The 70231-nt window shown below is 31.4% G+C and overlaps 1 protein-coding gene and 3 long non-coding RNA genes across 6 annotated transcripts; 2 read left to right on the top strand and 2 right to left on the bottom strand.

Annotated features, from left to right (window-relative positions):
• The first annotated feature begins 9946 nt into the window (after nt 1-9946).
• On the top strand, nt 9947-11408 carry LOC125052695. 2 transcript variants are annotated; one of them, XR_007117475.1, is made up of 2 exons: nt 9947-10265; nt 11379-11408. It is a non-coding gene; the product is annotated as an uncharacterized LOC125052695 (long non-coding RNA). The 2 variants fall into 2 exon arrangements; XR_007117474.1 differs by having other exon boundaries at nt 9947-10274.
• Nucleotides 11409-12203: 795 nt separating this feature from the next.
• Nucleotides 12204-12835, bottom strand: LOC125052437. Its single transcript, XR_007117447.1, has 3 exons — nt 12794-12835; nt 12438-12690; nt 12204-12247 (listed from the first exon to the last, which is right to left on the bottom strand). It is a non-coding gene; the product is annotated as an uncharacterized LOC125052437 (long non-coding RNA).
• Nucleotides 12836-19835: 7000 nt separating this feature from the next.
• Nucleotides 19836-65655, bottom strand: LOC125052334 (pyrokinin-1 receptor-like). Of its 2 annotated transcripts, none has more exons than XM_047653112.1 (6): nt 65517-65655; nt 46047-46849; nt 30372-30478; nt 29754-29861; nt 24060-24239; nt 19836-21406 (listed from the first exon to the last, which is right to left on the bottom strand). In XM_047653112.1, exons 2-6 carry the CDS (start codon nt 46822-46824, stop codon nt 21206-21208), a joined length of 1374 nt encoding a protein of 457 aa, XP_047509068.1. In that variant the 5' UTR covers nt 46825-46849; nt 65517-65655; the 3' UTR covers nt 19836-21205. The 2 variants fall into 2 exon arrangements, with proteins under 2 accessions (XP_047509068.1, XP_047509069.1); XM_047653113.1 differs by having other exon boundaries at nt 21258-21406; nt 24055-24239.
• A 1489-nt stretch (nt 65656-67144) lies between these two features.
• LOC125052626 lies at nt 67145-67587 on the top strand. Its single transcript, XR_007117465.1, has 2 exons — nt 67145-67198; nt 67415-67587. It is a non-coding gene; the product is annotated as an uncharacterized LOC125052626 (long non-coding RNA).
• Nucleotides 67588-70231: the final 2644 nt, after the last annotated feature.

Genomic DNA, 70231 nt, shown 5'->3' with positions numbered 1-70231 from the left:
CGATATCTGTTTTAAAATAAGCGTTGTTTGATGATTTGCTATCTTAAAAGAGTACCGAGAGTTTTTTACTCCGGCTTTTTGTCTCGGCCTACACCCTCTGTCTTCTTTGCCGATGAGTAGGGATGCCTACCTATAGAAATTTAATGACGTGGAATAAGTGATACCTGTATCTTATATTCCATAATAAACATATTTTATTTTTATTTTAAATAAACCAATTTCCACCAAGCTACGAACAATTAAGAGTAAATAATTTTTTAGTTTAATATTTTAAAAGTTCCTTATGGTGGTACAAATCGTCTAAGATTTAAGAATTATTTAAAACTTTGAGCTTTGACACATTTTGAATGTTTTTACATAAAATCACTACGTTTATCTCGTAGTGTGCTAAATCGGGTGGCATTTTACTGCCAATCATTTGTTTGCCTTAATGCCAAAATTTACTGATGTACCGAATACAATTGTAATTAACGATGTTGGTAAATTGTGTTGGTGGCTTGGCAAGAACAAAGAGACTTTGTACTGAAATATTTCGACGCCGCGTGAATATCTCCATTGCGGACTGTCTCCACAACGTAAACCTTATAATAAAATTGTATTACTTTATAAAGTAATACAACACAACCTTCAAAAGCTTCAAAGGAGTTTTTGGGTCCGTAAGGTAAAAGTCAGCAATTGTACCTAGTGTTTGCACATTGATAAATTTCATCATGCTGAACAATGCTTATTGCTTACAATAAGTGTACAAAACATACTAATTTTTACTATTCTAAATCATAATAACTTTATAATTAATCTGTGTTAAGGACTTTATAAACGTTTCCTTACAATCTGTATATATTACGTTAAAACTTCTAAATATGAGAAATTTTAGCCTTTTATGAATTGGTATTTTACTTTAATAACAACTATAGGTGACACTTTCGTTAAAATGTAATTATTTCATACATTCACCAAAGCACTAAAAAAGTCAAGCAATAGTGTTCGTATAATTTAGTAGTTTTTGGATTAAATTTATTTATCTCTCTTTTTGATTTTTTGGCTATGCGACCTACTTTGTGAAATGCTTTTTACCCTTTTCAGTAGTCGCCTGCCAGCTGTTGTGGGGTAATTTCAGAACACCCATGTGCAAAGAGGCCGGAAACGGACTTATCTTATTTTAAACCAATGCGGTCTTTCTAAACAGCTTTATGATTCACCCTTGAAGCTTGTAATATTACATTGTTTCAAAAACTTGTAATAAAGGAAAACTTTTACTTAAGTCTAAAAAGGTCTTTGGACCGACGCCAACTAGCGTTTAGCGAGCGCCTGCTACTGAAATAGAGCAATTCCGTATAAACTCGAAACGTATAAACATTTTATTTAAGAACTAAAGTTAATACGTACTTTTACTAAATGTACTGAAAGTATTTTTCGCGTTAAAGCGTTTTTCCCAAAATTCACCGATGTCCACATTGAGCATTCTATTAAACGAGCTGGGTCTGGATATCCATAGTTGCTCCCCTCACACTTTAAGATCGATTTTCGATTAATTTTTATATTAATTGTATTATTGTTGTTGCTTAATTTTTTTATATTATTTCTTATATGCTATGTTTGCCTATAAATTATTTTATTTGACACATTACAAATTTTACTTTATTTTTCTTTTATGCTTTTATAAATAAATTAATTTGAAATATTATTTTTTACTCGAGATTTACTACAGCCAGACCAGTTAAGCACTGTTAGATAAAAGAGCAAGAGAAATATACACTACGCTTATGAAAAAGGCTTATTGACCTTGTATGTGAAATACTTTTAAAAATATAAGATATACGGAATATGGAAGTAAAAAGATATATTTATATATATATACATGCATATATTTCATCTATACATAGATATGGAATTATAATTTAGGGAAAAGCCGTCGAAGTAAATAGGCTCAAAAAGTATTAGAGCAATTTGTGGAGCAACCTGTCTTGTGTTGTGTTTAAATATATATGCCTTTATACATATTTTTAAATCAATGGGAATGTTGTACATTCCCATTGAGAGAGATCGAAGAAGGCAGGGAAGGAGAAATTGGTTGAACTAAAAATCTTAAGTTATTTGAAAAACACACATTTTGTGTATAAAGACGAATATAAAGGATAGTAAAAAGTAAAGTAAAAGTAAAAAATAATTTAATCATATGGGTAACACAATGTACACTTATGAACGTCAAAAAAAGAAATGTATGTGAAATGCTACTAACTTAACATTCAGTGCCAGTTCTCTAATCAAGGGTAGAACGGAAGAGAAGAACTAGCAATAAACTACTAACGATAAGGATATAAAGGAAGGAAAGACAACCATTTTCCAAAAACATTTAAAGATACATATATCCTAGACCTCCTTGGTAAAGAAGACTCGAATGAAACATTGTGATTTATATTAATTTCATGATATAATAATGTTGTTAATACGTAATTGAATATTTTACCGAATTATCCAAGACAAAGGACGATTGTGCCTGGCAGAATATGCGAACTAAATCATATTTTACTATTATTTTAAGTGTTGTACTGTAATGTATTCGTAACGAATAGAATACATCCGGTTCTCATGTCAATATTCATTATACATTAAATATTGAGAATTTGTGTATGGAAATTGGTATTAATTTGTAGATTATACGACCAACCTTTAAAATTAATAACAGATATTCAACATACTATACAAATAACTTGTCAAAACAATGTACTAGGAGCGTACATACGTACGGATACAAAATCTAATTGATGACGATCAACAATAATCAATAAAAAAGGAAATTCAATCAGATTGATATTATTTACGCGATTTCTCTACAGCATGACTCATTTATTATATAAAAATATAACATTCTAAAATTGGGATAAATAATATAAATGAAACTTTATTAATATATTGTTGCATTATTTGAGTTGAGGATCGGCTCACACTGGGGCATTCCTGTGTTGTCCAGACTCTAACGAGGTACAATAAAAGAAAACAAACTTAGTACTTTAAAATGAATACTTAGAAATTCATGCGTTTAATAAATCGCTCGATAAGAATACCGAGATTAAACTAATATTCAGTGTTGCCAGATGAAATGGCAATAAGGAAGTTTGATGTGGGTTATCAGTTCACGAGTCATTTAAGCGCCACTTAGGTATTCTTTATATATAAGATACTGTTATTTGGTGATCGTTTAACTATTTAATGTTTCGTTTAATTTTGTAGTAAAAAGCAATTAACTTCAAAGAGTTCCTTTCCAACGCATCACTTGTTATAAAATAGCATAAAGCACTATATTTAATAGAAAACATAACGAAAATTACTTCTATTTTAATATACTCACTCATACGAAACTATATGAAAATAATCTAAAGAAATATAACTGAATTACAATCTACTAATAATGTTAAGAGATTTGTACTTGTAGATCGACTTACGACACTTTGAATACGATAATACGCTTTTTGAAAAATACTGACATCGACTAATTAAGACAACGGTAGGTTTAAAAACCCATTGTGACTGAAATAAAGGTGGGAACTGACCAACGTTACGAGGTGTAATGTAACATGTAATGTAATGTTACACAGCGAGCATTCGTGCAGTCAGTACGTCGTGTTACGGGGAAACCAGCGAGCAACGAGCCGCTCGTTGCTCGCTTTGAGTGCTCCACCCGGCTGTCGGTTTTGTGGCGAATCCTTTGAGTGTTACGCGGTTCGGTCAGTACGCTCTTTGTCAAAAGTCATCCCGAGCGCACGCGCGTCGCGAGTAATCACACGTCAATCAATCAATCAATCAAACATGGAGTGGAACAAAGAAAAATCTCTGTATTTTTCTATAAAATGGAAGAAAAGAGGAAGTGTTGTGGAACCCAGCTCATCCAGAGCAAATAAATTCAACAGTTCTTCAAAATCGATCGGAGACATGCGTACAAAGTTTTTATACTGTCCAGTAATCATTTGGTTTTTCAAAGTTGCTATGAATGACAAACCACCACATACGCCTCTGTTTTTAAATAAGTTTGATCTCCAGTAACGTTTTTTCTTCTTCTTAATTTGGATGAAACAATAATTAAGTAGAATCAAAGATACCAACGCGTCCTCGCTGTCGGCCATCTCGTGAACACTGGCGGCGAAAGCGGAGCACAGACGTTTGACGAGCATGTTACGCCGATTTTAATACACAGCGTAACATGCTCGATGCGTTACAAGCTCGATGCGAATGCTACATTACACATCGTAACTTTGGTCAGTTCCCACCTTAACAATTTTTATTTAACCGTAATAGTATTACGAGCACGGAATATTAATTTAACGTTCTCGATTAAACTAAAATTTAGCATATCTGTAGACTTAATCTACTTTTTATTGCTCTCGTTGAAAGATTTTGCTTTTCGACATGTTTATCGAATATAAACATTTATACAATCATATTGAGGACAACACATACAGAATGTAATACAAAAATGAAAAGAGGTGCGCTTTCTTATTATAGCTAACTTTATAAATTGTATTTCGTCTGACAGTATAACCGCACTGCAAGGTAATTCTAACACAGATTCATTTGATATCCAAATTCAAGTTATATTCCAAAGAGATGAATGAAATCAAAATATTCGATCTAATTTAATTCAACGACACAAATAGTATTTAATTCTTCATATTCGTTTATTCTAATTAATGCTATCTGGATTTTAAAGGTCATAAACTTACGAACAAAACATTAAAACAATTGAATAATGGAAATTCAGGATATAATATAAACAAATTTTGCAGTTAAATTTTGTTTTGTTACAAACCAATACTTGAAATTTCGTACAGAAACAGTAAAGTACAAGACAGAAAAAAGCCATTATAAAATTGAATAATCATTCTCAAGGTAAACTGCTTTTTAGGTACTTTTTATATGAATCGATTATATGTTTTCAGTTAATGATAATAGGTAGTTTTTGTCATCTCTATCAAAGTACTCGCAAGGATTACTTTGATAATCAAAGAAAGCCTAGTAGGTTTCGTTACTAGGAATTAGAAACGAAACTACGCTAATAAAAATGTATTAAAATTACATACATGAGCCATAGTCTCGTTTCTGAATCTCACCCTAAAACTACCGTGCTCGAAAATTGGTTTACAAATTACATATCACATTAATACATATCACATTAATACATATCATATTAATACATATCATATTAATACATACCACATTAATACATATCATATTAATACATATCACATAATTATAAGCTGCGTATGTTTTGTAATGGAATCGGGATAAGCTTGTAATTATTAATCGTGAGAATGGCAGTATGTAAATCCACATACATTGTCTATCATAACATATTTCTGGGCTTCATTTATGATAAAGGTATAAGTATTAAAGTTTTATCATCGTAGACTTATCAAAATCTATAAAAAACCAAACACTATGTTATTAAGGTGTTCACAACATATGAACTGGTCCCGCTCATAGCCGTATGTATCAGTTCTATTATTTATTTATTTATTAACATTTCGTTGCATCTACAGACTTGTAATACAATTGACAGAATTTAATGAAAAGGGCAACCGGCGGCCACTGTGAGATTTTTTTTTAAATTAGATAAGGTAAGCAAGAAGGGCAAAAATACTTAAGCCATTTAATTATCTAGACAAAATTAATGGAGCAAAACAAAGCAATTAAAACATATGTCAACAGTGATCAGGACAATATTAAAAAAGGATACATGAATCACAATAATTTTAAATCAGTTTCACATCAGTTTGTACGAAAGTTGGGATACGATGTTGACAGGTACAGAAGAGAATTTAAAGGAAGATAGAATATTTACTATTCATATTATTTCATAATCAGAATCTTTATCTTTTCGGCGATATTTTGGTTTTTCTTCTGACAAATACGCCAATCTAGCTAGTGCCATTATGAAAAATAATATGAAAATATCGTAGCAGAAGATTTCGTGTTATTTGTGTACTTTATAATATAAAACTATTGGTCCCTTAACATTATGTAGGTAGGTAAATTGGCTCCTGTGTCCGCAACAGCAAAATATTAATTAATATCTTCTTCATAAGATAAACTATGTGTGTTGAGAAAAATTGCAAATATTTCGGTCTGTATAAAGGACGATTTAGGTTACAGTTTTGGCTTACTTTATTGTGACACGTAAATATCTTACTTACAATATTTTAATAAGGTCTCTAAGTTCTAAGTTTTTGCTCAAGTGCACACTGTGAAGATTCCAATAGTTTAAAATAATACTGCCTTTTAACCGGGTTATTAGTTCAGCACTTGTAACTCCCAATAACGATTTAATTACTCAAAATGTTCGTTTTTCAAACAAAAGAAGAACTGCCCTGCGATTCTGTAACTCACTTCACACACCCTCAGCGCTGATTTTTGCTGTCAAATCGTTCGTTTCGGTGTCATGTTACAATTTGGTATTCTGTTAAACAATAACCGCGACAAAAGCGCCGCTCAAATGAGATTGTTAACATTTGGAACTAAAATTTGGCACTGCTACACTTACGCTCCAAAATTGTTGGTATTTGGTATTCTGATACATACCATTTGACATCTCATCTCACTTAAATGTACATTTTGTACGACAATTGACAAATTAAAAGTTGCTCTTCCCTCGCTGAAATCGTCATTTACCAGTGAGTTAGCCATTTTTAGCGAAGTTAAAACTTGTTTTATGTGAAAATATTCTAACATAGGACAATCTATATGTATCTTGGGGTAAGTTTATAAAATAATATTTATCAATACAGCATTATTTTACGAAAAAAATTATATATATAAACATTAAGCTTCGTGAAATTGTCCTGAAATTTCCACTTTTAAAGTTTAAACCTCTATTTCAAGAAATAAATGATGTAATCCATTAAAAAATACTTAATATAATATCTATAGATGGCGAAGAAAATGTAGGCACGAAACGACCAATTGGTTTCTCGGCGTTGGTTATTATCGCTTTTTTCCAATACTCAAGAAATTATATGGTATTGACGAAACCTAGAACATATGCTGCTGAGATGAACAAAGAGTCTAGTAAATACTAAATAGATGATCTAAGGTAAACATTTTGATTACTTTAGCATTAAAAATATAATTTTTATCCAAGAACCAATTTTTCGATGCAGTCTTGATCATGTCTTGTCTCCAGCAGAGATAAGTCGAACAAAAAACGATAAATAAGATAGGTAAATATTGTAATATATTTGTATTTTTCTACTATACTAAAATTATAAATCTAATAATTTCAGAGATTCCCAAATGTTCAAAATTCCTGATAGAAAAATACATTCTGCCTTTGAAGAAGAAGAATATTACATGTGTATCATACAACAAGGCCCCTGGATATAAAAAGACACAATAGTGCAGACATTTTCAAATTATTGAATTTCGACTATCCTTCAATTTATAATAAATGATAACACAGTACAATTTCGGTTCCTATATTTTTATAAAATATATTGATATAACATTAAGGTTTTGGATAAAAACATTATTCTGCTTTACACAAGTATGAAATACCATCATTACATACATGATGGTTTAAGTACTTATAAAGCGTTTTTAAATTTATCGTTCATAACTATTACTTTTTACAAACTAATTAGAAAATATATTAAAATAAATATATTTATCTACAAAATAAAGTAGATGTTATTGATTAGCTCTGTGAGGCTGTGTTTTAATTAGTTTTTATTATACTTAAGTTTGTTTTACTGAAAGTTATTTTGTAGTGTGTTAAAAGTTTACTATAATCATTAAATTAAATGTTTAAAGTTATTATATTGTTATTTTATTCACCTATAAAGTAACATGGCTTATATATTTTTCATTTCGGCTTAGCTATGTATTTAACTCGGTTACTACGTTTTCTATAGGCAGTCATTAAATAAGTGGTAGATTTAATTAATCATTTTATTAATATAATATTATTAGATACAAAAAAATTATTATGAAGTACACAATTATCTTAAACACGGTAATACAATTTTTCATATAAAAATCATAGTTGTCCAAACTGCATTCAAAATAAATTAGTGGTCTCGGTTTAATATCTCTTCTTAACATTTCAATAATTGGTCATTTTCTTCCTCATTCTTGACAACTACCACTGATGGCTGTAATACAATGATTATCTGTTAAAATTGTAAATAGGGAAATGTGGTAGGTCACAGTACTGACACAATAATATTGCATAGCAATTTAATTATTGTAAAGTTAAGGTAAATAATAAAAAAACTTGCATAAAACACACAAAAACTTATATATGGGATATCTTTGTATTTCTAAGTAAAGTATCTTAAAAACATGTTTGATAATATTATAACTAAGCCAAATATTATTAAAAGTTTTATGGTAACAAGGCTTAGTAATTTCGCACAGTATTTGATTCAGTACTATGAATAAAAAAAATCTTGAGCAAACCTATATTTAGACTCAAAAATCCAAATCCAAGTATGTACTTTAAAAACAATTATTTATTAATGAAACAAATCCAAGACCCATAAAGGGTATGTTTAGTTTTAAAGTGTAGTCAGCAGCAATAACTATCTTTTGATTGCTTCATTAAATAAGTTATGGCAATGTTGTTTCCAACATTTAAAATTAACGTTGATCACTTGAAATGGTATGAATTTGAGCAATTGAAAGCTTATATATTTGATCCAACATACCTAACATGATTATTTATACTTGTATTCTGAAATCTGAACAATTAAATTAAATTCAACTTGATCAGTTAAAATTAATACTTCTTATATTTCATGAATGGAATTTGAAGTTAGGAAACCTAAAAATATTTTTTTATTTGACATTTTTAACCAACAATTTCATTATTCTTTACAATGTCGCTTCGATTTAACCTATTACATTTGACTTCAAATTTGCCATCAAACAAACAAACTTTGTTAACTGTTTTACTAGTCACTACTTATTCCTATTTATTTACTATGATAGTTATTATATTTCTAAAATAGTTTTAATAGAATTCAGTTTTTATGAGTGTTAGTAAAAACATAGGTAATATTGTTGTTGTGTGTTTGACCTCTGAATCACTTAAAAAGGTTGCAATAGTAGTTTCATGGCATCTAAAAAGTACCAACACTTGCACTTACACAAATGAATAAATATATAAACACTAATTTTTCTTCTTTATAGATAGGTACCCTTTTATTTTATAATTACTCAACAAAATATTATATGAAAACATTGGTATTAACCTTGGTTACCTTTAGTAACATTTTGAAAATTTATAACACCTATCCATCCTGTTTACTTTGAATCCGTAGCCCATTTGCTGAGAGAATCACTTTTAGCGTGACATCATCTTTTATCTTTTTGTTAAGATAATATTCTTAAATTTTTTACAATATATCCAGATGTTAGGTATCCCTTGTTTCGTGCTGAAACATAATTAATATTTTTAAGTTTCTGTCGGTTTATCTTTTTTTTTAATTCAAACGTCGACCATTTTGTTTTATTAAAAATATTTTGTTTATGTATGATGAAAATTTTGACAATTAACTCTTTTTATAAAATAATAGTTATTCCGTGAGTCCACTACGCAGTAACAGCGCTCCCTTCGTCACTGACGTAATTTTTGGAATCTCATGGTATTCTGTTAATAAATTTTACATTACGTCTTAATAAGTGGAGGGAGGTAACCTAGTGAGTTGTTGTCTATTAATATCGTGACAATTGACTCATTTTATTTTATAAAAAGAGTTAATTGTCAAAATTTTCATCATACATAAACAAAATATTTTTAATAAAACAAAAAGGTCGACGTTTGAATTAAAAAAAATATTAAAAAAAAAGATAAACCGTGAAAATATCTCAAAAATGATTTATCTGATGGAAAATAATAGAATAGCGAGGAAAATTATTAAAACCCATCTGGCAATGGGGCCGCTTAAAGGTAAGTAGTGAGTTTATTTATTAGTCAATCGTAAGTTACGTATTTTGTTTATAACTTCCAATTAAGAGTTTATATTTCGTATTTACCCGACAACTGACCAGCCGTGGTGTATATGAGCGACAGAAACTTAAAAATATTAATTATGTTTCAGCACGAAACAAGGGATACCTAACATCTGGATATATTGTAAAAAATTTAAGAATATTATCTTAACAAAAAGATAAAAGATGATGTCACGCTAAAAGTGATTCTCTCAGCAAATGGGCTACGGATTCAAAGTAAACAGGATGGATAGGTGTTTTAAATTTTCAAAATGTTACTAAAGGTAACCAAGGTTAATACCAATGTTTTCATATAATATTTTGTTGAGTAATTATAAAATAAAAGGGTACCTATCTATAAAGAAGAAAAATTAGTGTTTATATATTTATTCATTTGTGTAAGTGCAAGTGTTGGTACTTTTTAGATGCCATGAAACTACTATTGCAACCTTTTTAAGTGATTCAGAGGTCAAACACACAACAACAATATTACCTATGTTTTTACTAACACTCATAAAAACTGAATTCTATTAAAACTATTTTAGAAATATAATAACTATCATAGTAAATAAATAGGAATAAGTAGTGACTAGTAAAACAGTTAACAAAGTTTGTTTGTTTGATGGCAAATTTGAAGTCAAATGTAATAGGTTAAATCGAAGCGACATTGTAAAGAATAATGAAATTGTTGGTTAAAAATGTCAAATAAAAAAATATTTTTAGGTTTCCTAACTTCAAATTCCATTCATGAAATATAAGAAGTATTAATTTTAACTGATCAAGTTGAATTTAATTTAATTGTTCAGATTTCAGAATACAAGTATAAATAATCATGTTAGGTATGTTGGATCAAATATAATATAAGCTTTCAATTGCTCAAATTCATACCATTTCAAGTGATCAACGTTAATTTTAAATGTTGGAAACAACATTGCCATAACTTATTTAATGAAGCAATCAAAAGATAGTTATTGCTGCTGACTACACTTTAAAACTAAACATACCCTTTATGGGTCTTGGATTTGTTTCATTAATAAATAATTGTTTTTAAAGTACATACTTGGATTTGGATTTTTGAGTCTAAATATAGGTTTGCTCAAGATTTTTTTTATTCATAGTACTGAATCAAATACTGTGCGAAATTGCTAAGCCTTGTTACCATAAAACTTTTAATAATATTTGGCTTAGTTATAATATTATCAAACATGTTTTTAAGATACTTTACTTAGAAATACAAAGATATCCCATATATAAGTTTTTGTGTGTTTTATGCAAGTTTTTTTATTATTTACCTTAACTTTACAATAATTAAATTGCTATGCAATATTATTGTGTCAGTACAGTGACCTACCACATTTCCCTATTTACAATTTTAACAGATAATCATTGTATTACAGCCATCAGTGGTAGTTGTCAAGAATGAGGAAGAAAATGACCAATTATTGAAATGTTAAGAAGAGATATTAAACCGAGACCACTAATCTATTTTGAATGCAGTTTGGACAACTATGATTTTTATATGAAAAATTGTATTACCGTGTTTAAGATAATTGTGTACTTCATAATAATTTTTTTGTATCTAATAATATTATATTAATAAAATGATTAATTAAATCTACCACTTATTTAATGACTGCCTATAGAAAACGTAGTAACCGAGTTAAATACATAGCTAAGCTGAAATGAAAAATATATAAGCCATGTTACTTTATAGGTGAATAAAAGAACAATATAATAACTTTAAACATTTAATTTAATGATTATAGTAAACTTTTAACACACTACAAAATAACTTTCAGTAAAACAAACTTAAGTATAATAAAAACTAATTAAAACACAGCCTCACATAGAGCTAATCAATAACATCTACTTTATTTTGTAGATAAATATATTTATTTTAATATATTTTCTAATTAGTTTGTAAAAAGTAATAGTTATGAACGATAAATTTAAAAAAGCTTAATAAGTACTTAAACCATCATGTATGTAATGATGGTATTTCATACTTGTGTAAAGCAGAATAATGTTTTTATCCAAAACCTTAATGTTATATCAATATATTTTATAAAAATATAGGAACCGAAATTGTACTGTGTTATCATTTATTATAAATCGAAGGATAGTCGAAATTCAATAATTTGAAAATGTCTGCACTATTGTGTCTTTTTATATCCAGGGGCCTTGTTGTATGATACACATGTAATATTCTTCTTCTTCAAAGGCAGAATGTATTTTTCTATCAGGAATTTTGAACATTTGGGGATCTCTGAAATTATTAGATTTATAATTTTAGTATAGTAGAAAAATACAAATATATTACAATATTTACCTATCTTATTTATCGTTTTTTGTTCGACTTATCTCTGCTGGAGACAAGACATGATCAAGACTGCATCGAAAAATTGGTTCTTGGATAAAAATTATATTTTGAATGCTAAAGTAATCAAAATGTTTACCTTAGATCATCTATTTAGTATTTACTAGACTCTTCGTTCATCTCAGCAGCATATGTTCTAGGTTTCGTCAATACCATATAATTTCTTGAGTATTGGAAAAAAGCGATAATAATCAACGCCGAGAAACCAATTGGTCGTTTCGTGCCTACATTTTCTTCGCCATCTATAGATATTATATTAAGTATTTTTTAATGGATTACATCATTTATTTCTTGAAATAGAGGTTTAAACTTTAAAAGTGGAAACGGGCCTTCTGTAACAATAACAAAGTTCAATTTCACGAAGCTTAATGTTTATATATATAATTTTTTTCGTAAAATAATGCTGTATTGATAAATATTATTTTATAAACTTACCCCAAGATACATATAGATTGTCCTATGTTAGAATATTTTCACATAAAAACAAGTTTTAACTTCGCTAAAAATGGCTAACTCACTGGTAAATGACGATTTCAGCGAGGGAAGAGCAACTTTTAATTTGACGTACAAAATGTACATTTAAATGAGATGAGATGTCAAATGGTATGTATCAGAATACCAAATACCAACAATTTTGGAGCGTAAGTGTAGCAGTGCCAAATTTTAGTTCCAAATGTGAACAATCTTATTTGGGCGGCGCTTTTGTCGCGGTTATTGTTTAACAGAATACCAAATTGTAACATGACACCGAAACGAACGATTTGACAGCAAAACTCAGCGCTGAGAGTGTGTGAAGCGAGTTACAGAATGGCAGGGCAGTTTATCTTTTTTTTAATATTATTAATTTTATTTCAAACGTCGACCATTTTGTTCTCTATTTTGTTTTATTAAAAATATTTTGTTTATGTATGATGAAAATTTTGACAATTTACTCTTTTTATAAAATAAAATGAGTCAATTGTCACGATATTAATAGACAACAACTTACTAGGTTACCTGCCTCCACTTATCAAGACGTAATGTAAAATTTCTTAACAGAATACCATGAGATTCCAAAAATTACGTCAGTGACGAAGGGAGCGCTGTTACTGCGTAGTGGACTCACGGATTAACAGTGAGTTACAGAATCGCAGGGCTGAATAAGAATAATGTTTGAAGAGATAAAATCCAAATTTGCAATTATTTTGCGTTCTCTTAACGTTAAGACATCTGTTTCTACTAAAATAATGCCATGTATAAATTATTTGCGGCCAACTTAGGATCACAAATAGAGATATAAATTCACCGTATTTGTCTTAGTTTGTCTTTTGGGGTAATGTATACATATATGTGTGACTCAGAATATGTAAAAATCAAACACTAAAACGATCGCATCAATGATAAGGACGGCAACCAACGCTTCAACTTCTGGTCTGGGAATTGATATATACACAACAGGTTGATCAGGTAATTTCATAATCCTAATTATTTACAATATACAAAATAAATAATTTATCAGAGAATGCGCCCTTTAAGGCACTTCTAAGAGTATTTTTGTCCTTCCTCCTCCTCCTCCTTTCTTCTCAGATTTCTATATTGAGTTTTCACCTCACGTAACCCGAGAGGATGATATTGAAAATAAATTGCATCTTTTAAAAAAACCAGTGTTGCACCTTGGTCTAAGATTTCTGTATCCGTTGTATGATACATGTATTTCTTTGTAGTTCTGTATTTGTATTTCTTGTAGATGTATTTCTTTCTGAATAGACAAGTAGATGTACTGTTGTGCCTGACACACGCTGACGAACTATTAGGTCTAAGACATTTATAAAGACGGATCTAAGACGGATTCCTCGCGATGTTTTCCGTCACCGTACGAACGAGTGTTAAATATGCACATAGATCGAAATGTCCAGTGGTCCACAGCCGGGATAGGTCGCTGAGCTAATACTGTTGTGACATTGTTACGTCTTAAGTTGACGTATTACCAGATAATGAATAATGTTATAATTATTAATAATAAAAACTTTATTTATGACAAAAGAGTTGTGACAGAATTCATATATCGCCAGTCCCCACACTAGGGAGGCCCTGTGTTGTGGGTAACTAGAAAACAATTATTACGTTGTACATATTTAAAACAGTTAAAAAAAAGATAATAATAAAAAATAATAAGAAATATAGTGTTACAAATTAAGAATGAGTGAGTGTGAATGGGTGTAAAATTAATGAATTGAATCATTAATTTTACAGAGTTGAGATTTTATAGGGCTGATATGAAAAGCGCCATAAAACGTACAAATACTATTTTTGTATAAAAAAGTTAAAATTATAATAAAAAATATTCTTAAATTTTTGAAATTCTAATAATTAGAAACTAAAGCAATTAACATTTGTTCAAATTGTCATTAAAAAGCATGTTAAAGAAGTCATTTATATCTTGTATTGACGAAGATAATTTCGCATTTAAAAATGTAATTACATTCTAATTCTGGTTTACACAAATAGGCAGAAATAATAACAGAATACATTATTCAAATCTCCCACGTAATTATGATTGTGAATACGAAGAAAATAGGATTAATATCTGTATGGAAAATTATGGTTATTGTTTTGTATTATTTCTATTGAAAACATTATTAGGTTGGCCATTTACCGTGGTTTTCCGTTGGGCTTATGTTTAGTAGAAATGTGTTGAAATTATGGCTTTCAAGATATATATTCGAATTATGTGCCTCTCTAATTTATATAGTTAATATAGAGATTGGTATAGTTTAAAAATTTTCTATTGCCATTACCTAGAGTCGTTTACGTAATTGTACAAGTTATGTTTGATACAATATTTGGATCTTCGATTTTGGAATAATTTCGGTGGCAATCACGCCAATGTGGCGCTGTTTGACTAAAAACTGATATTTACATTGTTAAAGATTGTGTGCATTGCTAGAATAGGTGACATGTGACATCTGTTTTCCACCATTACTTTACCACTGTTTTAAGCGCCACCGTGTGAGAATCTTATCTTCTTATATAGTATAAGATCCCGATATACAACGACCTTCACCGAGATGCTTATTTAATGAAACGTATTTTATATTTAATTTAATATGTCAATAAATATAATCCATATGGGTTGCCTAGCAAATTTCAGTCCAGAGTATTTTAATTATATTTATTGACATATTAAATTAAATATAAAATACGTTTCATTAAATAAGCATCTCGGTGAATGTCGTTGTATATCGGGATCTTAGACCAATATTAAATATTCGTTAACAAGTTATACCTTCGTCAAACTCATTTGTCAAGCTTTATTTTGTGTACTTAATGCTAGCGTGAATATGACACGAGTAACAATTAAAATCACAATTACATAGCTACTTCTTATATACATATCAAGGGCTTTTTAGCGGAAAGCCTGGGGACTCTCGATGGCTGTTGGTGTCCAGCCTCGAAAACCATCCCGGTGGTTGTGGCACTCCAGCACACCATGCACAAAAAAGTGAGGCTTTTGCTTGTTTTGACATAAAATATTATTGATTCTTTATATAGGTTCAGCACTATACACATTATCCAACAAACAAACATTGTCATTACTAAGAAGTTTCGCAATCAGTCGGAGACTGTCCAATAGCCTGGAGAATCTGATCATATTACATCGATAATGAGAACTTGTTCACGAACGATCGCCACTTATATTTTCCTATCCTTTGTAACGATCAAAGTTCTGCAGCTCTATAGTGAACTAAGCACTATGTTTTATTGTGTACTCCTATTGTAGCTACAGTTTTACTTCAATTAAACAAGTAATGGTAAAATTCATTAAATCCAAAACATGCTTCATATACAGCGTAACGAATAAAGTAGATCTATGGTATGTCATATACCTCTACATAGAACCGAATAATCGATTACCATAAAACTGTATTACAAGTATTACTAGTGTTTCAAATTAATTAATCGCAAATGTGCGCGACTTTTACTCTCCCTCGATCTATTTCTGTAGGGATGTCAATCATCGATCAGTGCCTTCTAACCCGACACCTCAATCAATAAAACATCTTGAGTATTTTTAACTAAATACTAAGAGACCTTATCTGATGATTTATGCAATGGTTAAAGATTATTAGGTACCCTTTTGTTACTCACCAACTTGCCTATTAGATTAACAAATGATCATGAAACAGATACAGAAATCTGAGGCCCAGACCTAACAAGGTTGTAGCGCCACTGATTTATTTTTTCGGTTTGCGTACAACAATTTAACTTTTAGCAACATTTTATTCACATCATAAATCTATCTTTCTAGTAACGAGTCAAAAATACTCAAGAAGTTTGATTTAGGTTTTGGGTTAGCAAATACTGGGCGTTGGAAATGTCACGATCTTATTTCTAGATACAAATATTAAATCTGTACCTAAAATAAATAGCCTTTATCCGAGCTTTAAAATAAAATGTATGGTGATATAATTATTTTAGTTTGAAAGTCAAAGAAGGTTTATAAAGAGCAATGATCAGTTAATAAAAAAAGACTAAACGAAAGGATTTGAGAAAAGGATTTGTACTAGTAAATCTGTATCTATATAGCTTAAATTACATATTAACAAGCATATAAGCTTATGTTAGCAGTGAGATCGTTTTACATGTCATTTCGTCGGTCATGCTGCCTTCATTTCGGGACATGGGTCGTCCCCCACATGGCACTGACAAATTGCATATTAAATTCACCTAAGTTTAGAGTTAAATCTAGGAAATTATCTGTTTATTATTTTCTTAATAATATTTGTTTTGAATAATGGCAATAAAATGTAATGGCTCAGAACATGGGGCGCCATAAATGTGTCGGATTTCCTAAAAAAGCCTTCTATAATAAATCTTAAGGGATACTTTAGTCTTGGCGTTAATTTAGCTATTTATCGTATGTATTTCGTATATCATATTTACCACCTTTGAGTCTAAGAGGTTTACATATATGATTTAAAAGTAAAAGGCATATATCGAATGAACTTATATAAATACACAATGACACTTATAAAACTTATCGAGATTGTCGCCGGCACTCACTTTAGTATTTCAAAGGAATTTACATTGCTCTTAATTTAGCATTCTGTAGCGACTGTAAACGGCGACTACAATGGCTGCGATGAATGACCCTGAACAGCGCTAACAAAGTTAATCCGACAGCTAAGGATTGTACAAATACTGGGGGCTTCGAGCCGGCCTGTCAGTTATACTGGTAGAAGATTCTCCCTTCAGGATGCAGGTCAAGTACACCGTTCTTCCTACAAAAATCCTATGTAGTAAATAAATTATTTAAAAAGTCTACTTGTACCCTGAAAGAAATCATTAGTTATATACCTTTTGGGTAATAACTTATGTGGTCATAATTCCTAACCGTCATAACATTTTGTTACGGAAGCGAATAATCTGACATTAAGCCGTTATATCTTGGGGATGCTGTTCACAGTGTACATAGTTAATTATTATCATCTTAAAGCTGCAGGGGATTTGGAGGTTATACATTATGTATCTATATGAGATTAGAGACTACATAATATATTATAGACAAATTAGGTTACATTACGAATTTTGTATCAGTCACTTTGATGCATGAGTGAAATGGCGGGAATCATAGCTTAATTACGCCTCCATTTTCCTTACTTATCTATTCTGTTATGATAATCATGCACTTTCTCTGTCACTATTCATATAATAATCAATAAATGCCTAATGGGCTTTAGTTAAACTTGTATGTTTTCGATTTAGAGCGTAGTAGGTACGTGACTTTCTTAAGATATTAACTTTTACGTCTACTCGAAAATGCTAACTCGCTTAAGCAGTCAGTTAAGGCTAAAATAAAAGGCCTTCTTCAATCCATGGTATTATGAAACATGTTCGTCTTCGAATTTTATATAAAAGTAAAATACTAAACGAAGGAAACCTTATTATATTCCAACTCACAAAGTAAAAGGCAGTTGCATTGCGGCAACGCTTTTAGATGAAACTTCTTGCATTTTATTGAAATTCAGCATATTATTGTGAAAGATTTATGAGTACAGTTATTGAATTTTAGTTCGATAACATACGGTTCGATTTCGAACCCGGTAGATTTTACATGAAATAATATTTTCACTATCGTCATTTAGATGAGACAAAACTTAGGCCATTTTCATGTCGACTCTATTCATTCTAAATAGTGTGATTAATGAACAAAAAATATAAAATATCCTAAAAATATGGATATTATTTTCAAAAATGTCTAATTAAAATACGAAGTACGTACGCTACATTCGAGTCCAGATTAATGACCTTTTAAAAATAAAATATAATTATATGATATATATTTATCAAAGTACTTGGTAAATACAATACATTATTTAATATAAAGTTTATTCTAAAATTATTATTACCTTAAAAATTTTCACACAGAATGTTAATGTCTCGGTTGAGGCGGAAATGAGTTAATACCATATTTAAATTAATTATATTTTATATGCGTCGCAAATTAATAGTAGGATAATTATCATACGATATCCTATGGTATTATGAATTATCAAGATTGATTATTTTCAATGACACAAGTGTTTCGACAGATATTTCAGAACTCACCCCATTAATCTGTGAAATATGATCCCGATTTCTTTCTCTATATATCATTATGATCATAGCACGTATTGAGTATCGACTGCCTAACTCTCGTATTTTAGTATTTCAATTGCCTAATGTTCTTCTTGCACTTTTTGTGATATTTTAGTGGTTGGATCTAGTGGCTTTTGTGTATAAGTGTAAATATTTAAGTTACTATTACGTTCCTAATGGCCGATTTACATTATCTTAGTGTTTAGGAGAGTGCTTTAGGATAGTACTTTAGTTGAAACATGTAAACGCTACTTGCTTTAGTAAACGCTACGCTAAAGAACTTGCCTTTCAAGTTATACTAAAGCACTCTCCTAAACACTAATGATAATGTAAATCGGCCTTTAGAGTCAACTCATGTCTGATTCCAGCAGTCGCACAAAGCACGATAACCTTTTAATTCTTGTCATTTGACCTTCTTTGCCATACATACTAATATTTTATTTCAATTTAAATTAACGTTCAGGTACTACTAATAGTCAGGAATTAAGTTGTGTTTATATCTAGTTCTCCAATGTCCTGGATTTAAATTCTAACGAATCCGTACGTCTATACGTTTCAGATTAGAACAGAATATTGATCATAATACTAAAGGGTTATATAAAAAACAAACACCAATAGGTGTCGGAGACATATTCCATCACGACCAAAGTCGTTTGAATAAAATTATGTAGAAATTAAATTGACGTTTTTGACAAGAAATTGTAACATCGTAAGTACATTAGACCTACAAGTACTTTTCCATGGTATTTAGCATTAAGAATACGACTAATAATGAGTTGTGTTGTAAAAACATATTATAAAAAGAAAAAGCAATTAAAAGTGTTCCTTTAATAACATTTATTTAACGATAAAACTTTTTTGTCATAACTTTTTTAACTGTACACAATATATAAAAAATTTCATCAACCGTTACTTTTTACTTAACATAGAAACAATCAAAATAATTTAATTTTCACTAGATGCCTTTTACAAGCGCACTTATTTAACGACACTTACTTACTCAATATATATTTTGTATCTAGATTTTTATTACATTTATGCTTTTTAAAAACTCTCATAAGAAACAATACAATAATTAACCTATTTTATTTACATTATCCAACGATAAGTCACATTAGGTATAACAATTTGATACTTTTTTTATTAATATAACATATACGATGTACACAGTACAAGGTCGCCTTTCTCATTTATTTAAGCATAATAAACTTTAGTTATACCATACTAATCCTTCCTCATTAACATATAAATTAACATAACAATTTTCTCATTAAAATTCAAACAAACGTTTTTAAATATATTTTTCCATTTCTTTAACTTAAAATCCGCCGTTTCTAAATCATATTTTTATTCAAATTAGGTTTATTAAATTGTGATTTTAATAATATTTACAATACTAATGTATAATAGTAAATTAATATATACTTAAGCTAAAAATCAGAGATAACTCATAAACTTGAACTTGAAAAGGTAGGACCTTCCTGCCTTTTCAAAGAAAGTAACATGAGTAGATACATTAACAAAAAATCATACATAAATAAACAATGGCGCTATAATCTTCATCACATCAGGTTACAGATACAGATCTGTTTAGTGATAATCTGTTTTTTCTTATAGGCAAGTTGAACAGCCGTGTTCTCGACAAATGCCGTCGACTTTTTGGGTCTAAGGCTTGAGAGAACGAGCAAGTGTTAAAAGCACATCTAGACAGAAAGTTTATTGGTTCGAACCTATGACAAGGGTTGCAAATCTCTAAGCCGACACTGCTTTCAATCTTGAAAACTCTATCTTTGAATAAATTGTTTTATTTACAGTACAAAAACCAATAAAATAAAAATCCCCTACATGAGAGAGATACACAAAATATATTTTAAAAAATTGTATTAAAAGTATGTTATAAACATATATCATAAATAAATTAGAGTACCAATACGGAGTATTAGTGTGAACTATAAACAGGTAAAATAAATAGCAATTACAGAAATTTTGAGAGATCAGAGTATGTTCGCGCTTAGACTTGACAGACTTGTCTCTAAATCCTAGCCTCCATGATTCTCACCAAACATGAAACACAGGTTTTTATCTAAAGAAGAACGAATTTCAATACCTTTTCAGTTTAAACATTCACATTCACTCGTATATACATATCACAGATATACCAGTTAGGGTCAAAATCCTATAAATCATGTCCAATTGGGAAGTTTAGACGCGAGTCTAAACGAACGTGTCTCAGGTTAATCCCCCAATATTACAATTAACTTGATACATGTAAGTGGCTAGTTCTTCCCCGCTTAGCTCTTGGTCGAATTCATGAAGGCTTGAGTTGGATATACTTCGAGGTGACGTGTAGGAATCGGATACCTCGTTACGCGGTTGTGGCCACACCCAAGTCCCATTTGGCGATTCGTTCACGATGGAGAGATTTCTTCGCTGCAATAAAAAGCTTTATTAGGCCTTATCTTATCAGAATGGGAAAATTTCAGACTATTTTTAGATGAGACGTTAGAATTTTTGACGTTCGACGATATTAATTCAGTAAACTTGACTAACATAAAGGGAATTAAAATGCATCACAGTACAAAGCATGTCTTAAACCCAAAAATCTATCGTATCAGGCAGAGAAGGTTGATGACTTGTCAATGAGAAAATTTAAATTACAAATATAAAAAGGATTAATTTATAGAAAATAGCTGTTTTCTCTCGATTATTTTTAAATACATACATAAATTTAAAAAATGTGTGACGTCACATCAGGAGGGGGGGTTATAAAATGTGACAACCTGTGACAAGGACGGGGGAGGGGTTCAAAAGTCCTAATATTCGTGTGACGTACTTTATGGATGGCCCGGCCCCTAAAGGGTTTTAGCGCCACTGGATTGGAATGTCTTAAAATTGTTTCTTTTTTTTTGTTATAAACTATGTCTAGTACAAATCCAGGCATTAAACTCATCACCTCGACAAATGTTTTCACTTCGTAAGTTTATGTTAAAAATTCTTACATAACAGGAATGGGTATTAATAAGAAGTGTCTTTGAATACCTACTTATGTAAATTTGTGATTGTATTCCGTAGTTGTCTTACCAATAAAGCGGTTTAATTAAAAGTTCCCGGTAAACCTATACTGTGCAATGTACCGTATCGTTATGGCCCTCGCTTATTACTACTGCTATTTCTAGGTTTTATTGCTAAGATACTCGGCATATCGGTCTAGAAAATTTTCTAGTCAATGCAGTTTTATTTCAGCGTAGGAATTTCGTGCAAGTTATTATTCAAATACTTTAATCTAATAAAGATATATGCAGCTCAGTTTGAAAACATAACTCGATTAAAAACTTATTTGACGAATTAAACGCCATTTATTACATTATTTAAAAAACTACTCGGTAGTTTGCAGCAATCATGGTTTGCGAAAGCCGCTTCAGCAAGTTTATAGATCACTATTTTGTCTTTTAAAGTTGCACGTCATCAACATAATTAATTATTATTAATTATAAACGTTTACATCTGTTAAAGAGGTATTTAAGAAATAACCCATATAAACCAAACAATATTAGTCCGCATTTTAGGTTGCAATTCGATGTACGGTACTTATCTAAATGAATAATGTATCTTTAAATAAACGCTACGTGTGACTTGTTAGGCAAAATATTTTTCCGAATGAAGAATAAAATATACATTTTTGGAAAGGAAAATCTAATTGCGCGTAGCGACGAAACATAAGACGGATGTGTGACAGTGATGGTACAAAGTTGTTAAAGATTATTTAAAGATTAAAAATTATAGCAATATTAGGGATTCTATTCCCTTAACACGAATAGCATACTCCGTACGAGTATATCATTACTCGAATATATTAGTAGCCTAAATAACCAAGGGTGATTGTTACTAACTATATTTACAAATTTAGCAGTTCGAATTTATAGCTTGTTTTGATAATAACTAAAAAATATTATTTTTATAAAAGACAGAATAAATAAACTTTCTTGAATGCAACCTAAATTTGTAAACGTTATATTTTCTAGCTTTCCTCTGTAGTCTTTGTACCCATATTGTACATTGATTTTGGACAAATTGCGGAAAAAAGTATGTGACAAACATAAATTCAACCAAGATCCTACCATGTGACTTTATTGCCGATAACGAAAACCTCATTCCAAGGCAATGATTTATATTCCTTACTTTACGCAGTTAGGGATAACGCAAAACTCGTGAAAAGTTGATCGTATCATTTGAAACAAATGAAATCAGTTTCTCCAATATCCTGCAAATAAAAACATACTAAGCACGCACGTATGTCAAGTGTATTGTTTTATACATGTAGGACTTCAGATTTATGTGGTGTCTTTATAACTTGAGTGTAAAGCCCTTCTAAGTGTAAAACCAAGTAGTTTTGATGGAAAACTAATTTTTGTTTTAAGTTGAAAGAAAGATTTAAAACGAAATAAATAACCGTGTGTGGCCTACTTATACAGAAACTTGGCCGTTTGCCTCATTATATGTGCGGATAGTAAAACATAGTCAATAACAAAACTACATTTAAAATATACGACGCATTCAATATACGGTGTTTATTTTTTACTAATAAACACAGAAACAATTGGTACTTACTGCATTATTAGAATAACATAAAAATAAACTTGCAATAAATACTGAATACAATACTCAATTATGAAAATCTTACATATATTTTCCATTGGTTTGTCGATGTTTTAATATAAGAAATATTTAAGTAAAACTTTAAATACTACTAGTAAAACGTTTAAATAGGATTTAAAATGTTGAATACGGTTTAGTTCATTAAAATATACGTTACATCCAAAATACCAACTTTACTGGCTTATAAAGGTTATTAAAACAAGTTGCAACTATAGCAATGGTATTGAAATTATACACCGCAAAGTGAAAACATCTGCTATAAACATACATACATATTACAAGAAGTAAAAAAAGCCATGCTTACACCGAAGTTGAGCTGAAAAGAACATATAGAAAATAATTAATCAAAAACAACACCAATTAACATGCATTAGATAGATAATAAGTCACCGTCCCCTTTATTATAAAAGTTTTGGTCTAACCTCACCTGTGTTCTTGAGGCCGGTTCACAGATATGTGTAGTTGCTGTGGAGAGGCGGCGTAACAGTTTTGGATGTGATTTTAACCTCTGGGTGGCTGCAGCACGCTGCCGCGATGCCAACAGCGCGCTATACGTTCGGCCTAAGCGTGGGACGTCACTTCGACTACACCATACCGCCAGGGTCAACTGGGGAGAATGGAAAATAATTTATATTAATATTATTCTGAGGTTGTAGGTTCGAACCCCGGCTGTGCACTGAGGTCGTAGGTTCGATCCCCGGCTGTGCACCAGTGGAGTTTCTTTCTATGTGCGCATTTAACATTTGCTCGAACGGTGACGGAAAACATCGTGAGGAAACCGACATGTCTTAGACCCAAAATGTCGACGGCGTGTATCAGGCACTGGAGGCTGATCACCTACTTGCCTATTAGATTAAAAAATGATCATGAAACAGATTCAGAAATCTGAGGCCAAGACCTAAAGAGGTTGTAGCGCCACTGATTTATTTGTTTTTATTATTAGAGATGATAAATGTACAAGAAATGCATCCGTGATGATTTGTGCTGGGCTGTCAATAGGTTAATCATTTAAGCTCCATTGCACTGTTATAAATGCAGCGCAGCCGTCTAGGTTTTGCATAATATAGAAATAAATATGTCCAATTGAAATTTTGTCTGTTTGAAAAAAAAATTGTCCTTTACGCATGTAAGGACAATAATTACCTTAAATAGCACTTTATAAATTTTAAGGTATACATTATTTAGTTATTCATTGTTCTTAGAACATTGAAGTTCACACTTTTTTTATTCCTTACATTATTAATTGAATAGATAAAATCTTTGTTTATAATTTATATTTGGGGGTTAATTTACATTGGCCTTGGATATTAATGATATATTTTCTCATTATTAAAAATTAAATTAAACCTTAATGATCCGATAGTTATATATTACAAGTATTTTATCAGGCCCACTATTCATTTGCATATTTCGAAGGGAAATAATAAATTAAATAAACTTTATAAATGGCTTAAATCGACTTTACATACTTATTAATTATTCTCTGTTTTTACATTCGTTTCATTGCATTAAAATTTAAATAAACTTGCTAGGACAGTCTAAATATCTTGGACATTGTCATATTTTACTAGTAGACCTATTTATTTGTATCCTGGCTGGGTTTATATATAATCTAGGTGGATAATTTTTTTCAATGTATTTTCTAATTAATATTTTCAATTCATCAAATGATCCAATCCATCCAAACAAATCCAAACTTCAGACCGTTCACCGTGCCTTTTGAATCCGCAAAGCCACAATTGACAATTCCCTCAATACATCCAACAATCATTAATTAATATTAACATAAATTTGTAATTATTTTAGACGGATAGAAAAATTCGTAAAATAAGTAAAAATTGTAATATTTTATTATGTAAGCGAACATAAGCAATAGCTTAGGTACGTATGTATGTAAGCTATAACTTACGAAAAAAATATTACATAATCTCTCTATAACTCTCTTATACCGTATCTCGGTTGTCCGGTGGCGGAATGTCCCGATAAATTACACCACAGCGTGTTTGGATTCCGATAAACGCTTCAAAATAAATTGTTTGCTTAAAAAACCACGAATAATTTAGCAAAATATAAAATAATATGTGAGCTTGGGCTTAACTCACTTTAAACTTATTTTAGAGATGTAATTTTTTATGTAATACTTTATGCTAAACCAAATATGCAAGAAAGATAAAGCCATTTATTAGCACGCTCAATAATATTTTATCACAGAAGAAATACTAACCGAAAATGACTTATAGGTTTAAATAAATAAAAATAATTGCACAATACTATTTTTACTTCAGTGAACTCAGACAACTCAAAGTAAATTCGAAGGGTTCCAGTAGCAGGAACATGTAAAGAATATACGGTATTTGAAATATCAAATTTAGACATCATCATATCAAAATATCAGGTATCAAATACTGTACAATTTTAATAATTGCTTCTGGTAACCAATTATAAAGGGCCCTCTAATGAATATATTAATGATTATTCGAACCTTTTTGTTTTAATAATAAAACGAAAGGGTTTTCATTTTTTTGTATTGTAAATATTAATCTGTGAGATGTGCTAGCTGTATAGAAGTATAAAACTAAAGATAATCCTATATATTTGTTGAAACTATTAAATTTAGCACAGTATTAATTTTGACATATATTGTTAATGGAAATTTACTGAAGATATTTTTAGAAATATCAAATCGTAATGTACGCGATTTTTTATTCCTAATTGCCAAAAGCGAAAGCGTAATTTAAAGTTTAGGCAAAGTAAACCTGGAACCATTATTCAAAGTTAAGGTCAAAGCTTAACCCGGAGGACTACTTAACTTTTATTGATTTATTTAAATAAGGGACTTGGGGATCAGCTTTGAAATTTTGCCTTATCTAAGAATATAATAAACTTACATATTCTAGTAAACTTTATAGTTTTAAAAATATTGACAATATTAATAGTAATACCCATATTAAACCCGAGAAACATAAGAAGAACGGCACTTTAATCCAATTTAAGATTTGGATAGGTAATCTGTCGCTTTATATTTCTGGGACGTGGTATTTCAGAAAGCTTTATGGTCTATTCAAGGTGAGAGGTGCGTTTATGTGGAATATACTGCGGAATTACGAGCGACCTCTGACCGCTGTAGAAGTGCTACGGTGGAATGTGTACATCAGTTTTTTATTGGTTGGTCATTTTGTTAAATTTTAATTAGGTTGGTTTAGTTTTCGCGGTTCTAATATTTTATTACAACGTTAGTATTAAAACATAATAGCTCTTAATCGCAACGCTACTGCCCCTTGATTAGTAAGCCACTAATTGTAATTAATTACCCCACAGATAATGGTTATAATTTTGAACTCTTTTGACTAGCTGATAGAACAATCTCTCATAATCTTTAATGTTATCGAGATATCTTTCAATTTAAGTGTAAAAACTATGCGAAGACAAGTTCGGCGTTCAAAACAGTAACCAAAATCATTCAAAATATTTAAATCAATTTATTTGCCTATATCTAACTAAGGACCCAACACGGCTTTGTGTACATATCGCACCACGATGTATTTAAAAAAATGTTACCATGGCTATCAAACTATTTAATCACCTACCTAGAAGTTATACATTACTACCGTGTAATTGCACATCAACTACATAGTCTCATCATCATAGGCAACAATTCCACTTTCCTGACTTGAAGAAGAAATTCACTGGACAACTTATGTTAAATAGTATAAAGATTTTTAAGAAAAAGCCATTAATTGGCAAACTAACATTAATGTTCATTTTTTGATGAAGACACTGGAATTTTAATATTGGAAATTTTTGTCCAAGCATGGGCACTGTAACGGAATTTCTTGAAAAATTTTTATATATTAAACTTCTCCTAAACATCCAATCTGGATTTCTCTTGTGTGTGTTCAAGTGGATTCAAGAAAGGTTTAAATTTTCGATTAAACATCCGCCAGTATATTGTAAAAATTTAACTTAACCTTTTAATTTTTTTATAAGAATATAATTAAGTACGCTCTTATTATTCTTATGCTTACAAATATATCTTGTTTCATTTAAAATTAATGTGAATTCAATTATCAGGTTTTTGTACGTTATAAAGGTAGTATTATAGAACACATAGTCTCCAAATACTTCGTACTAAATTCGTAAATACATTCACTTCCGTAAACGGTAACCACTTAGCTCAAACTCGACACATAGTAATTTATTCTGTTTTTACACGCTTTGTATTAGCTTCACCTGTATGTATGTATGAATGTACGTATGTATGTATGTATGTAACTGACTCCTTCGGACTCGATTTTCACCCACTTTTAACGGACATACGATGACAATGCAATAATCCGAAAAAAAAATGAAAAAACATAAAAAAAAAATTAACTAAAAAATAAATAATAGTTAAAAAAAACTAAAAAACACGCTTTTAAAGCACATCAAACTTTTTTAGTTTGATGTGAAAAATAATTCCTAATTTAGGAATTTCGATAGACGAAAAATATGGCACAGAGCGCCCCACGCTTTTTCACAATAATACGAGTATTTTTTGTTCATTACCATTTTCAGCCTAAATTAGGAATTATTAATGTAGAGTTTATCGAATATAACATAGGTAACGAATTTGTCATTGTGTTTTATATGCTGCTTGTTGAATAAATCACTTCATTTCAATTATATAAATAAAGAATATAAATACGTGTAAATAATGTTTAAACTAAATTTACATCATTATAAGTAACGTTAAAAGGTAATATATTGACAATCAAGATTTAAGAAAGGAAGTTAACGAACCTTTTAAAATTTCTAATAATCTACAAGATTCACAAATACTCAATATGTGCCAGTGATTCACGCAATTAATAGGTATCAATCAATGTCGCATTATCTCAAGAGGATTTTAGTAAAATCGTATTATCAAGGGGATAAAATTGTACCCAATACATCAATTATATTATTCGTAAATAATTACCGCATGCTGTGCTACTTTTGCCAAAAGTAAGTTATTTTATTAACCATTTAACATTACGTTAAGTTATGTAAGTATATGCCAAACACAAATTGTGTGCAAATAATGAACCACATTAAAAGTATAACATTAATTTTATTGCCCTTTAATTAACATTCAATAAAGTTGTAACACAATTGATTGGTTGTTATTAAATAAATCGTTTTGACGAAAGCGAATTATAATTTAACTTTAATGATTTACTTCATATAAAGTCAAAATATCTTGTGGAAAAATCTTTTAACTTCAAATAATTTATACATTTCCTCATTTTATAATCTAAGCTTAAGAAAGTAAAGTTACTTAAATTAGCTTTAAAAGAAACGTAGAAAGAACATCACAGCGTAAAGCTAATACAAATCTCAACAACGTGATCTGCACTTAATGAAGGCTTCTAGAAAGATCCACAAAGATGTACCTTTTTATTTGAAATAAGTTACATTATGCTTACTTTGTCTTTAGTCTATTAAGCCAAAAGAAGGAAAAGGTATATAGTATTGTCTTTTATTGACATAACCTTTACACATGTAAAGAAAAAACTTTTTAACCGGATTAAAGTTACAATTATGTAACATAATTTTAAATTTAACCGACGTTTCGCGTGCTTTACAGCGTGCGTGGTCACGGTGACTGAAGACAAAAGGTGTTGGATGTCAAAAAAAAAGTATCACAGCTGTAGAAAAAGTTGCATAATCTGTATTTATTTCACCGGAGTTGGTATCGACTAAAAGATGGAGGGTTTTGGCAGAAATACTCACGATTGTAAATTTAAAAAATAAAACAAATTTAAAAAATTGTAAATTTAAAATAATAAATAACTTTAATCCGGTTAAAAAGTTTTTTCTTTAAAGGTATAGTATAGTTAGAAAGTACCAACAGTTGATGACCTCGATGACTAGTAAGAAAATAATGAGTAGGAAAAACAACAAGAAATCTGCGGCAACAATGAGGTAATGTTATTTCCGTCTTTTTAGTGCTGGTTGTGATACAATATATGTAGACTGTATATGTACTTAGTAGTGTTACAATTAAATAAAATCGGTCCAGTTCAAAGAGTGTCAATATAAACTTCTTTCGCCTTTACATTATGTAATATAATAATTATAATCCCAAGTTAACGATTCTTACCTTGAAAGCATTTCGGAACTTGTTTGACATAATATTGTAGAGTATAGGATTAATAGCAGTTGACAGGAAGTACAAGACTCCTGACAGGTACGTGAGCACTATGTACACCTGAAAAAGACAAAGTTATATAGGCCAATTTCATATAAAGTCCAAATTTCATTTTTTCAGAATGTACTGCGTCAAATATAATGTCAAAAGCTCACTATAACAAAACTGACTGAAACGGGGTTTTTACTTTCATGAAAATATTTCTATTGTATTAAAGGAGTTGGGAACGATTAAACTATGATTACTATACTAAACCTAAAGGTACATGTCGGCTAAAACAGCCTTTTCTGAACTTGATATGCGCTTCACGGATATCGAAATCATTTAATAAAATTCGCAAAGGCAAAAAATCTTGGAAACTTGGTAGTATAGAATAGCAAAGCTATATTAATTGACGTAAATTTCTCTAATAAGTCTGTAGCAGAATACCAAAGTTAAGGTTTCGCTCCATTCATAAATCATAGTCGAGATCGTCCCATCTGACCCAAAAGGACTGTAGTGTCCCATTGGTTTGGTTTAATTTATAGTATTAGACGAAAGCAAGCTTCTAAGCACAGTTCTGTAACTTACCATATAAAATGTAGCGCTGGGGTGTTCCAAGTTTTTACCATAAATGGCTAGGATTCGTTGAACGTGAAACGGAGCCCAGCACAGGAAAAACGACAGTGCCACAGCCACTGAAATAAGACTTCACAATTGTAAAACTTCAAAACACATTCGAAGGACACTTCAAGTGAAACTAATTTTTATAGCCAACACTCGATCATATACCATATGTATAAATACACTTTCGTTTTAATCACATATTTAAATGTCTTTAGAATGCTATAAATGTCTAGCATATTGTGAACCTAACTACTAACCTAAATAACGTACGTTGTATAAATACGAAGTTTTTTTTATAATGCAAGGCTATATGTAATTTCTTAAAAGCACAAGGAATATAAAAACAAAATACCTTCTTATCCCATATAAACTAATTGAGGTAAACTTTGACGATAAATTTAACACCTTTGCAAATTATTATTATTTATTAATTATTAATTCTTATACTCGTACTGGACGACGGTCAGAAACGCAACGCCGCGCATTGACGTGCTGGTTCGGTAGGAATAAAAGAATACCTACATTCTACAGCTACCTCGAGGCCTACCATGAGCTGAGATACTTGAGATACTGAAGAGTGAAGGTTCCTAAATTTTATAGCATTTTTTCGTACCATTCCGATAAACTGAAACGTATTGGAATCACAAGACCGAACGAAAGAACAATAATTTTGTTTGCAGTTTCTATGTATTTTTTGAAAAATTAAATGTCAAGCTTGCTTCGACAGATAATTCTAATAATATTATATAAAATCTAAAAAAAAATTTAATTAATTAATCAATAAGCTATTATTTGTCTATTATTTACAATTATTAAATTAAAAACTATTCTTATTCTTTTTATTTATATTTTAAACGTAAAGTTTTCTGATGCTATGATAGTTGAATTACATTTTTAAACTCTCCGTCAAATTTTAATAAGCTATCAAAATCTTGGGGTTTACAAAACTTCAGTTTTATAATTATAGTTTTACAAATTGTTTAACTTATAATTATGATGGGGTAAGTTTTGTTCACAAATATGTTTTCCAAAAATAAATACCTATATCGAAGTGAATTCGTGGTATAAAATCTGTCGCAAAAGATATATCCTTTATAAGTTACTTTAATATAAAAATTAATTCCTTTTAATTATACAAATTTAGTTTATACTTTAACTAATACATATAATATAAATAATTACATTTTCTTTACAGCTTAAATTAAAGAAAAAAAGCACAAGAGAATAATACAAATCATGAACATGTTAGGGAAAAGTTTAATTATAATTTATATTAGTGATATAGCATTCTTATTAAAATGAAAAAGCAGGTGGCGGCTATTTTTTTAGTTTTTACCTATAATACAGATTACTACAGAAGGTTTAGGTGTGTAATTCTGTACAAAATAAAACCAATCCCAAGGCTGAGACAATTTAATACAAAAACAATTGAGATACTTATACTATTTTTGAATCATAACGATACCGCGATTCAAGGAACCACAGGCGACATCTATTGGTTCAACATAAAACTATAATAATTTAAACATACCGCGATTCAAGGAACCACAGGCGACATCTATTTGTTGAACATATAACTATAATTGTTTAAACATACCGCCCACCATGGACAGAATGTACATCACCTCCGCCCACCGTGAATAAACTGTAAACAAGTAATCGTAGTGGACTGTAATAGAGTTTAAAAAGTTCGTACAAGTCTTTCACAGTAGCTAGAAGTGACAACATACCTATTATATTATACAACAACAAAATAAAATAAAAAACGATAACATCAGATTTACCCAAATATCTTACTTCGTCACAGGCAATACACATAATTTGGTTATAGGACGCTTAACGATAACATCCTTACATTTAAGGCTAACAACCCTCGTAATATTGTCCGAACCTGCATGTTTATCCGTTATAATACCTAATAACCATTTTGCTGGAGGAAGATTATCCTCTCGAACTAAAACAATATCACCAACATTCGGTTCTGGTTTTTGATGTGCCCATTTGTAACGTTGCATGAACTGCGTGAGATATTCATTTGACCACCTACGCCAAAAATGCTGCAGCAACTGTTGCGTTAGCTGCCAGCGCTTTAGTGATGAAACCGATGAGGTTTCATAATTGCTGTCCGGCACCAAAACCAATGGCTCGCCGACAAGAAAATGTCCTGGGGTAAGAGGTGTAGGATCTTGTGAGTTCACACTTAATTGTGACAATGGTCTGGAATTGAGACAGGCTTCTATTTGGTACAGAAGAGTGCTCATCTCTTCAAAGGTCAATGTCTGAGTACCTATCACTCGTTTTAGGTGGTGTTTGGTGGATTTTATTCCAGCCTCCCATAATCCACCGAAATGTGGAGCATGAGGTGGAATAAAATGCCATGTTGTTCCATTTGTTGCCAAACTCTCAGCAATTTCTATTGCCAATGATGACTTTTCTTGGGACCACAATGTTTTGAGTTCACGTGCGGCACCTACAAAATTTGTACCATTATCACTGTATAGGTCAGCACAATGCCCACGTCTGGCCACGAAACGCTTGAATGCGGCCAAAAATCCTTGCGCTGTAAGGTCGCTTGCAACCTCCAAATGTACTGCTCTAGTTGCCATACACACAAACAAACATACATATCCTTTGTATGCTCGATGGCCTCTACCTTTGGATGTTCTTATTAAAATAGGACCCGCATAATCCAGGCCGCTTCGATGAAAAGGACGAATTGGAGTTACACGTGAAGGAGGTAACTGTCCCATAAGTTGGTCTCTTGCCTGTGCAGCGTATCGTACACATCGAACACAATTTCGAACGAATAACTTTGTACGAGTTTTAATATCTAAAATCCAGTATTTGGACCGAATATAGTTTATCATTAATTGCGGCCCGCCATGCAAAGTTTTTTCATGGGCGTCCGCTATGATCAAGTCGGTAAGATGTGATTTTGACGGCAAAATCACTGGATGTTTTTTGTCTATGTTGAAATCAGCTCTTTCAAGACGACCACCAACTCGCATGATACTTTCACGATCCAGAAAAGGAGTCAATACGGTAAGTTTACTTTTCTTATAAATTGGTTTATTATTTCTTAAATCATTGATTTCCAGAAAAAAGTACTCATTCTGACATGCTTTTATAATAATATGTAATGCTTGATTTAGTTCTTTATTAGTTAACCATATAGGAAAACTCTCTTCAGGTCGCTTTAATTTGTTTATAAACCTTCTACAGTAAGCAAATACTCTCAATGATTTCCTTAAAGTCGAAAAATTTGTCCAAAAAATGTTTTGACTACTATCCACCACATGGCATGCCTTCACACCTTTTTCTTCTAAATTAGTGTCTGGTATGGGTTTCCTTTCGTAATTGATAACTTTATTTTGTAGCCAGGGGGAACCAGTTCTCCACATTTCCATGTTTACTAAAGCTGATGGTGTCACTCCCCGAGAGGCACAATCTGCTGGATTGTCGGTAGATGAAACATGTGACCACTGAGTTGCGTCTAAAATGTCTAAAATCTCCGAAACACGATTAGCAATGAAAGTTTTCCATCGACTGGGATGGCTACTTAACCAAGCTAGCACAACCGTGGAATCAGTCCAAGCGTGAAGTTTATCCTTTGGTACGTGCAGAACTTCTGCAACTTCTTGTAACAACTTGGCCAGTAAAACAGCTCCACACAGTTCGAGCCTTGGAATACTAACTTGTTTGATTGGTGCTACCCTTGTTTTAGACGTTATCAGATGGACATGAACATTTCCAGAGCCATCAACTACCCGAACATAAATTACAGCAGCATAAGCTTCATTTGAAGCATCGCTAAACCCATGGAGCTCCAGTGTGACATCTGCTTTAGTACTTATCCAGCGTGGGAGTCGAAATTTGGTAAGTTCCAGGAGTTCCTCACGGTAAGTAATCCAATAATCAAGTAAATTATTTGGTAATTCTTGATCCCATCCGATGCCTGAAAGCCACAATTTTTGTATTAATATTTTTGCTTTCACAATTGCTGGAGCTATCCATCCCATTGGGTCGTATAGCCTTGCAATATCCGATATAACCTTTCTTTTTGTTACAGGTATGCTGATTGGAGGTAGTTGCACGGAGTATTCGAAGTCGTCGTTTCGTCGGTTCCAGGTAAGTCCTAAAATTTTAACTATTTCATTTGATTTCAGTTCTACATTAATATCTAAGTCTAAACCTTCTTTATTTATTTCCTTTAGCAGATTTTCATCATTGCTTGACCACTTTTGGAGTTCGAAACCGCCTGTCTTTAGTAGGTTGGTAATATCGTTAAATAATTGCTTTCCTTCTGAAACTGATTCACACCCAGTAAGCAAATCATCCATGTAAAAATCCTTTAAGATTTTTTCAGATGCGACGGGATACTCTCCTCCTTCATCGTGTGCTATCTGCTGCAGAGTTCGAACTGCAAGGTAAGGAGCAGACGCAGTACCAAAAGTGACACGTAAAAGGCGAAGATGCTGTAAATCTTCTGTAGTGTCTGTGCGCCACACTAAACGTTGATAGTCTACATCTTCTCTTGTTACCCTCACTTGACGGTACATTTTGATTATGTCGGCAACCAGACAAATAGGATGTAGCCTCCATCTTAAAACAATGTGACGTAAGTCAGGCTGTAGCGCCGGTCCGACCATCAAATCACTATTCAGTGATACACCGTTCTGGTCTCGACAGGATGCATCGAAAACAACTCTGAGTTTAGTCGTCGATTTATCAGCTCTAACGACCGCGTGATGAGGTAAGTAAACCGTTTCTTTTTTGTCAATTTCTTCTATAGGTACTAACTCCATATGTCCCAACTTCAAATACTCTGATATTACATCTGTATATGATTTCTTTAAATCTGGTGATTTCAATAAACGCTTTTCTAACATTAAGAATCGTTTAATTGCTATCTCACGTGAATTACCATATTTGCAGCTCGGATCGACATCTCTGAATGGGAGTTTAACGATATAACTTCCTGATGGATCTCGCTTCGTGGTTTCTTTATAGATGTCTTCACATCTTTGTTCTTCATGAGTGAGGTGAGTTCTTTTAAGGTTAAAGTTATCAGACTCAAGTTCCCAAAATTGTTTAAGGTTAAAATCATCATTGTTAATTTGAGTGTGCATTGTTAATATGTTTTCGCAACCCAAACCATGTTGGTCGTGATGATCGTTCTCAATTTTTCCAGATAAGATCCAACCTAGCCTAGTGTTCTGAGCTATTGGTGTTCCTGGTGGTCCTCTCATTAGACCCTCAGCTATGATTTGACAATAGACATCAGCACCAAGCAACATATCAATATGACTTGGTTTGTTGAAATTTGGATCTGCTAACTTCATCCTTGGTAGATTTGGCCACAGATGGACAACGAATTCCTTTACAGGGAGGAATGAAGTTAGTTTTTTAAGAACATGAGCTGTTACACAAATAGTAAATGATTCATCTTGAATTGATTGCAGATTAATCTGCACTACATATTTGGAATCAAGTGGGGCATTGCCGTCACCTCCAACTCCAGATATGACACTGTTGCTTTTGATTTTCTTTAGCCCCAGCAACTGGACTGCAGACTCCGTAATAAATGAAGCCTGTGAGCCCTGATCTAATAAGGCTCGCAGTGTCATACTTGATCCAGAATTATTGTTGGCCCTTACGAGGGCTGTTGCCAATAGAACTTGTTTTCTGGTATTAGTAAAACAAGTGGTAATATTTTCAATGTTGGTCTCGTCTGGTCTCGATGTTGTTGCCGTTGCAACAACATTGATATCTTCTGGTGATTGGTTGTTAGCTGATACATTATCTGTTGATACACTAGCGTTGTAATGCAAAAGTGAATGGTGTTTTCGTTTGCAAATCTTACACCTGGTGGGCAAACGACACGCCTCAACCGAATGATTAGCGCCTAAACAGTTGAAGCATAAGGCGGAACTTTGAACAAACTCACGACGTGTTTTAAGGTTACCCTTAGCAAATTTCTTACAATTTCCTATTTTATGCGTACTATCTGAACAAAAGACACAATTTGATTTTTCCTTAAAAGTTACATGATGAGATTGAGTGCTTTTGACTGGTTTGTTTATTAAAAATTCAAGTGACCTAAACCTTTGCTCTAAAAATTCAAAAAACTGATTTAATGTTGGCAATTCATCTGTTAAATTACAAATTTTAGTTTCCCATAACTCTCTAGACTTAGTATCTAATTTTGAACTTAAAATATATAAAACAATGACATCCCAATTGTCAGTTACTATTCCTATATTTTTCAATGCATTTAAACATTCATTTGTGGTGTCTAGTAATTCTTTAACAGCATTTGAAGATTCGGAAACAATATTCTTTTGAGAAAAAAATCTTTTTAAAATACTATTTGTAATAAATTTCTTATTATTAAAACGTTGTTCTAACATACTCCAACATAGTTCATAATTTTCACTTGTAACCGGCAAATGTCGTAGTAACTGCTCGGCTTCACCGGTCAGGTAACTTTTTAGGTAATGCAACTTTTGCACTGCTTGCAACGATTTGTTGCTGTGTATCAATGACTTAAACAGGTCACGAAACGTGGTCCATTGTGAATAGTGGCCAGAAAAAGTAGGTATTGTTATTCTAGGTAATTTTACTTCACTGTTAATGTTGCTTACTACATCACTCGTAACTATAGGGCTATTTTTAAATTTAGTAAGTTTTTCCTTTATATCAATTTTGTATTCACTATATAAATCTTCCGTCTCTCCATATACATCTTTCAAGCTGTACTCCGATTCATCATAATCTTCCTCACCATAGTTACATATTAATTTATTGTGTGTCTCTTCAAATGTTGACCATTGTTTTTCTAATTGTTCCAATCTGGTTTCCAAATAACTTCCTGTAATTCTATCTTTTGGTGTTTTCTTAAAATTTGTATAAGCCCTTTTTAATGTTTTGTTAATATCTTTCTGTACTCTTACAAGCGATTCCATTGTGATTTTTCTAAGTTACACTTGTAAAATTTCCAAGTTCCAAATCGCAAATTTTTCTAAGTGTTTGGTGTACCTAATAATTTCGACTTAGGCAAAATCGGGCATGGATTCCCCGTGGTTAACCACTTTTGCCTTAATTTTTCTAAGTTATTTTACTTGCGTTATTAGACTTCCAATTTGTTAGGCAAAGTTTTAAAGTACTTACAGTTTTAGTCACCTTTACACTTACACACACCACAATCACTTATTTTACACTTTTTATACACTAGGGTTTCCACTCACTGCTGTATCCGGCTACGAATGACCATGTACAAAATAAAACCAATCCCAAGGCTGAGACAATTTAATACAAAAACAATTGAGATACTTATACTATTTTTGAATCATAACGATACCGCGATTCAAGGAACCACAGGCGACATCTATTGGTTCAACATAAAACTATAATAATTTAAACATACCGCGATTCAAGGAACCACAGGCGACATCTATTTGTTGAACATATAACTATAATTGTTTAAACAAATTCATTATGCTATATTTTAATACTCGGAATTATTGTTGAAGAAGTCGCACGAGACTTATACACGGAAAAATACACGAAAAAAATACGGGCGGAAGCTGGTTTAAAATAACATGATTTTTTAAGGAATAATGTTTAATTGTTTTTGTTATACTATTTACGTAGCTTAATTTATTGAATATTATTAACATGATAACATAATTGTGCAATTGTGTGTGGGTACACTAAAATCTTCAACGAATCAAATTCGTTGATCTATAGTAAATTATAAACTCGACATCTTCAAAGTCGGTAGCACGGGAATTGTCTTCAAAATCAAAATTAACCCTAAATAAATCTCTTTAATATTCGAAATATAAAAATGATAAAGTTTTAACTACATTAGACATAGTACGTCCTATTATTTTTACTTTATGAACTTATTCTGTCATAGTTTGAAGGCGAATCAGTCAAATTTTGGTTCAGTCGCGAGGTCATGGTGCGAATTTTCATACAAATTGAATGACGAAATCTGTTTATCAAACATAAACATAAACGGGCTGATTTTTTCGACGTCATGGTATGAAGAAGAGGTGCATCTCAGTTGTAGGTTGTCAATAAGCTCGCATTAAGAGCTCATGATAGCCCCCCCCCCCACAGGACGTAAATATTATCGCTAAGGTCTCATAATAAATTCAAATTACTAGGATACGATTGTTAATAAATGCCGTGCCGTATAGCCATTTTGCCAATATGTGACCTATCAAAATTAAATTTTGTAGCAATCTACATTTTAATTTCATAACTATACTATACAAATATGGATACGATTATCCATCCTTTATTAAATTGTGTTTTTATTAATCAATCGATATCAAATAAATTACATTTTAGATTGTATAATAGTGTACTGTAGAGATAAAACAAATAACAGTTGACACGTGCCGTTCAAACGCGATCTTCAATTGTTTGGTTTGTATTCTGAATCTAGGGAAATTGGATATGACAGAAATTGTGATCACGGAGACAGATTTAACGCCTTTAATAGGCAGTCGACATTTGTTGTTAGATTATATGAAGCTGAATTATATAACTTAAAAGGGAAAAATTTCCTTTTTCATATCTTTGTAATGACTAAACTAAAAACTTCCACATTTTACAAATTCAGCTAGGTAACGCTATAATAACAGCGATTATGCACTAAACTTATAATAATTGTTATTTTTTTCCTATAAAAAAAAAACGAAATAATCTGACGATTAGAGATCACTCTCTACAGACTATTGTCCAAATGTCATTTATATTCTCATAAACATACTCTAACTCTACGAAAAATCTCGCAGAAGTTCCACCATTTCAAAACTACGGTAAAATAAAGGACATTACTTATCTAATGTCACAAAATATATGATATACATATATATATATATATATATATATATGATATATAAAATGTATAGGTTAAGAGAGGCTGAGAGATGGTTTCTGCTTCGCTGGATAGAAACTCACTAAAGAATTTTAATGTTTTCCTGCAACTTCCAAAGAACGTAATTCGATTTAAAAATTTCTCCTTCACTGATTTATAAAGTTTTTCGATTTAATACATTGGCATTTTTTATTTTTATAGACCTTAGTCAATAAATTAGAAAAAAATACTCTGAGAAGCAATCGGCTATGACTCTATTACCCATGTAAAGAATATTACTAGCAACATTTAACTTGTTGTATGAAAATAGATAGTTCAATTGATCTAATTATAGTGGCAGGAAAAAAACTTTATGTACGTAAATATTATTATACTTGCTCTAGAACCTGTTACTATTAATGAAAGCCGCATTAATGTATTCATTTCAAAGAAATAGATAAAGAGGAAAACGTTATATGATATTATGTAACTTAAAGATTGAATTCAAAACGCCGCTAGCTTGTTATCGTAGCCATATCAAATAGCCCGCTAGTGTAGTGCATAGCCATATATCTTCACTTCTGTCTGTTACAGTTTATCTTTATAGGCCAGACTGAATTTTAGTCGTCTACGCTCGACGAATTTATATATAGTTTTTTCAGATGAACACTTTAGCTTAAACGATGTAATTAGTCTAATTTATTATTCATCAAATCAAGGCAACCTAAGCCTTTCCGTGCAGTAACTTCTTAGTTTATACCGAACAGACAAACTCGGCGGAGAACCTAAAGAAACTTTACCTTTTTATTATATTTAAAGTCATTTAAAAACATAGATTGTATAAAATGCCTTTTTTTGCTTATGTCAGAAGCATGCTGGAGTATGCCAGTTTCATCTGGTCTATGAAATATAAAAAAGCTGTCGAAAATAAACAAAATCAATAGTATCAATGTTTCAATAGTTATTCTTGCAAATATTCTAATTTAGACTCAGAATGTTGACGGAGTCATCAAGATAATTATTTTTGCACGATATTCTTAATGGGCCCCTATTCGCTGTCGTTAATTTCTCTATGAATTCCTCTACCGTATGCGACTAGATAGTCACAATTGTTCCATGTGACTCGTACGAACACGAATTACCTGCATAATTCGCCAATGTTTTATCTAACTACGACACTAATTATGAGGATTTTGGTATTTTTAGAGGCAGGAAGACTTTGACTTTTAGCAGTAACAATTTAGTTTTTCTTTGAAATATTAAGTATTAAGTGTCGTTTGTTTCATATATACGTATATTGTTTATCTATGTAATCTGTTTTGGCTTTGTATATTGTTTAAGTGTTTTGTTTTATAACAGGTATGTCAGCTGTAAGATTACTAATAAATAAATAAAATAAAATAAATATTCGTATAGACTATAGATTAAATTTTATTATTCATCCCTTACAGATGATTTAACGTACACCTCTGAGTGTCGTTATCGCAGTAATATTCACATGGTACAAGTTATATGGCGTAACATAAATTTTCCTCGCTGGTAAAGGAAGCACAATTCGAACAATTAATGATGTTGACTCTAACAACAGCTGTTCATATTGCATGTTACCCGAGTCACGTTAGGTTGTTATGACCAAGCTGTCACATTGAAATTATAACCCGTGTTATTAATAACGTTCGATTTTATTCCCTAATAAACTTGACGAAGCCGTGCTGATGTGATACGTTAGTGAAACTGTTTACAGAAAAAACTAACGACAGTTTAAGTAAAAGAAGCGATATTCACGATTATATTGTAATAACTTTTGTTTAATTCCAAATACCTCGGAGTGTTCCTTAAATTTACAATACAAGTCAAGAAGAGAGGACGCAAAAATAGACTGATAGAGTTTCTTTGTAATCTTATACAATAGTCCATCCTAATTGTAACTATTACAATAGTTACTTTTAGTCTAATTAGACAATAAAGTAAAGACGGACCTATAGACCACAAGCCCATGAACAAAAAATACCTGTGAAATGACCCAACCTGAATTACGCTTAGAAGGCTGTTACTATATCTGAAAATAGCTCTGAGCACTATGCCGTCATTTCTGAGCGGTACATGTGAGTACGTGAGTGAATGGACTTTCTCAGGTACAATGGGGGAATTTCGACTAATTATTAATGTACGGCTTTGTTATAAGTGTATAGATGATTAAAAATAAATGTCGAAAGACCTAGTGCCGTACAAAAGTGATGGTGCCGGAAGTCGGTGCAAATTTTTAATTCGACGACAGTTGCAGAAGCAATATAGGTCATTTATTACTGTACGGCATTTGTGTGATTCCTTTTGGACACATATACAGATACTTTACCCGTAAACGCCGTACATATTTCCAGCGGAGCGGTCGAAAGCCAAGGGTCGGAACCCTACCCCTACACCAGTATACCCTAAGGTCATTGTAAAATGTACGGCAACATGTTCAAAATATTATTTAACACGGACAATAATGTTTTATAATTATGCCGTCCAAATATTATAGTTAATATTTGTGTAATTAAATATTTATCGAAATTTCAGGATTTACCAAGTTCTTACTGCTGTAAGATCAGAGAATAATGTACGGCAACTTGTTTTTTTACATAATGTTACTAAATATTACCGTTGTACATTATAGCCGTTCATTATAAATGGTAACAAATAAAAATATTATGATAAAAAATATATGAAATTTACGAAATTTAGATGACTTTTCAAATGCTCCTAGAGTAATATGGGGAGTAATATTTTCAAAGATTATTGTTATTTTATATGTAACAAATATAAATAAACAAAAAAAACCAGATGCCGTACATTTTACTCCAGATTATTCTTTACAGCTGATAAAAACTTCGACGACGTTTGAGGTGTCCCTTAAGGTCATTAATAACTGTACATATCTGAGTATACTACCATAAGGCTTTAAAGTATATTTACAGCCTTATCGTACCAGCAGAGAGAGGTAAAGGAAAAATATTTTTAACAAAAATAAAAATATAATACAGGGCGTCCCAAAGTTATGAGACATGAAGGGAAAGTACCTTAAATATCGCAGATAGGGTATTTTACTAAAAGAAGACTTTATGTTATTTTTAAAAGTTAGTAATTCTGCATTCAAAGATTTTTTAAAAACTACTTGCCTCGTCTGGAAATCGAACTGGCTTGAATTAAAAAAAAAAAACACCCCTACTTTTATGATGCCAATCGAAAGAATGGCCAAAACCTACTAACTTTTCTAACGGAACAGACTCGTAGGGGATTTTTTTAGGCCGAATACGATAGATAATGTTTTTAATTTGATTAAAAAGATATATTCACGCTGTTCCTTTCTTTTGAAATACTATGTTACTTAAGAAGAGTTATTAGTTTTTGGCCATTCTTTCGATTGGCATCATAAAAGTAGGGGTGTTTTTTTTTACATTTAAGTCGGTTCGATTCCCAGACGAAGCAAGTAATTTTTAAAAAATCTTTGAATGCAGAATTAATAACTTTTAAAAATAACATAAAGTCTTCTTTTAGTAAAATACCCTATCTACGATATTTAAGGTACTTTCCCTTCATTTCCCATAACTATGGGACGCCCTGTATTGGTAGGCGGTGGTAGCGGACTAGCGAAAGTGTACGGCATTTATCTTTTATTGAAGATTGTCTAAAGTATTAATAACCTGTGTTATTGCCGTACAGATAAAAGTCACCGGAAAATGACTCTTTTCTGAGGAAAGTAATTTACCCCATACACCTATGTGTTCCACAAAAAATGTACGGCATGCTGGAAAATGTTATCTATTTGTGAAGTACTCTCAAGATCATTTAATTTTATGTTGTTTCATATCATCATCACCTATATGCTAATCAGACATATGTTGCGACCCTTGGCTTTCGACCGCTCCGCTGGGAATATGTACGGCGTTTACGGGTAAAGTATCTGTATATGTGTCCAAAAGGAATCACACAAATGCCGTACAGTAATAAATGACCTATATTGCTTCTGCAACTGTCGTCAAATTAAAAATTTGCACCGACTTCCGGCACCATCACTTTTGTACGGCACTAGGTTTTTCGACATTTATTTTTAATCATCTATACACTTATAACAAAGCCGTACATTAATAATTAGTCGAAATTCCCCCATTGTACCTGAGAAAGTCCATTCACTCACGTACTCACATGTACCGCTCAGAAATGACGGCATAGTGCTCAGAGCTATTTTCAGATATAGTAACAGCCTTCTAAGCGTAATTCAGGTTGGGTCATTTCACAGGTATTTTTTGTTCATGGGCTTGTGGTCTACTAGACGGACCGTGTCTTCTTAACCTTAAACATTGATTGTCTTCACTTTATAAATTCAACCATTATGTAATATTACATATGATTTTACAGAACATAATGTCCACTTTGTACCAACAAATATGGTCACGTACTTCAATATCATTTCAGCGGCAGCGCGTCGTGAAACTTAATATTAGCGCGTTAATCAATCTAAAATTTAGTAGTTCTAAACTTCTCACCCAATACCTTGAGTATTCAGTATTAGTTTTGTAAATAATAATGGTATATATACAATATACATGTATCAATGAAATACAAATCTAAAAATAACTTTTACGTATATTGTGACTATGTAAAGCTTTCTTTGTGAGATTTTCTTCAAAGGATTTATATGTACGTTATCGTTTAATGTGATCGACGTGTTTGTGAAGATATAAAATATGTACGGAAATGTTTTTTTATTTTCTACGAGAATTCAAGTGTTTTAACTGTTCAACCCTATTTGGTTTATTATGAATTAGACATTTTAGGTTTTAAAAAAAAATCTATGAGCCCTGGTTAAGTTTATATGTAAGTGAATACTATGTCTTTCATCCTTCATCAATAGTTTTTTATCATAATTTTAACCCTTAAAAATAGTAAACCTCTCTCGCTGGTGTAGTTTCTATATCTGTTGGCTTTCTATTTCGTGGTTTTGGAAACCAAATAAATCTGCTTTTATGCATACTTGTACTCATTAAAGTAATTATTGAAATTATATTGAAATTCTGCAAATCAGGTTTATAATTCTTATTCTTATCTTACAATATTTTATTTCGGTCAACAAATATTGATCAAAATCAAGATCTCTGTACCTTCTTCCTTATATTTACACCATAATACAAAAATGTTGTTGCTATGCTATAATGATAATTAGCATACTAACAACAAAAATTTAAAGTTCAAGTTAGGGTATTCCTTCTTTTAAATAAGAATAATCAAAGTGCTTAAATTAATCGACCATAATGAAGTAATGGATTTGAGTGGCTTTAAACAAAGGATAATTCGTGAAACTTTTTGCGTCCGTTTCTTAGCCTTCTGAAAGTCATTTAAGCTGAGCATTCATCTGAAGTTGGCAAGAAGATGTCATAATTAGTAGTCAGAAGGAAGTAATGAATTAGAGATATGGTGTCTATATTAAGCATTGTCTCACCTTGTGGCTAGTTTTAAAGCACTTAAATAAAGTCTAACCATAGAAAACTTAATTTATTTAATCTTGTATTAATATTAGTTTATATCTAAGTATTACCTTGGTTTATTGCCAAGTCTTGTCTTATCTTTAGAGATATGAGGACCCACGAATATATCGCATAATAATAGTTTTTTTATCTCCGGAAAATGTGTTCGTTTTATTATACGTTTGCACTTCCGTAAGCGATCGGGCACAGTAGAAACTAATTTCTGCACCTGTTTCTAATAGTAATTACACATTTATTTACATCAAAAATATACGACAATAATATTCATAAAATAAATAATATTGTTTAGTAATTTTCTCAAAATTCTACTTAGCTATTGAGGGCGTTGTTAAATAAAATTAACATATGATTACTTTCCATACCATAACGTTATCACCATTTCTTATCTGTCTCATTGAAAATTGAATAAATTACAACAAACTTCTTTAGCTAACTAATCCAGTGCGTTGAACCAGGACAGGTTAATTATAACCCATGAGCGTGCAAAGTAAATTTGAGTAAATAAAGCAAGAATGGTATTGTAATATATTATAGTAACTCTTTGATTCACGCAAGTACTACATACTTAAATGTAATTTTTTTAATGATAATGTATTAATTTTAATGAATAATTCCAGATCAGTGGAGTGAGACGAAGAAGTAATAAACTTTCTTCATAACAAAGTATGGTTGTGCCAAAACTTATCTAACGTTAATCACGGTACTATGGGGCCCCTGTGGTGTGACTAGTTAAAAAAAATAACAAATGAACGTGTGTGTGCGTGAATTATGTTATAAACGTGTTGCGCTGTCAGCCTAAGTTTTTACCAAATCGACTGGCATAATTTTAATGTATTTTCTGAATTTATTTCTTATATATTAATCAAAATACTTATTCATCTCACATGAATAAGTATTTCGATTTATGAAGATATTGCGTTTCAATAAACGATTGATTATTATTACAGACGGATTAAAATACGAACGAAGATGTATGAAATATATATTGCTTCATTTTATATATACGTATATAATATTTCTGTGCCTAAAATTTCAAGATTAAGATACACGCGTACATATTAGTTTCAAGGCTCTTATCCTTTTTTTTCTTTATAGTAAAGGTATATTGGTATCTCACTTATCATATAATATTAGCCTTTCAAATTAAGTCTATTTTTATTTTACCGTGATCCAGCTTTAGATCAAGCGTTAGATCATTGTGGCACGAACGCAGTAAGTAAATACCAAAAAACCCCTTACCTAACATTCTAATAACTCTTCGCTGAGACGCTCCATTTCTGTAACGCGACGAACCATTCTTCTCATGACTCTCGACTGATGTTTTCTTAACTGGATGCAAAACACTTGAGGTATTTAACTTAACGGCAATCAAAGCGTACAACACAGTTATCAATGACATCGGTGCTACGAAGAACACAAAACTAGATATAACAAATACCTCATGAACACCGTGTCCTTTTACAGTACACACACTTATATCTCGTCCATTCTCGTTAAAAGTCACTATTCCAAACTGTATCGCTTGCGGGACAGCTGTGCAGAGAGCAAACACCCATATTACGAAAATATAGCGTACAGCCCTCGAAGACTTCGACATAGTATGTGACATAAACGGCCTGCATATTGCAATATACCGTTCCACAGTAAACGCTGTTATTGTGAGCACTGTTGCATTGGCAGAGGTCTCAGAGATCAGGCCCATTGATAAGCAAAGTGGCTCACCAAGAGGGTAAGTGTTGGGATCCCACAGGCGGTACAACTCTATGGGAAGTCCACAGATTAATAGAAGAAGGTCTGATAAGGCGAGGCTAAATAAGTAGAAGTTTGTAGCTGTGTGCATTGAACGATTTCTTGCGATGACCACGCAAGTACTGATGTTTCCTAGTATACCAGCAATAAAGATGATCGAGTAGATGACAGTCAGCGGTACTATGATGTCCCAGGATTCCTGGTTCGAATCCACAACCTCATACGTGGTCACGTTCGTGGCGTTCCATACACTATCTTCTACTTCCATCTTCGATGTTATCCCATGACTTATTCTGAAACAAGAATAGATTATTTATTTATTATAATAATGATCTGTCTCGACTTTAAAGTTAATTTGTTTAAAGTTAATTAACAATGTTATACAAATTAATTGTATGTATAATCAATGGTGTGTATAATACTCAATATGGCACAGATTGCCTTTTTCTTTAATAATGTTGGATATTTTAAAGCCGTAATGTTCTCTTTGAACGACGACAAAATACTCCGAATTTTCTGCCTTATTTAATTTACTTTTGTATCAAAATAAACAAGGAAAATTACTTTTCGCAGTGTTTCGGCCAAAAACAATTACAGTACCTTTATAATATGTAATTGGATATTTTATTGTGATACAAGTTTGTCGTACTAGTAATTAATGTATACCATTTCAATTCCTCAAAACTAAATTAATTAATCAATTGTGTAAGTATTTTCATAAATATTTGTCTATTTTCATTGTTCTTTTTTAACCAACTGCCTTATTCTTAATATATACTTTCAGGGCAACTTCAGTAGTCGCGTTTTAAGCTTTATCAGCAAATACGTTTTAAACCATAATAATAATTGAAAAGGTTAACTCATCCGTAGTTCTATTATTTAAACAAAGCAACTTATACATTAACGCGTCGAGCTAGTATGACAAGTTTTGTTGTTGTGTAATTAATACTTCGTAACTATAAAATATTATTATTATATTTCTTTACATTTACTTTATATTAGTAATGTCACCGTAAAATTGTAAAAACCGTTAGATTGTATCTCGCGAGATTGTAAACTGTCGAAAGATTGTGAACCTCAACGAACTGCTTACAAATTAACGTATTATTATTCGGTAGTTATATGAAATTGTTGGGAAGTAAAATTAATCTGTAATTGACCAAAGAAGTTTGAATGATAACTAAGTTAGTGTAGTACAATCTACCGAATAATAATACGTTAAATTGTAAGCAGTAAGCTGAGGTTTACAATCTTTCGACAGTTTATAATCTCGCGAGATAGATTACAATCTAACGGTGTTTACAATTTTACGTTAACAGTAACATTTAAGGCTTTTTTTTGTTTTAAGTATGTGATGATTGTCAAAAATCATCTTGAAGAACACTCGTATATGTTTATATACAAATGGAATTAAAATAGACAAGGACATATGCATAACTTAGACGTTGAAAATAGTTTAGATAATACTACTACGTTGGATTTGGTGGTATGTAAATAATTTAAATAATTATTGGAGAACGCGTGTACACAGCGTGTGTCTGTAAAAATTATTTTCTAAGTTTAATATCGTTTCTGAATCTCACCCTAAGTGTGGTAGGCACTCGAAGTCGTTTTAGTAAGTATTTCACACTGAATACTCCTGACTGAGATTAGTACCACATGGCACTCTTAACGGGTGAAGGCCATTTCCATTACGAATATAAAATCCCAGCCTTGCTATTCTGTAACCACTTTTCGAACTCTCACAGCGGTTTTCACTGCGGCGGACGCGCTCAAATCAGTCGTAAAGCAGTCATTTTACGATTTGACATTCAGCCCTGCGATTCTGTAACTCACTTCACGAACTCACACAGCGGTTTTTGCATCGGCGGTCGCTCTCAAATCAGTCGTGAAGCAGTCATTTTATGATTTGGCATTCTGATAAACAATAAACTACTAGCTCCCACCTTTTCAATAAAACCGCTGTGTGAGTTCGTGAAGTGAGTTACAGAATCGCAGGGCTGATACACAATAAACTACAAGCTCCCACCTTATCAAAATCACTTTAAGATGGTTTGGCAATAATTAATTGCCAGATTGTTTCACAAAGCGATAAATAGTAGCAAAGTATTGGATATCGGTGTAGTAGGGTCATAGTAGGGTGCAGTAATCTTTGACTTTCACTTTATAAAAATAAATGCCTATGTAACATGAACAATGTAATGACCAGATTTAACACTTCAGCAGCCGCATTGTAAATTAAAATTATAAACTTTTAAGATGAAATTAAACTTTTAATTAAGTCATAGTTTACTGAACTATTTTGTCATAGTATTTTAGTGTATATATTTAAATATGACTTTAACATTAAGAATCCAAAGTTCAAAAAACTTGATTTGGAGGTCATATAAAATTTGAATATTCTTTACTTTAGTAAACTTTTAATTTATTAGATACTTTTTTATTAAAATTCAATAGATGTATTTCTAAATTTATGCAATATTAGTTGATTAACTAATGAGCGTATATAAACACTCTCTTAAAGTCATTAAAAAAATATTTTTGCCGGCGACGGGACGTGACAACCCCATCGCCCACTGGTGATATAACCTGTTGCAGAGATTATTTAACCAGCGCAATCATTCAACCCTTTTGCACCACAGGGGCACCCCTTTTACAAGGGTAGTACCACTGTCTCTCATACCGGCGTGAATAAAGGCAGGGCACGAAACGCGATTACAATAAGGCGATATTGTAATCGCGTTCCGTGCCCTGAAAGAGAGTCCCGGATACCATCCTCTGCCCAAAAATATGAAGGTGCAGAAGAAATATAAGCTGCCTCAGGGGCGTACCACTCGCGCTTGCGCTGGAGAATCTCCCTCTGAGCGTCCTCCACCGCTCAATACTGGGTGGTGGACGCACAATCTTACCTACGTATTCTGTTGTTCTAACTCAATTCGATCTCGCATACAAATCGCTTTCCACACTTGCTGTGGACTTCACAAACATTTGGGGGCTTAACTATAACATCGACGCTGTCCACTTACATTTGGAGACTGCAAAGCCAGCCTTGCTCTTTCTTATCGAGACTCAGATATCCTCCCCGGTTGATATTTCCTACCTCTCCTACCCGGGGACCAAATTGGAACCGTCATTTGTGCCGCGGGCGGAAGTTTGCGTTTACGTCAGAGAGGATATATGTTTTCTTCGCGCCGGACCGTTTGAAGGAACCGACCTTTGTAACCTCTGGCTGTGCGTAGACTGTGATGATCATCCGCGATTCTACGCGTGCCTGTATAAAATGGTTTGTGATTTATAATGAGTTAGAGCATCCCATAACCATATTTTTTATGTTTCTAAATAATAATGTAATAACGCTATATGGATATGGAAACCTGTCATGGGTCTTTGTCTGATTAATAATTTCATTCAGATAAGCAGCAAAGTACTACATATGGTGCCTAGTAATGAGTACTTTTCTACGCCTGACTAAGACCGCTTTTAGGTTTAATGCATGCCGGTTTCTCCACCATCTTTACTGAATCGTGCAAAGTAGTATATCTTAAAATTCGTTAATAGCCGTGAGTCGAGGTTTGAAAGATTTCAGGGTGAGATTTAGAGTATTCGCAAGTAAATATTGGATTTTACTTACAAAAGTCACTTAGGTAGGTATAATCTCTGTCTCTTTCCCTCAGAACCGCACGTTTAGCCTGACGCTGATCTTTATTAGAAAACTTTCAGCCCTCGTCAAGAGATTTTTAAGAACACAGAATAATGAAGTCCCTTGGGTTTGAATTACGCCTGGGGTGCTTTAAAACTATGAAAAGCCAGCAGAACTATTCAGCCTCTGCGTATACAATATTTGTAGACTTTTTTTAGGTTACTGTAATATAATAAAATATATACTGTAAAATAATATACCTCTGCCACACTCAGCAACATAAATTGTTGGTTTTTAAATTCCTAGACTTATCTTTGATAGTTTATATAGTATGAATTAATACTTAATTTAAGTAAAAAATTACCATCTCAATCACGCAAATACTAACATTGTTTTATAAACAACGGCTATATATTTTTTGTAACTACCCATTTATGTTCTAACTAGAATGTAACACAATTTCAATTACAATAAACAAATTTGTTATGATTACAAAATAAATAGCCACTTATTACGTGCCGGAAACAGAAGAACAGGAAGGTAAAGTCGATTATAAGGCTTTTAATTGTTCCAAGAGAAAACTTACAAATAAAAGAACAAGAGAAAGCTTGATCATGTTTTTAGGCTCTCAAACGACAGTAAAATTGCAATTCAAAGTAAACAACTGTAAAAATGGATAACTTTCAAATTAGAAAACTAAAGCAAATTAAGGAAAATTTTAATATAAGGTAAAGACTGCTATTATCGAATGAAGATTTTATGACTTTTCCATTGGAAATTATTAAATAATTATTTAAATTTGAATTTGATACACGAGTCCCGATCCGAATACACAGAATTTTAATTATCTGTCCAATATTGGATATTGGGATTGGATACAAAATTTATCATTTTCGCCGGAAAATTTGGCAATTAAAATCACTTTTATTCAATCAACGTGTTCACTCGAAATAAATAGAAAGTTGTAACTGTTCACTTACACGTCAATTTTGCCATTTCGTAATCTGAATCTGTTCGCTTTGGGAAACAAAGTTATAGTACGATGAATCCAGCATTATAGTACATGAATTCAGAGGTTCTCTTTAACTATCCGTTGCTAACAGTCTTATAAAATATAGTGACCATATCGCTTACTTGTGATTCGTCAAAAGAAAAACACCGTTTTAAATTGGTACCAAAATACGTCGTTGGCCAATAACAATCGGACTAAACACGTGATGGGCGTTTGTCTTTTGTTTTGCATAAGCCCCAAGGGCTCTCGAGCTAAAATTGAAGAAACGTGAGTGTTTAACTCGCTCACAAAGTACACATTGAATAATTTAATATTCAAGATATAAAATCATCTAGATGAGTGAGCATGCAGAACAGAAGACAGAGTTTGTACGTTTCATTCTACTGAAGTATTACACCTCCACGTATGGACTAAAGATGTATATGATGCAGAATAGGTCATAAAAACTTGTGAAGGAAATCATTAAGGTAAGGTTTCTTTTTTTATTATTCCATATTAGGGTTGCCTGGAAGAAATCGCTTGTTACCGATAAGGCCGCCCGTTGCCTAATAACTTAACCTAACTAAGCCTTAACCTGTAACCTGCTTTTTTATGTTCAATTTTGTATAAGGTAACGAAGTGTAAATAAATAAATAAGGTAATTGAAACTGTTATGTAGCATTATTTACCATAATGCATAATTATATAATTAATACTGGTCTTTTTAAATCATGTAAATAAATATGATTTAAAAACAAATACACTATTATAGAATATAAGACCTTAATTAAACGCAATCGAACATTTTTTCTCTCATTATTAATTGTACATTTTAAACCTGTTCTATAATCGCATGAACAACATGTGCATTGGTTTTATTATTTAAAATTTAAAGTTAAAATAATAAAACTAATATTCACTAATTGTTACAATTTGCCTTTTAAGAATTGGTACACTTCTCTTAAAGGAACGTAAGTCGAATTACTTTCAGGGCCTGGTCCCACATCAGGGTGGTACACGATAAAGTGCAATAGATACCGTCAATTGTGGAACGACGAAGGTGATACAGGTGGACTTATACCTCTTGAAGTATTTAAAATTATTAGTATTACTTAATGAGAAACGTATAATTTTCGTCACAAAAAAACTAAGATTAATTCGATGTCTGAGAGGTGTCAGCGCAGAATTTTGTTGTTAAAAATGCTGTACAAATTCGTTTTAAATTATTGACCGTTAAGCTTAGATAATATGAATTGTTCATTTTAAATTTTATGCAGTTATTAATAAACCTGCAGCGTGCTTAAAAAGTGTTTTGTATGGTTCGTATATTAATTGGAAAATCGCTTAAATATCAGTCTGTTACAAGCTAGTGCTCAGATAACCCCGTAAAACTCTTCAATGTTTCATTTTTAAATAATGAACGAGAATTTTTTTTCATTAATAAAGTAATTAAAAAAGTAAAAATTAATAAAATAATTTTTATTTAATAAAGCCACTAATTACTTTAATTACGCGCACTTCACACAATACTTTATCACATGTCATCACTATGCATTATTCTCTTGGACACGAAACTGAATTAACTCGTCACCCATCCAAGTACAGACCACGACCAAGGTTGCTTAACTTTGCTGATCGGACAAGAAACGGTGTATTTAACGTGGTATGGACGTTGGCAACTGAAATAACTGGTCGCATTTCGGCCCGCTTAGATATCCTTGGGAACAATATTCGAGAACTTTCTAGGATGGAATGGTACTGAATTGTGCTAGTTCTATCCGTATCGCACAATGGTAACAGGTAGGCTGAAAAGTTCATAGAAAAAAATCTGTTTTTTCTACAGAATTTAAAAAAAAATCAAAATCATTTATTCATATAGGTAACACAATGTACACTTATGAACGGCAAAAAAATATATATGAAATGCTTTTAATTTTACATGCTTACATTACAAATGCTTTTATTTTTATAGTACGAGTTGTCTATAGTCTCAAAATAGGCTTCGGTTTCGGCGATTTCCTCTTCATCAAACAAAAGTTCTTTTACTAAAAATAATGAATCTCACAAAAGATTTTACACGATTATACACAAGTACATTTATACAAAATCATACTAATTTAATACTAGTAGCGTCATCTATATGTCAGGCTTTTCAGCCCACCGAGTAGTCAGAGTACATAGTTGAACGTATGTAGTCTGTATCTCTTTCGCATATCGCTCCGTCCTTCTCTTACACCTAGAAAGTTCACTCTAGAATGACATCAAATAAAAGGGGTATAATGAGTCATTAAAACGGGTTGTAAACTTCTGAAAACGATTAATACTTCAGGTAAATTCCAACATGTGATAGAGCCTCTCTTGAAACGGTCATAAATTACATTTCAACTTGCTGAAAACCTCTCTAACTTGTACAAAAATCTAAAAATATTTCAGTCAACCCGTCTTTGTAACAAATCTATACAAAAAGATTAACTGCAAAATAAAGTTTATAAATTGTATTATCGAAAAATAGAATTGGTATTCGTGTATTAGCTTAGTTTTTTTGTAATTTTAGGCAATGTGATTTATTTAAAATGTATATCAATTTACCTATTGGAGAGAAATATTAATCAACACTGAGGTCAAGCCCCGCCTGAGGACAACTGTTTTTTTTTTTAAACTACTTGTACCTTGAAGGGGCACATCTTTAAGACACAAGTCGTAGGATAAGATTTTAAGTCTATCGTAAATTATTATTATTTGATAACCGGTTGGTTTTGATTTACGCTGAGTTTCGACACTGACCTGAGGGTGAGGCCGGTGTCCACCACCGGGACGTCACCGAGAACGAGATGACGGCGCTGATCTAGCGATATCATAATATAGCATTTAATAATTGTGTCCACCGCACGGCCGTCACCCGAGCGCCGTCATCCCGGCCGCCGTTGTTTCGAGTAGTTCGGCGTGACCGCTAGAACTCGCCACGGTTTTATGACGGGCCGATATGCCGGCAATACAAAACACGTTTGTTCTTGTCCACACACTACCGTCGCTCAGCGCCATTCACCCGATTTTTGTTTTGTCTATCATGAAATTGAAAAAAAATCGCCACCACGCACGACAAAGCTCTAGAACTGAGCCACTAATATATCGGCGCGGTGGATACACGATCGCCTTCACGTCATCTTGAACTCGGCCCGAAATAATCTCGTTCTCAGTGCCGTCCCGGCAAACGGCCTGAGACTCAAAAATCGATGCAGAATGACAGATAAGAAAAGGCCGATATTCAGAAAAATCCATGTGTGCTTTTTATTTTATAAAAATTTTGGTTTGCTGTAATATTAACTAATCAAAAAATACCAGTAGCGAATATAAATATCAATTATAATTATTATCAGTGGCGCTACAACGTCTTTAGGTCTTGGCCTCAGATTTCTGAAGAAGAATTCTCTTTTCCTTCACCGTTCGAGCAAATGTTAAATGCGCACATAGAAAGAAAGTCCATTGGTGCACAGCCGGGGATCGAACCTACGATCGAGTCGCACGTTGAAGCCACTACGGCCAACACAGCTGCATGCGATAAATATCAATAATTCATTGAATTATCGTTAAACGTTTAGTGACAATATTCATTTATGAACTATAAAAATAAGATTTACGACATTCAGACAATAACATCATGCAAGTTTGTTCCAATTTTTATGAGAAAGCGCGACAATAGGGCACTGTCGATTTATGACAGTTATTTATAGTGTCAATTGTTATTCTGAAGCCTGAAGGAGCAGATAATAATATTTCAATAGACAATTTATATATTACAACTAGCAGACCGGCCAAGCGTTGCTGTGGCTAAGGTTTTTGTTATATTACATAGTAGAAAACTATTCAAGGGAAACGGTAGGAGAACACCAGTCATGGGAACCACCACGCCTTTTTGGTGGCTATGTAAATTGTAGCTTATGTGAAACGTTGGTACTTTCAACACAGCGCCATCTGTTAGAATTGTGACTATCAAATAATAAATAAATATTTTGCAATAAAATAATATTGCGGGTATAAATTGAGATGTAAGCTATCCTTTTAAGTTGGATCAAACAACACACGGTGTGCAAATTTGATTGATATCGGTTCGGTAGTTTAGGAGTCCATAGCGGACAAACTACGTGACACATAATTTATATATATTAAGATATAAATAGACGCGATTTCTACTATAAAATCCTATACTTTGTATGTGTTTTAAAATGCCTAGTTTTAAGTTTAAACTACAATAATAATAATAAAAAATCTATTTGAATTTAAATAATTTTATTAATTTATGACGTTTATATTTAAATAAAATTATCAATAGATAATTAACGATTTTTTTTCTCTTTATTTAAATTCAAGTAATAAACTTCGACGAATTCGACTGGAAATTTTCTAGTAACTAAGATAACGCTGAGGTCATACATAACTCTAATATATAGATAAACTAGCAAACTCGGCGAACTCCGTTTCGCCACCAGATGGCTTCGTTTTATGTAACATTTCGTTTGGTGATCCCGCTTTTCTGTTGAAATTTTGCTATAAACCTCACGGAGCCCGAGACCTTTCCAACGAATGCAAAACCGTGGAAATCGGTTGGTGCGTTCTGGAGTTATCGCGTCAGGAAGGAAAACCCGACTTATTTTTATATAGTAGATTTTTATCATTCAAACTAAATTCCTAAAAACATTACATGATATGTAAAATTATTTCGATTAAATTAAATTTATTAGACTTTGTAATTTTCCGGCTTATAAAGCGTGAACTAATACTACCATGCCACGGTTTTTTTTTATTTAATTTTATGGCCTTTATTTTTGGTCACTAATTTTCTTCACTTATTTTTTTGCATATACATAATTCCACATGTTATTCTCACGTTTCACTTGTTTTCTTAAATCACCTTCACGATATATTAACGTAGGCGGCGGGAAGGATCACTAACTTTCATTATTTCATTTGCCAATAGTAGTCTATGAAAAATGAACATATGGTTTTGTCATTTAAAAACGATATGCTTCATATCTGCGACCTTGATATTACAGAAAGTGCAAACATTGTAATCTTTATTTATAATATACTGTTTAGCGAGGTGTGCAGGTGCAGTATTGTGACCACATCGCAATCTGTTAATTGTGGCCACAAACTCACGGCTATGCCACGGTTATTATTTATAAAGTCGCAACACAAAAACCTTATCGTATCCATGGTAACCACGCTACACCCTTTCCTTACAGGATCGAGTCAAGTTGTAAGTAAAGCTGTACTACAGTAAACCTTTTTTCCTGTTTTTACTTAGTTTAAAAAAATACCAAAAAAATTAAAGGCACACAAAAACTTAAGGTTTAACCTTCATGGCTATTTCAATTGTTTAAATCGATGAAGATACTACAAAAACGCTACCTGTGTATCATGTATTGAAAAAAAAAATAGAACTGGTTTATCTAAAAGCCACACATTTATATGATTTAAGCGAAGCATTACGTATGAGTTGCCAGTAACAATCAACAAGCAATTAAACAAATTTAGAGTCTAAGTTTGGAATAAAGGAAATATAATCTGTCAGCGTCGACTCGAGACAGTGACAAGGATGGCTCTTCTTACTATTAAGAAACAGATATTTAAGGAATGGCCTTCATTGCTTGAGTGTCCTCGTGTTCGGGCATGTCTCAGACACAAAAATTTGCTACCTGCGTCAGTTATTGTGGTATATAATATAACCCAAAAATGCGATGGTCTCATGAATCATTAGATAGTTCAATCATAGTTGCGCAATTTATATTTAATTAAACTTTTAAAGGTTCAATGTACGATTTTTGGCTAAGCATCTTGTCTATTTTTGTCATATTTTATTTTATGTCCCCATCATTGGTATGCAAGTAGTAAATATTTGCAAGATTTCTGTAGATTATGCAAATAATATTTAGCAAATTATAGTCGAGGTTTACCGATTCCACTAATCATTTGTGTAGGGCCAAAGTAATTATAAATAAATTTAATCGCCTATGGCCTTCTAGTAACTATGCTTAAATCCCTGAAGTTATTTTTATGACATTTGGTGACTTTTTTCATCTGAAAAAAAAAACGTGATCTGAAGCTGCAGTACGAATATAGGGCGTTAGTCTCATTTTAAACACTTTACTCTCATCATTCACTACGATTATCTCTATTTAATGCAAACAAAAGAAAACGAGTAGAAATTTAGAGAAAGTAAGATAAAAATCTAATTTAACAAAGTTAGGAACACAAACTGAAAAACTGAAAGTTGTTTGAAGACCGATGGGACTTTTAAAAGTACATGCGATTTAATGTAATTTTATACAGATTTATCTATAAAAATAGGTATGAATACCACCTCAATCTCAAGTCGGCCGCTATTATTGTAAATATTGATACTAACGATTTTTATAAATGTGCCTAAACAAAACCGTCTTTGATGTCAAAAATGGAGTGTGGCTGTGTTTTTCTATCATCATACTCAAATCGTCTATGGTATTTGTTTCCTTTTGAATTTTCATAATATTATATTTGTAATCTGTATATACGTACATTATTCGAAATAGAATTTCAAGCAATTACAAAATCAAAGAAAATATTTGAAAATGGCAGGCGTAACACTCAATGATATTGAAAGACAAAAACTTATAATTCAATATTATCTATGAAACATTTACCTATCTCTCAGAATGAGTGACCGATCTTTCCATCCGTTTATAAAGTTGTTAAAATCAGAGATTTATAAATTATATGAATAGTTTATATTAAATTTAAAATTGAGAGATATGCTTTGGACCGTATTATCATAATGCTGTAAGGAATTATAATTTAAACATTAATCATACATTTATTCAAACAACAAAAAGTTAAGCGGAATAATTCATTAACATTTAAATGAAAAGATACAACGTTGATAATAATGTACGAGTGAAAAAACTGCCATTATTATACTTATAGTAGGTAATTGCCAATTACCAACTACATTAAAACTTTAATTTCGGGGCTTAAACGATTTTTCGGTAGTTTTCAGCATATTGTATTTTGTCATTTTCTCACCAACATTTTTCGGTGTAGCAACTAAAGCGACCCAGTTCGATTTTCAGAGAAACAACATCCGTTGAAGGTAAAGAAATATGATTTGTCTAATTAGTGCAATAACTATCAAGAAAGGAAATTTGCTAAATAGAGTCTTACGCTTGTGCTTAGCGAACCTATTCAACTTGTTTTGAAATCTCACACAGGAAATACAATTTGAGAGTAGGAATAAAAAACAAAATTGTATCACAAATTGTTTCACCTATAGAAAAATATCTGCTTTTCCGGATTATAAAACTCTTCCTGCATTGACATGTCGAGAGGAATGTTTTCCTGTTTATGAACTTATTTTTTTCCTCTTACTATTTGTGATAAATGGACTATGCTCCAAGCAACCTATAACATATTTATATATATATACGTATGTATATAAAAGTTAATGACGAATTCATAAAAACTAAATCGGTCTGTTTTTACCACAATGAAAACACAATCTGACAGAAAGAGTCGAATGTATGGTAAGATGAGTATAATTATATTGATATACAACTGAGGCCTACAAAAGGATGTATCATAGAAGTATAGCTTTTCGAACTCACACAGCGGTTTTCGCATCGGCGATCGCTCTCAAATCAGTCGTGAGTCGAAAAGTGAGTTACAGAATGGCAAGGTAGGAAGAATATATATTCTATTAAAACGGAGAAATTTCAAAATAACAAAATACATAAAGCATTCTCGGAGCGCGTTACTCTCCTACAATTGAAATTCAAACCCTATCCCATATCTGTTATACAAGTGAATGATATACTGTCAGTTAAACAAATAAAAGATGAATGGCAAAAGTTGGACGAGGCCTATATACCCAAGATCGGGTTGCAACCCTACACTAAGCACTTAACCAAATAATTAACTTTATTTAATTAATACATTCTAAATTCAGTTTAATATATATTCGTTGTAAATAATAATAACTAGTACTATACAAAGTATAACAGCAAAGCATATCGCAATATTTTACGAAGTATAAGGCAAAAAAATTACTTTGTCAAACTGGAACCAGAGAGAAATATTTAAATTGCCTCACGAAAGAAAGCTTAAGTTTATTGGTCCAATGTTAATTCTGTAATGGGTTTAAAAGTAAAATCCACTCCATTAAACAGAACTTTATAATCCATACTCAAAGACGACATAAATATCAAGGATTTAACATAATAACATTTTCGTTGGTTAAATCTTCAATCCCAAAACCTACAAAGTAATATTATATCATTTTTGATACCATCCAAGTTTTTTAACAATGACTTTGAGTTCTTCACCTTTTATTAAAAAATGTGAAACAAATATTGACTGGCTTACTAGTAAAAATTTAAAATAGGATCATAAATATCTTTTGGCAGATCACCAATAGATCAATTTACACTTCACAGAACCATAGACATTCTGCTTTTTATGTCACTCCGACTGTTAGTAGGTAGTAATAAGTTCTTATTTTGGGCTAATAAAATAAAATGTGTGTAAACAACAAGCTAAATAGAATATTATGATTTAGTTAACTTTCTTTACTACAAAGAGACTTTTTGTTCATTTGTTTATTATATTCTGGTGACATAGTCTCAGAAGATTGCAAGTTGGTTATAAAACTTCGGGGGTCGGGCCTTCGAGTCGGCAAGTCATTGGTTATAATAGTCGAAGATCCTCCGTTTAGGTAAAAGAAACCTTACTGAGCAGACCTTCCTTCACAACGGATTTTAAACTTTATTTAATAATTAGTTAAATATTGTAGATTCTTATTTAATTTGACTTAACATCATGTTATTACACAAATTAATACTTCTACTATTCGATTATGCCTACAGCATTTGGGATCCTTATTTCATAAAGGATATTAACATGCTTTAAAGGATTAAAGAAAAGCCCAGAAAATGGTCTGAGCACTTAGGAACAAATCTTATAATAAGCGTCTGAAAGCACTTGATCTTACTGATTTAGGAAGTAGGCGATTAAGAGGTAATCTCATTGAATCCTATAAAATCCTTACTGGCCACTACAATGTTCCAGGAATTGAGAGGCTCTTTATTTTAAGTGAGAACACACATTTGAGTAGTAGTTCTTTAAAACTGAAGACACTCAATATAATAAAAAATTCTTACAGAACTTGCTCCCAAACCGAGTAGTGGCTGACTGGAATAGGCTTCCGGAAAGTGTAATTAGTGCACCATCTTTGAACTCGTTTAAAAATAGGTTGGATAATTTCTCCAATTCCTCAAATACGCGGGCATCAGCTAGTGTGTCTACATAATAATAATAATAGCTGTTTGAGCACCTTTTATACTTTACGACTGCTAAACTACATTTTACATATGAAACTAATGTCTGTTTGATTTTAGTTTATGTTCTTTAAATGAGTTCGAAAACGATAAAGCTATGATATAATACGAATCAGTGTACAATGTGAGCACTGATACACTGTGTAGGTGATTGCAATCGCTATATTTACCTAGATTTACAGGAATTCAGCATCAATATAATATACAATATATTATTGTTGTATATCAATATAATATATATTATAATTGAACGATTAAATAGAACTAACAGTAATATTATGTTAAAATCAAATGAAGAAATGTATCTTCCTCAATACATTTGTTGTCATTACACATATATTAATAGAAAGTGAAAACTCATATATGAGTTAAAAAATCTATATATCGATAATGTTTTCTAATTATTAAAAAAAAATTAAACAATTTTTATGATTTGCACAAATAGATCAATGTTAGCTTAGCAGCATTTGCACTTTGAATGATTGAAATGTTATAAAGACATCTAAGACAGTTTTAATTCTGAATATAAAACAATGAATTATTGTCAACCATGACTAATAAACCAGAATTTATCGCGGAAGAAGTCGCGGGCGCTAGTGAATTGATATAAATATAACAATGTAAAAGTATATAGGGCATTGAACAGGAAATATATTGTAAAATTTCTGGAAATATATTGTTAAGTTTGGCGTCTTTTGGTGTTGACTAACTTTAAAACGATACTATATGATAACCTGTGGTTAATCATTATTCAATCCAATTAGAGGATTTTTAATCTACATGTCATCTTTACTAGTTGGACATTCGTAACACCAAGTCGTAGAAATTTTTGCCAGAAATGTACTGAGGTCGATGGTAATACTCAGTTTTTACTTAAAGACATTGAATCCCAAATCATGGTCAGCGAAAGACAGTTAAAGTATAGGTATTAAAATAATCCGTTAAAGAAGTTTTACCAGTACTCGCGACAATTACTATTGTTGTGCCAAATCGAACCACGGCCGTGTGAGCTACTAACTGAAGACCGAATACTACCAAAACTATATACAATATTTACAATTGGTATGAGGCTATTCAGAGAATTGTACTAATTGTCTAGTCATTATCTTTCAATGTTCTATTTGTATAGTGTGTTATTTAGTAAGTTTTAGTGTTTCTACTTACGAACGCGCTTTCATGGATTATTTGCACAGTAATGAGAGCAAAATAAAACATTCTGTAATATAAGTGTAAGTTTCAGCCACCCACTATGATTGCCAAAGTGTCGAGTTATGTTACGCAAAGACGTGGGCACACTTTACAAAATTAACGCTCATATGGATTGAATAATGATATCACTTAGAGCCTATTTATTTTTTCAATGTTGTATGTATCTAGTCAAATTAACTATATGTGAAATATAACAAAAATTTATAAAATACGTTATAATTGCGTAAGTGAAACATAATATGTCATTATCCTACATTACGTATCAATTTTATTCATAGAATATAAAGTATTTTTCATTTTTAGAATGAGAATTTTAGAACAAGGGACACAGAGGTCATTTTTGTACACTAATTCAAATTGATGATAAATAAGTTGGCAAGAATTATTAGAGGCAGAAGGCGTTTCTTGCGTTTTTACCTCCTAAATTTATATCTGATAACTTCCTAAAAACAATTATTTGAGCTAATTCAAAACTAAATAGATATAAAGCAATTATTGATATCAAAAAGCGTATCCCGATATACTATTAACAAACGTAAGTATTTTTACTAAGAGCTGTTAATTTACTACTGTTAACATACAATAACACAAAACTTAATATCATATTTCTTTAAAAGTAGCGTATTTATTGCTGTAGTTTTAATTGATACTTGTTAAAATATTTATTATGAGATAAACTAGTTTTGATCTCTGCAGTTGTTTTTACCGAATATAAATAAATTATTTACATACACGATCATGTGAAAGTAGTTCTATTAAAAATAAAGCATTATTCTTGTTTATACCCGCAAAATCTTTTGTTTATTCCGTGATTATGTTTCCCTATATCATATCTCAAATTACAAATACCATCTTGTGTTTAATTATCACAAATGTAAGTTTAAGTTGAAATTAAAATAACATTTAACGCTTGCTTGACCTTGTCAAGTTCGGGGCACTTTAAACATATAGTCAAAACATATCAGATTTGAAATTTGTACCATATTGTCTCGACCAATATAGCTATGCAATGTTATATAACCGCCGGCTTGATCATTACGTTGGTCTGTTTTCAATCGGTTCATGGTACAATATGCTATAGCATGTATCTGCTTTAATTGGCCGGCGGTTAGATTAAGTTAAACGTTTTCTTCTTTTTCATACTCCAGCGTGGTTATGCAGGTACAAGTAAAACATGTATTTTGTAACCTCCTCCGTGATTACCAAGTCATAGAATTACCAGGAATGGCTTCGCTGAGAAGCAAATACGTGATAATTATTTCGAGTGGCTGATCACCTTTAAATTTAAAAATAGAATACTTTTAAACTTACATTGAAATAAATTATTTAGATAAAATCAGCTACTTGTTGGCAATAAAGGTGTTTGTAACGCTACTTTTACGTTTTATTTCAAGTAACAATATTTGTCTTAATCTATAATTCAGTGTACTGCAGTGTCATAGCATTTTTATTCCGCAAGAAAACCAAGTTAAAAGTCCTATTATGAATAATTTAAAGTCTAATTAATAATTAATTTGTACACAAAATACTTAAATTAAATTACTTTGCCTTGTTTAATAGCATTCAAGTCAATGTAGGGTTATGACTTAATTATTATTTAATACGCTGATAACAGCGTATTAATTAACAATTACGCAATAACAAATCCATAAAGAACTAAATAAAATCCAAATACACGCTGAATCAATTAATTAAAGTTAATTATAATAACCTGATTACTTTTCATGGGTTGCCTTGAATTATCCTTTCCCTAAATATTTGTTATACGAGTAGACCTTTACAAAACTTTATAATTTATATTATTTTAATTTTATATCAATGACACTTCTTAAACACCAACGGCCTTAACAACTGCAACTATTAATTAAAGAATGTTTTTGTTGTTTATTTAAAAAGCGACATAAGAGTGAAAATGGCAATACTTTCAATTGCCATTTGAAGTTAACACAGACCTTTAAGGCCTTATTATAATGTGTTGCTTGTAGGTTACGATGTTGATTCATGTTACCATGGTAACATATATTTATTTATTAGTCCACGTTTTATAATAATTCCTCTCGGCTTTATGGCATTATTGCCATAAATATTACTACAGGATAGGATATGAATGCTAATATCATTAATGTATTATAATAATAATTCAGCTTTAACTAAAACTAAAATATGTGCGTTAAAGATGGAATATTTAAGATAAGTCTGAAATACACAGCAGTTGTATTCCTTTTAAAGATACTGTAAAAATTAAATAAAACTAGGCAAAAGTTTGTGGAATAAATTTTTATCTGACATCACTATCTCAGTAGCAAATAGTTCCGTAAAATTCGCATATTTTCTACAATTCCAAATATTTAATAGAATACGAGTTTAATACTTACATTTAGACCTTTTTTGAAAAACACAGCTTTTGCAAACGCAATCGAAATATTTCGTTATTACTTATTCTTTTTTATTAGAACACCTTTATCATACTTTTTTTTTAAATATTGATGTTCATAAATGTAAATTGTTACCAATGTGATTAAATAAACTTTGATTTGACACAATAACATATGACTTTAATTCATTTCGATTAGTTATCCCAGAGTAAATTTTAAAAAGCGTACCAATCCTTAAAAGTTCAACAAACACTCACGGGCCCTTAGCAAGCAAGTTTAGCCTCCTGTTCTTTCAAAAGAACGAGTCTTTGTCAAGCATTCGTGACGATTAACGTAGTTCTCCAAGGGGAGTTAAGGAACCCAAAGACAATATTATATAATGTAGTGCCGTAACTAAAGGTTGATTATGCCATTCATACAATTATTAAACTAAATAGCCCAACAGAGACCACTTTCAGGCCTACGGGCTACGACAATAACCATCATGTCTACAATCCGTAGCCTTCGTAGACCGAATGGAAATAATTAATTCGAATGAATAGGAAAATGTGTTACAAGACCTTACCCTAACTTTGTAGATAGCATTGCGTTTATCTGGAAGACCCAGGCTTGATTCCCAGCGAAACAAAACTGTTTTGCATTGTTAAGTAAAAAAAAGTGTTTATATTATTTAGCGTTGACTTCAAAAAGATACAATGAAACAGACATAGAAATATCTAGAATATGTCTTTTTCTGAGTTATGAAACTTAACATGAGTACTTGTTCTAGAAATATAATAAAATTAATAAAGATGACTTCGAGTTTAATAATATCAGTAATCAGGTACAAAACAAAATGCATTACTTATTGTGTTGATATTAATTATTATTTTAATAAAATAAAATTAAGATTTCGGCTTTAGTTAAGCATAAATTTCGTTGTTGTTTATAAGGCGAATAATTTGTTGCAACACAAGTTGTTTTATTATCAAATGTGTGAAAGTTATGTTAATAAAAGACAATAATAAGTAAATATTTTAAATTGTATCAAGTAGTTATTACATACTATCTAATTAACTAAAGTTTTTTTGTTCCAACGTAATTTATATGTATGAATTCGTTATATGGAAATTTAGTAAATATAATTTAAATTAGCTAAATACAAAGCGGTGATTACATGTATTGAAGGTTAAATATTAATTTTAAAAAAATATCATTTAACACACTTTAATGTTAAAATTTTTACATGAATCTATAATATATTTTATAAATATATATATACATATGCATATATATATGCATATATATATTATTGTTGTTGAACGCCTCCTTTACTAATAATATTATTGCTTTGGTTTTTGGTTTCAAACCAAACAAAAATCATAAATAAAACAATCAAACCTCTATAGAGTAGTAAAGTTCCAAATTCAAGTTTGATTATAAACACAATCACTTAATACCAATTTATATTTCGAAATAAACTCTATGGTTTAAAAACGCGCAGCGCTACTGTAAGCTGGCACGCGACGCACACAACTGAAGTGGTCTATGGTTGCCTAACGTGAGAATTTGAGAACAGGCGGAACATTCCTAAAGGTCATTATCAAAAACAACACTTAATGCTTAAACTATTATAGACATTTAATAACTGAGATAAATCGATCAAAGAGATAAATGTTACGTGCTAATTATGTGTGTGTGTGCTAAATATTAAAACCTACTTTCACGCAATCCTTTTAAGTAAAATTAGCTTATAATAATGTTATTAACACTTTATCAGAGTTAACTTTAATGGGAATTAAGTAATATATTGGGATCTATCGATTTTATATCGTGTAGAAAACATTTTGCCACTTGTCGTTATTCTTTATCGTTTAATTAACATTAAACATTGATTCCTTAAAAAATGCCAATGTACTCAAAGTGAATGATGAAACTAAGGGAAAAATAATAAATATTCTGAGATTCATGTAAAATCATTACGCCTTTTAACCGATATTTTATATAAGCCATATTATATAATATATTTTATTACCCCAAAGATTAAAGAGTTTCGGAAAAAAGATCTTTCGTTGATAATGAATCATCATATAAAATTTACACCAATCTCTTTTACTAAAACTTGCGCTTATCCGAACCGACCAAACTTAGATAAATATATCATATATAACAAAACGCTCGATCTTTATTGCTCAGGCAATGCCGCCGGTAGTCCCGTAGGATTTGGGTATATCTAGAACACGTTAACCAAACACACTACTATGTACCCTGAGTTTTTCGAGACGCTAACATTTATTTATACATTTCCGCAGGTCCCATTATTGACTACAAAAATAAGCATAAAACAGACAGAAATAAAAATATTAAAGAAATGTTTAGGTATTTGTAATTTCGCGTAGATCATATTCGATTTGTAGAAATGTCAAAGTACATTCAGTTAATGCAGCAAATGATAATAAGTTTCCTTTATTTTTAATCAAAGTAGAATTCTTCGTCAATTCAATATACACAAAGTAGAAAAGTTTAAATTGGTATACAGGTAAACATAAGTTTGATCATAGAACGGTAACAAAGACGCAAGTTTGCATCGAATGCACTGCAGGGGGCCTACCATGAACTTTCTTAAAACGATCCAGTTGAGATGCAGTTGAGTTTAGGTACCTAAAGTGAATAGCATTTTTTCGTACCATGACCGCCTATAAGCTGAAACGCATTTGCATCGCAAGACCGAATGAAAGAACGATAATTTTGTTTGTGGTTTCTATGTAAGTTTAGAAATTTAACTGTCAAACTTACTTCGACTGATGTTTCTATAAAAATAAATAAAATATAAAATTATTTTAAATAATTCATCAATTACAATAAGCTATTATGTCTTAATAAATATATTTATTTAATATAAAACTATTCTTTTGATATATTTTAAATGTAAAGTTTTCTGGTGCTGTGCAGTTGACACTTATTATTTTTAAACGTTTCCTTCAAATTTTGATAGGAGCTTTCAATATATTTGGTGTTTACAAAATTTCGGTTTAATAAATATAGTTTTACAAATTGTTTAACTTATAAAATAATATGATGGGGTAAGTATTGTTCAAAAATTGGTTTATTAAAAATAAATATCTATATCGAAGTGAATTCCTGATATTAAACTCTTTGCATAAGATATTACAATCAACCTATTACTCGAAAATTATAAGTAAATAATGATAAAAATTGATTCCTTAAAATTGTACAAATTCAGTTTATACGTTAACAAATTCATATACCTAATATAAATAATTATATTTTCTTTACAGCTTAAACCTGACAAACTCGCTAAATTGAGAGAATGAAATACATATATAAATGAATATATGTTTATATCCAATTGAACATTTCCTGATTCAAGACAAGACAAGACAAGAAATCTTTTTCTATCTTGATGGAGTCATCCTAACTAAATAAATACTGTTATTATAATACTTTCAAATGGCTTATTATTTACACATTATAAATTTGAGAAACACCTCTGTTTTTTTAAAGAAAAAGCAGAGGAGAATAATACAATTCATGAACATAATGAGGAAAAATTTAATTATAATAAATATCTACTAGTGATATGGCATTATTATTTATTGTAAATATGATATATTGGGAAATTATGTTTTTGTTAGACATGCCTAAATAATTAATTGAATATTATTGAACCATGTGCAATTATTTGTAGGTACACTGAAATCTTCAATGAGTCAAAGTAGTTAATCTATAATAAATTAAAACTCAATATCTACGAAGTCGGTAGAAGGGCATTGCCGTCTTGTTTTTCATCTCCGTCGATATTTTAATAATTTATTTATTATCACTCTCTAAACTCAAAATACCCCAAAATATAAAAATTATATTTTTTTTTCATATATTAGCCATATAACAAGTTTTAATACAAATATTGAATTTTATAAGTTCTAAACTATTATTTGGACATTTCGATACAAAAAAGTTGAACAAAAAGTAACTTTTTTAGAATCGCTTATTCTGTCATAGTTGGAAGGCGAAACTGTCAAATTTCGGTTCAGCCGAGCGGTCATGGTACGGATTTTCATACAAATTGAACGAACGAAATCTGATAATCGCTAAGGTCACGTGGGAACCTAAACTGTCTCGTTTTTTCGATGTCATGGTACGAATTAGCGATGCATCTCAGTTGTAGGTTATCAATAGGCTCGCAATTAGAGTTCATGGTAGGCCCCCTGATGAGAGCTTTATTGTATGAGTTCTAGCTCGATTGTTACAAAATAATTTTTATACTTTACCTGTAGCGGTACTCTTCGTGATTAAGTACTTGTTGAGTGCGCTGAACCGTTAAGATTGGACTTCTTACTTCCTAAAACCAATCCTTATCGGCCTCATTATAAAACTATGAGTGTGGATGTGGATAGTAAACATGGTAACAAAAACACTACTCTGACGATGATGATGAAGAAGGCCAAAGAGAACATTTTATTTTCGAAAAATTTAAGGGGGTCGTCACTTTACTGATTGTAAATGGCCTGACTAGGCCTGCCTGTTTTGTTTCAAAGTGTTTTATTCTCTTAACATTAAAAAATATTATTTTGTAATATCTTTAAATGTATGTACATCAATAAGTATCGGATTTATGTATATTCAATAAAAAATCTCTCACTTCTCACCACAAATCACGTAAAAAAGTATTATTCCTTAACAGATTACGCCTTTTACGGTAAATAATTAACTATATTACTATTATCTACTATGTGATGGTTATAATTTTACCCACAGTATTGTAAATATATTAAACTGGAATAGAAAAAAATGTTAAGATTACCTTTATGGTTATTTTAAAAATTTAAATTAAATGCTTCGATAATTATGTGTTTCTTCTCTTCAATATTTTGCTGCTTAATTAAGATGTATTTATACTAGTTAACAGAGCTTGCTTAGCTATTATTATAAATTAACTCGTATCATGAAACAAGTAGTTATAGTAAAAAATTAAAGAATTAAAACAAGGATAGCATTAAAAAGACAATGATAACCCGATGTATATCAATATAGAGATTTTAATGAACGATATTCTTAACTTTTTAACATATCTTTAGGACTAGGATTAACCTGAACGGTTTTATTATTTATTACGACTTCTGCGACTTAGCGCAAAGATCCAGGGGAAGGGGCTTCTATGGCCTAAGGGATTGTGTTATGTATTACACTTCTTGTACACCTTCCAGGCTTTCATACAAACATAGATACCTGTATGAATACAACTATAGACATGCTAAATATGGTTGGGAACAGCATTGGTACTCTGCAACTTACAATAGCGATTCCGGAGTTTTTTGCAATTTCGTTGTAGGTCTCTCCATATCGTAGCGCTGGCGCTAGCTTGGGACGCGTCGCACATCTCAACATGAACTCAAAATCTTCAATCAATTTGAATTGTAATTGCTATGGCTTTTATGATTTACAGAACAAATCCTTTGAAGAATGAAGAATCCTAAATAAAACCTGTATCTTAAAACACTAGTACGTATCTATCAATAGGTTCTCTAAAAGCCTTAATCGACAGTTCAGTTTGTTATTGATATCACATGCGTTTAATCTCCTGCCTCGTAGTTAAAAAATTCAGTATTTTTAATCAAAAAGGAATCATTTTAAAATAAGGCGTGTTCTATGTGCGTTGTACTCGCGTACACCTAAACTGTTTATTTCACTGAATGATTTTCTGAATTAACATTAAATTGACACACACACTACAGATACACTCACGCACACAAATACACGCATTCTCTCATATTATTGAGAAGTTAAGTGCGTTAACCTTTTAATTAGCGTTTAGATTTAAAAAAAAATTTGTATTAGTAAGCTGTAAGGTTTTTTCTAAATACATAAATAAATAAATTTTAAACCTAATACATCACCAACTTGTATCTAAACAATATGATGTATTGAGATGCGTACCATTTATCATACATTCAAACGTGTGATATGCAACAGTAAGCAAAGGATATTTGTCTATTGTTCTCTATTATATATTAATCTCGCCATAGAAGACAATTATTACTTTAGGGACATAACATTAACTAGAAGGTAGTAAAGGTCTCATACATTTCAGTAAA

Source organism: Pieris napi, chromosome 9, assembly GCF_905475465.1.
Source record: "Pieris napi chromosome 9, ilPieNapi1.2, whole genome shotgun sequence".
Lineage (NCBI taxonomy): Eukaryota > Metazoa > Arthropoda > Insecta > Lepidoptera > Pieridae > Pieris > Pieris napi.
This window is presented reverse-complemented; position numbering and strand designations above follow the sequence as displayed.

Bases quoted from the DNA above. Each gene is read 5' to 3' on its own strand.
- LOC125052334 (XM_047653112.1), bottom strand. From the start codon at position 46,824: ATGGAAGTAGAAGATAGTGTATGGAACGCCACGAACGTGACCACGTAT. The intron at 30,479-46,046 runs GTAAGGGGTTTT...GTCTTATTTCAG, and splicing joins AAGAGTTATTAGAATGTTAG to TGGCTGTGGCACTGTCGTTT. The intron at 21,407-24,059 runs GTGAGGTTAGAC...TTTTTATTGCAG, and splicing joins AACCGGCCTCAAGAACACAG to CGAAGAAATCTCTCCATCGT.